General features: G+C 35.9%; 3 protein-coding genes and 1 long non-coding RNA gene across 4 annotated transcripts; 3 read left to right on the top strand and 1 right to left on the bottom strand.

The window, feature by feature from the left end:
- Nucleotides 1-20,359: 20,359 nt before the first annotated feature.
- LOC120127530 (phenolic glucoside malonyltransferase 1-like) lies at nucleotides 20,360-21,757 on the top strand. The gene has a single exon (XM_039145410.1). The coding sequence runs from the start codon at nucleotides 20,360-20,362 to the stop codon at nucleotides 21,755-21,757; it is 1,398 nt and encodes a 465-aa protein (XP_039001341.1).
- Nucleotides 21,758-22,959: 1,202 nt separating this feature from the next.
- On the top strand, nucleotides 22,960-34,820 carry LOC120127612 (AP-4 complex subunit epsilon-like). Its single transcript, XM_039145471.1, has 11 exons — nucleotides 22,960-23,688; nucleotides 24,363-24,548; nucleotides 24,637-24,852; nucleotides 24,953-25,063; nucleotides 25,424-25,621; nucleotides 25,701-25,832; nucleotides 26,506-26,562; nucleotides 26,660-26,776; nucleotides 26,962-27,039; nucleotides 32,250-32,393; nucleotides 33,601-34,820. The coding sequence occupies exons 1-11, from the start codon at nucleotides 23,086-23,088 to the stop codon at nucleotides 34,666-34,668; spliced, it is 2,910 nt and encodes a 969-aa protein (XP_039001402.1). The 5' UTR covers nucleotides 22,960-23,085; the 3' UTR covers nucleotides 34,669-34,820.
- A 1,192-nt stretch (nucleotides 34,821-36,012) lies between these two features.
- On the top strand, nucleotides 36,013-43,462 carry LOC120127607. The gene is made up of 3 exons (XR_005516557.1): nucleotides 36,013-36,084; nucleotides 42,047-42,076; nucleotides 43,420-43,462. It is a non-coding gene; the product is annotated as an uncharacterized LOC120127607 (long non-coding RNA).
- A 1,964-nt stretch (nucleotides 43,463-45,426) lies between these two features.
- Nucleotides 45,427-58,993, bottom strand: LOC120127601 (abscisic acid 8'-hydroxylase CYP707A2-like). The gene is made up of 7 exons (XM_039145462.1): nucleotides 58,813-58,993; nucleotides 58,408-58,725; nucleotides 57,922-58,308; nucleotides 57,673-57,835; nucleotides 57,552-57,580; nucleotides 45,577-45,654; nucleotides 45,427-45,459 (listed from the first exon to the last, which is right to left on the bottom strand). Exons 2-7 carry the CDS (start codon nucleotides 58,414-58,416, stop codon nucleotides 45,442-45,444), a joined length of 684 nt encoding a protein of 227 aa, XP_039001393.1. The 5' UTR covers nucleotides 58,417-58,725; nucleotides 58,813-58,993; the 3' UTR covers nucleotides 45,427-45,441.
- Nucleotides 58,994-72,089: the final 13,096 nt, after the last annotated feature.

The raw sequence follows: 72,089 nt of genomic DNA, 5'->3' as shown, positions 1-72,089 counted from the left end.
ACGGCGAGCGGCTGGCGTGAGGCGTTGGCTGGAGATGTTCGGTTGACCACAAAAACGGCGCTGAAACATTGTGAAGAAAGCTAGGGTTTCAAAACCCTAGTTGGACCGGTTTGTGGGTTTCGCATGGTGGGCTGCACATGTGGGCCAATGTTTTGGACCTGAAATGTGTAACAAAACAAAAAATAATTAGTATAATATATAATATATGTTTAATATAATATATTATAAAGGCATGACATATGGGACGAAAATATTGTGTTTACAGATGCCCCTCTTTGCTCTTTATCGTGTAACGAAAATAGAGCAAAGATTAAAGACACAAATTTCGTCCAGTGTAATCGCTGATCTGTTAATTCGAATTGAATCACAAAATGACTCCCTCGTTGTGAGGTTGAGTTGAACTGGTAGCTTCTGAGTACGATATCCTTCATTGTGAAGTTCAAATCGAACTCAAAGCACTTGATGAGTGGTCTCTGGATCGTCTTTTGGCTCAAGATACTTCGTCGTGAAGGTGAAACTTGACCTGAAGACTTTGGTGTTGTGGTGTTACAGATGACTCCTTCATCGTGAAGTTGGGTCAATCTGTTTGTGAAGTTGGAATTGTATATGCCCCTTTCGTCGTGAAGTTGAACCTGAGAATTGGATATCCTTCGTCGTGAAGTTGAAATCCAAGTACTGTTCCGAGTCCAATATCATCCGCTGTGAAGTTAAAATTGGCTCTGAAATTGGGAAGTTGTTTGTTGACAACCAGCGGTCCATTCGTCGTGAAGTTGAACTTGCGTTGTCTGGAGTCCAATATCCTTCGTTGTGAAGTTGAAATTGGCTCTGAAATTGAGAAATGTTTGTTGACAACCAGCGGTCCCTTCGTCGTGAAGTTGAACTTGCGTTGTCTGGAGTCCAATATCCTTCGTTGTGAAGTTGAAATTGGCTCTGAATTTGAGAAATATTTGTTGACAACCAGCGGTCCCTTCGTCGTGAAGTTGAACTTGCGTTGTCTGGAGTCCAATATCCTTCGTTGTGAAGTTGAAATTGGCTCTGAATTTGAGAAATGTTTATTGACAACCAGTGGTCCCTTCGTCGTGAAGTTGAACTTGCGTTGTCTGGAGTCCAATATCCTTCGTCGTGAAGTTGAAATTGGCTCTGAAATTGAGAAATGTTTGTTGACAACCAGCGGTTCCTTCGTCGTGAAGTTGAACTTGCGTTGTATGGAGTCCAATATCCTTCATTGTGAAGTTGAAATTGGCTCTGAATTTGAGAAATGTTTGTTGACAACCAGCGGTCCCTTCGTCGTGAAGTTGAACTTGCGTTGTCTGGAGTCCAACATCCTTCGTTGTGAAGTTGAAATTGACTCTGGGTAAAACCTGCAAAGATATGCATATATGCGATGTTAGGGATGTCATGCTCTTAGGTATGCCTAAAATGTATAGGCAACATATGTTATTCTGGGCTCTGGAGAGAAATCTTGATCTCCGGTGGCCTGTCGTTGTTGACTCTTGATTTTGAAAGCTTGAATTTCCGATCTCTGATCTTGAATTCTTCAAATGTTTAAATCTGATGTGCACATTTTGTTTTTTCTTGATTTGGGAGATACTCCTCAACTATCTCAAGTATGTGCATGAGCCTTGATCGGCTTTTGGGTACCTGTACTTTTCAATGAATTTTTGTACAGTAATATGCGATATTCTTTCATAAAAATAAATAAATCATTAGGTTTAAATCTAATTCAAGATGCTCAAAGGGAATTAGAGGAAAAATGGTCTTTATTCATAAGGGAGGAGAAGAACAAACAATACATGGCATACATTCTAGAAAACGAATACACAGTGATATGTAAATGAATGTCTTAGATCTCGATAATGTGGGCACTTCTGAGCTGAAAAGCCGTTTGATGACCTTGAATGCAGCCTTTGCCCAAAGGATCCTTGAAAATGCGATAACGTTTGGGAGAGTTCAATATTTCTCCGATTTGTTGAGTTCGTAGAAGATTCATGTGCCGGGATGTTTCCACTGTTAATATCCAAATCGCCATTTCCGGGTTTTCAACTTGGACCCATCTTTGGCTGCAAGACGCCCTTTGCGGGTTTTCATCTTGAACCCACCTTATTTTCTCTTCTTTTGTTTGTTTTTCTATTTTTTTTCAATTTAGGGCGCCCTTTCGGGTTTTCACCCTAAACGTTTTTTTTTCCCAAACTTAGGACGCCCTCTCGGGTTTTCATCCTAAGCGAAATATTTCTTAACTGCGTCCGAGTTGATGGGATGTGGCAGTTCAGGTCCGTCCATTTCAGCCAGGACGAGGGCTCCTCCGGAGAAAGCCTTTTTCACGACATAAGGTAAAGCCTTTTTCACGACATAAGGTCCTTCCCAATTTGGCATCCATTTTCCTCGGAAATCCTTCTGGACTGGCCAAATTCTTTTTAACACTAGATCCCCTTCGCGGAATATTCTCGGGCGCACCTTTTTGTCATGTGCCCGAATCATTCGTTTCTGATAGATTTGACCATGATGAATGGCTTTCAATCTTTTTTTCTCTATCAGATTAAGCTGATCATATTTGGATTGTACCCACTCTGCATCGTCTAGTTTGACTTCTGTCAAGACCCGAAGAGACAGAATCTCGACTTCAATGGGTAGGACTTCTTCCATTCCATAGGCTAGTGAAAACGGAGTTGCCCCAGTCGAGGTTCGTACCGAGGTTCGATAAGCGAACAAAGCAAAAGGTAACTTCTCATGCCAATCTTTGTAAGTTTCAGTCGTTTTCTCCACTATCTTCTTAATATTTTTGTTTGCTGCTTCTACCGCTCCGTTCATCTTTGGTCTGTAAGCAGTGAAATTGTGATGTTTTATGTTGAACTGTTCACAAGCAGCATTCATCATCTTATTGTTCAAGTTGGTTGCGTTATCGATAATAATCCTTTCAGGTAGACCATACCGACATATAATTTCTTTCTTCAGAAACTTACAAATAGTGGATTGTGTGACACTGGCATACGACGCAGCCTCTACCCATTTCGTGAAATAGTCAATCGCCACGAGAATGAAACGGTGACCATTCGAAGCCTTCGGATGGATTTGCCCGATAACGTCCATGCCCCACACAGAGAAAGGCCATGGTGACGTCATTACATGAAGCGGATGGGGTGGAACATTTATCTTGTCTCCATAAATCTGACATTTATGACATCTTCTAGCATAGTTGATGCAATCGTTTTCCAGTGTAGACCAAAAATATCCGCATCTCATTATTTGTCTTGACATCATATGTCCATTTGCATGTGTTCCACAAACTTCGTCATGTACTTCTTCCACTATCATCTTTGCCTCTTCAGCATCGACGCACCTTAACAGGACTTGATTATGGCTTTTCTTGTATAAAACCTCTCCATCAAGGATGTATCCAGCTGCCAACCTTCTAAGTGTTCTCTTATCGATTTCGGTGGCTTTTTCTGGATAACTCCGATGCTTGATATATTGCAGAATGTCGTAGTACCAGGGTTTAGTGCCTTTCACTTATTCAATTTGGTAACAATGAGCTGGGTACTCATACGACTGCATGTTAATTGGCATCATTTCAGACTCCCCACCAGCCTTGAATGCGACTGCCAAGGTAGCTAAAGCGTCAGCCATTTGATTTTCTTCTCTAGGCACGTAGTGGAAGGTGACTTCATCGAACTCTTCGAGCAGATCCAGTACTAGTCTCCAGTATTCTAATAGTTTTATATCCTTAGTTTCCCATTCTCCTCGGAGCTGATAGATTACTAAGGCTGAGTCACCATACACCCGCAAAGTCTTTATATTTTGCCCCAATGCAGCCCGAATTCCCAAGACGCATGCTTCATATTCAGCCATGTTATTGGTGCAATCAAAGTTTAGTCTGCTGGTAAATGGGTAATGACTCCCTTCCGGAGAGATCAGGATTGCCCCGATGCCATGTCCTAATGCATTTGATGCTCCATCGAAATGCATTCTCCAGGAGCTGTCTGTTGAAGTGTCTGCTTCTTCTAAAGATATGGCCATCAAGTTTTCATCTGGGAAATCAAAGTTCAGCGGCTCATAGCTCTCATCAGTTCTGCTTGCCAAAAAATCGGATATGGCACTGCCTTTTACCGCTTTTTGGCTCACGTATTCGATGTCAAATTCAGACAAAAGCATCTGCCATCGGGCTAACCTTCCGGATAGAGCAGGTACACCCATCATGTATTTTAATGGGTCTAACTTGGAAATCAGCCAAGTGGTGTGATACAACATGTATTGTCGGAGTCTTTTTGTAGCCCAGACCAGAGCACAACAAACCTTCTCCATAGGAGGATATCGTACCTCATAATCGGTGAACTTCTTGCTTAAGTAGTAGATGGCTCTTTCCTTCTTCCCGGACTCGTCATGTTGACCCAGGACACACCCCATGGAGCTCTCGAATATGGAGAGATACAAGAACAGAGGTTTTCCTGGGATAGGGGACATCAGGATAGGAGCGTGGGACAGGTACTCTTTTACCTTCTCAAATGCAATATGATAGTTTTCATCCCATGTTCTAGGGCTGTTTTTTCGGAGAAGGCGAAAGATTGGATCACACTTGTCAGTTAACTGAGATATAAACCGGGCTATGTAATTCAATCTTCCTAAAAAACCTCAAACCTCCTTTTGTGTTCGTGGAGGAGGTAGACTCTGGATAGTCTTAACCTTATCAGGATCAACCTCAATGCATTTTCTGCTGACTATAAAGCCTAATAGTTTCCCGGATGTCACCCCGAAGGTACACTTGCTAGGGTTCAGTCGTAACCAGAATTTCCTCAATCTCTGGAAGAGCTTTCTCAGATTCTCGACATGTTCATTCTCGGTCTGTGCCTTGACAATCATGTCATCGACATAAACCTCGATTTCTTTATGCATCATGTCATGGAACAGGGTCACCATAGCTCTCTGATATGTTGCCCCAGCATTCTTTAATCCGAAAGGCATCACTTTGTAACAGAAAGTTCCCCACATTGTGACGAAAGTGGTCTTTTCCATATCTTCGGGATGCATCTTGATCTGATTGTACCCCAAAAATCCATCCATGAATGAAAAGTAGGCGTTCCTGGCCGTATTGTCCACCAGAGTGTCTATGTGTGGCAGAGGAAAGTTGTCCTTGGGACTTGCCTTGTTAAGGTCCTGGTAATCGACACACATGCGTACTTTCCCGTCCTTCTTCGGCACAGACACTATGTTGGCCACCCACTCCGGGTATTTGGCTACTTGGAGAAAACCGGCATCAAATTGCTTCTTGACTTCTTCCTTGATCTTAAGGAGCATTTCTGGTCGCATTCTTCTCAGTTTTTGTTGCACAGGTTTGAATTCTGGTATGATTGGCAGTTTGTGAACTACCATATCTGTGTCTAGTCCCGGCATGTCTTGATACGACCAAGCGAACACATCTCCGTACTCCTGAAGTAAGACTATCAGGTTTTTTCTTGCTTCAGTCGAAAGAGTTGTGCTGATTTTAACCTCCTTTCGATCTTCTTCAGTGCCCAGATTTAAGATTTCGATCGCCTCCTCATGTGGTAGTATTTGCTTTTCTTCTCTTTCTATCATCCTCAACAATTCAGTAGGCAAGTTGCACTCATCTTCATTATCGCATTCATCAAATTCCCCAAGATAAATGGTTGATTCAAAATCCACTTCCTGATCAGGATCACCAGTGTCTACATTATCATTATCTGTGGACCTGAAAGAAGAAAAATGCGCATGTGTGAGAGGATAATATCCCACACGGAACAGTCAAGAATTAACTTCGAGGGTAAGTGGAAATGAAGTACTGGAATGAAGGAGATAGACAATGAATTCAAAAATAAAAGAAAATTTTGTTTGCCCTAGAAAAAGAAAAATGCATCTTTTATTAAACTTAAACAAAATATTTATTCACCCTTACAAAAGATCACCTATTGCCCCGGGTATAGGCAAGTAGGGATAGTTCGAATATTACTCTGAAAGACTCTTGTAAACCACAGGCAGTTCTTCCACCGACTAACTGCTAGGCACGAACCCAGGTGGCAGAGGGCATATCCCGGATCTAGCTCCGTTGTCAACATCTTCTGTGGTCACGGCATTGATGTTCAAATCTTCCAGAGCCGTTTCTAACTCGGATATGGTGGTCTTAAACACATAACCACCTGACTTGAATGTTCTGAAAAGAGGCGGGAATGTCATAGGCTTCCATTGGAGTTTGTTTCCAGTTAATCTGGCCAATCTTCTCTCCCGGTTCTTTTGGATCTCCTTTCTCTTTTCATGATAACTAGGCTGAAAACCGAGCCCAAATTGGTCTAATTTTGAGATAGGAAGGACATGATTGATCCTTCCTTGCAAATATTTTCCAAAACCTCTCCCGGTTCTGGCGCCTCGGCCCAGGGTTTGCTTGATCTCTATTCTTGTGCATTTGGAGAGTCGGGGTCTTGGGATCCTCTTTCCTTCTGCCACAAATGTGGCATTCACAAACTCCAAGGAGCGGAACGAACATTTTACCGCTTCCTCGTCTACTTCGATGTACGGAGCCTCCGTGGTCACGCTTGCCACGATATCTTCCTCAGCGTTGATAATTACTAAGGCCCCGTCAATAACAAATTTGACTTTTTGGTGCAACGTGGAGGGTACTGCACCGGCTTGGTGAATCCATGGCCTTCCTAAAAGACAGCTATAGGACGGCATGATATCCATCACAAGGAACTCAACATCATAGGTGGCTGGTCCGATGGTCAATGGTACCTCGATCTTTCCGATTACCTCTCTTTTGGTCCCATCAAATGCTCGGACCACATTCTGACAAGCTCTCATATGAGAGGTATCTATCGGTAGCCTCTTCAATGTAACCAAAGGCATCACGTTCAGGGCTGAACCATTATCGATTAAGACGCTTGGTAAAGCGTGTCCCTTACAGTAGGTAGTAATGTGTAACGCCTTTGTTCGGCCTCTTCCTCCGGATGGAATCTCATCATCTGAAAACGAGATGAGATTATCAGCTTGAATATTGTTCACCAGTCGATCCATCTTGCTGACTGATATGTCCTGTGGCACGAAAGTTTGATTAAGGACATTCAACAGCGCTTCTCGGTGTGCTTCCGAGTTTAAAAATAGTGCTAACATTGAAGTACGTGTAGGTAAGTTGTGGAGCTGCTCTACAATGCCGTACTCACTGTGCTTCAAGATCTTGAGGAACTCTTTAGCTTCTTCCTCCTTTATAGGTTCATTGACAACTAGCACATCTTCTTTGAATGGCTCAAGTGGTCTTTGCCCCACTTTGCTATCGCATCCTTTGGAAGTACTCACCTGGCATTCGTACTTCCATGGCACTTGTCGATTGTCCTTATATTGAAAAGGCCGAGGTGCTGTGATTACCACCTTAGCTGGTGTTGTCACCGTCATATTTGCCTTAGGGGTAATTATCAAAGGACTACCCCTACCAAGTCTCATGTCTGATGATTCTCCGGTGGCACAAACATCTGCTTCCAAAGAATCTTGAATTTCTTCGTAAAACTCCAGCTCTTTCCGGTTCATCATGAGCTGGACAAATGATCTGAACTCTGGGCAATCTTGCACTTTATGCCCTTTTAGGTTGTGGTAACAATAATGGTTACCATCTCCCTTTTCTGTCGTATCTGGGTATGGTGTAAGAAGCCCCACCCTTACCATTTGGCTCCATACCCAAGCCAAAGGAGATTTGATCTCTGAAACACTCGATTTAATTTTCTTGCCCCCTTCGGTAGTAACGGCATTGATTCCTGTCTCCTGATGATTGGGTAAGGGATTCTGGGCGACGTTTGGTGCTCCGGAGTTGAAAGTGATCCAATTCTTGTTCCGCATTCGTTGCACAAGTCTTTTGAATGCGAGACAACTTTCAATCGAATGCCCCTGCACACCGCCATGGTATTCACAGTGAGCGTTCTCGTCATACCATTTCGGGTAAGGGGGATTTATTGGATTCATAGGATAAGGCGACACTGCATGAGTGTCGAAGAGCTGTTGGTATAATTCTTTATACGTCATGGGAATGGGGTCAAACTGCTCACTTTCCCTTTCTCTTCTTGGTTCTCTCTGGTTCTGTCTAGAAGTACCGGATGGTACAGTTGCTGTGGAATTTGAGCTTGAGATCGTAACCCCCTTGCTGACGCTATAGGTGTTTACATTGTTGATCTCTCGCTCTTTGTTTTTCATGGGAGGTTTTTTACTAGAGTCTCCTCCCTCAATCTTTCCTTGTTTAATGGCCAACTCAATCATTTCACCGGCCATGACTAAATCTGAGAAACTTCCCGACGTGATTGCTACTAAGTTCCTGAAGTAAGGTGCCTTCAAGGTCTGTACAAACAGCTTTCTTGTTTCCTTTTCATCCAAGGGTGGATGAACTTGCACAGATAAATCCTTCCATCTCTGTGCGTACTGTCGGAAACTCTCATTGTGTTTCTTCTCTAGGCTTTGTAACATGACCCGGTCTGGTCTCATATCGTTGATATGCTTATACTGCTCCAAGAAAGACTTGGCTAAGTCTTTCCACGTCTTGATATGAGTCCGGCTAAGCTGGTTGTACCACCGAGTAGCTGAACCGGATAGGCTCTCCTGAAAGTAATGGATCAGGAGTTGGTCATTTCCCCCGTACCCTGTCATCTTCCGACAGAACATAGTGATATGGGCCGAAGGGCAGCTGTTCCCGTTGAACTTCTCAAACTCAGGAACCTTAAATTTTGGTGGAAGCACCAAATCGGGAACCAAGCTTAGTTCCATCGCATCAACACCATAATAATCATGGCCTCCTTGGACCATCTTCATTTGGTCTTCTAACATCCTGATATTTTCTTCCATCTTCTTCGCCTTTTCCTCCTCGTCAAAATCCGGGATAAGGCAGTCGTCCAGATGACTGTCAGGCTTTGCCGCAGAAGTCTGTAAATTTGCCGCTGATACAGCTTTCCCTCTAGCGGCAGATGAGTCACCTTGCAGTACGGGTAAGGTCCCGGATGAGGCAACCACTTGTGGGGTCGGTGGTATGGTTATCCCCTCAGATGGAGCTTCTCCGGATGCATTTGTCTGTTGTTGTAAACCAGATAACTTAGCCACGATCTGGTCGACTAGGGACTCCGTGCTTTTCTTTATGGACTCCATGGTACGTTGACTGTTCTGAGCCATCTTGTCCTCCAATTCCTTTTGAAGTCTTGCCATGTTCTCCTCGAGTTTTTCCATTCTGACATCAATTTGTTTTTTCTTTGCACGAGTGTTGTGAGGGTGATGCGTATCTATTGCTTGCGGTGGTAAGCTTGGTGTCTGAGACATGTTCTGTTAGTTAATACGAATGTAAAAACATGGAAAATATAAAATAAACAAACATGAAATATAAAACGCAAGAAATGCAATGCATGATGCATGCAATTGGAGGCATTGATCCAGAAAAGTGTTCATTATTATAAATAACCCTTATTCAGACAAAAATGTTTTATCTTTTAAGAGACATACAAACAAATTAAAGGTACATTCGGACTAAATCCTCTAGACCCCGAACAGCTTCCAGTAGGTTGACAAGTCTTATGCCTTCATCTTTCATTGGTTGAATGCCCTGTCGAACCACTCCAACTTCCCTTGCTAGACCGTGAAGATGACGGGCTGCTTTTTGCACTTGATCCAGGAAATCTCGGATGGTTGTATCTCGGGCCCTCACCCTTCGCTGTGCTTGTTCCCAACGGAAACACCATTGTAATCCTCCGTCGAATGGCACCATCTGAAGCTCGTTTGCTTTCCTCTTGAACCCATCTACAATAGCTTCTAACTCAGCTATTGTCTTGCCATCTTTCTCGTGTTGTTTTTCTAAGTCAGCTACCCGAACTCTCAAGCGCTGGTTCTGATATTGACTATCTGTCAAGCGTCTTTGGGCAGTCTTCATCTGTTCCTTCCAAGCTCTCTCATCAGGCCCCTCGAACTTCCTTTTCAAGCTATGAGCCTCATCTTTCTAGTATTCAGAGGTTACCTTCAATTTGGCGTTATCATTGACCTTATCTTGATACCCCTTTCTCAAGTCTTCGAACTCAAAACAGACTCTTTTCTGTTCTCTTTCCAGTTTATCTGCCCGATCTTTCTGAGAGTCAGCATCTAGCTTCCACTGATAGCGCTCAGCTTCAAGTTCCTTTATCCTTTGCTTCAGCTCACTATTCACGGCTTCAAACTCGATCTTGGCTATCTCGAGTTCAGAAGGGACATGCCTGAGATGTTCTTCCATGGTCCGGGTGTCATCACAGTCTGGCACAGGGATGTTGTCATTCTTTCTCAATCTTCGCCACTCCACATAATCCAGAGTGAGCATGCTTCTGGCAGCTACAACATCCATCCAGAATACTTTCCTCTACGAATCGGCTGCTTCTTTGATCATCTTCTTATAGCTGTCGCCGTGATACTCAAACTCTGACCTAGCCAACCCGTATGTTGTTGGGACAAACTGACGTGCTCCATACTGTCTAAGTGCTAATAGCGGAGCATACCCGACTGCTCCCCAAAGTCCAAGTAAGGTCACAGTGTTAGAGTCACCACATCGGAAAAGAACGTCACTGAGAAATAGCCAGGGGGCTCTCCAGACAATATCCCAGTCCTGAAGATGCGTAAAGACCTTCATCCATTTTTTCTTCGAGGCGCCTTCATGCCATTTTAAGGTGATAAATTCACCTAGAGGTGAATAGGTGGTGCTGAAACGGCGGTAGGCAACCCCGTTAGTCTTCTAGAAGTGGCTGTGAATCCAGACCTGAAGGAGCTGAATGCACCCGGAGAATCTTCCTCCGCCAGTTCTTCGGCAATGGTTGAGAGATCGAAAGGTCTCGGCCAAGATGGCTGGTGCTGGGTTAACTCGTTTAGAAAGTTGCTCAAATAGTTCCACCACGGTAGCGTCAATGCACCCCAAAGCATTCGGAAAGATGATCAAACCGTACAAACCCAGTGCAAAAAGGTCTATAGTCTTCCACTCATCAGGGTGGTTTTTCATTAGTTGCTTTATGTGGATCCATTCAATTCCTTCTCCACTGCCTCTACGCTGAGTCCGATCGATTACCCATTTCTCATCTACTCCTGCAACTTTGGCCAGTGCATTCTTGAAGGGCTGGCTTTTGATGTGTTTAATGTAGGCTCGCTCAAGCTTGATGCTTTCACAATGCAGCAGTGTAGTGTATTCTTCGATGGTGGGCACCATGTCCTATTGGTTAAAAGTGAAGCAACTATATCCCGGGTTCCAGAATTGAACCATGGCTCTGATTAAGGGCTCATTAGTCTTAACATGAAGCAAGAGTGCAATGTCACCGTACCGTTGGCTGAACTTCTGTCTCCGATCATTCTTCCAACTGTCCCAGATATCTCGAAGTTCTTGTACATTGTTTTGTTTTAGGTTGATAGGGGTGTAGCGAACCAACTCTGACACATAGCTTCCTTGAAGATTGTCTCCCTTTTCACTTTGAGCCTTCTCGGACCATAGTCGTGCCTCAGCGTTTTCAATCTCTTGAATTACAACACATTTGTCCATGGATTCAGATTATTTGAGTTTTAATAAACACCTTTTTAGGGATCAATGACCTCTTGTTATGATGCAAATGCTAAAAACAAACACAAAGGCAAAAAAAAGTTAGTAAAATGGAAATAAATAAAAATAAATAAAAAAATAAATGGTAAAGGAAAAAACATAAGGAAAAAAAAGGTTAGGAAAGAAATGTCCTAGGTTTTGGAATGTGGTTTTGGGGTAGGCTCTATTTATTCAAAGTCTCCCGGTTTAGGTTCTAAAAAACGGTACCCGAGTTCTCCTTGCTGGCACCCTCTTGGGCCGACCAGACCCTTAGTCCTAAACCCATCACAGGCTTGTGTGGACTAAGTTAAACTCGAGAGGACACATTCCCTTATGCCCATACGAAGAATAAATTCACACGAAGACATAAGGTATATGAATCCCGAAGGCTACTTGCTAGGCCCATACGGTGAATAAATTCACACGAAGGCGTCGCTTTCACCCCCACTTAAAACGGGTTTGGAGCTCGGGTTTAGAGCCTTAGATGAAAAATCTTTGAAGGCTGAAATCATGAGAAAACGATTAGTCCAACTATTTACTCGAAAATATAATCAAAAGTAAGTAATAAGGATCAAAAAATTACCTTAAAATTCAAACTTACCCTTTTCGTTAAAAAGACAACTGGAAATTACCTTAGCCTGACTCACTTACCTATGTCCCCAGCAGAGTCGCCAAGCTGTCGGAACCGTCTTTCGGTTGGGCCCTGGAATCGGGCTTCGACTTAGGAAAATAGATTTGGAGTCGCCACGGATCATTGATTTTAAAATAAATGGGTTGATCGGATACCCTAGGTCTTACCTGATCTGCATCTTATCAGTGATATGTCGGGTTCGGGAGTCGGTTACGGTCAAGGAAGGATTAGCACCCTTGAACCGCCCTTTCGGTACTACATAATTTCCAGTTGTCTTAAAAGAAAATAGAAAGTTTAAATTAAAAAGGTAAAATAACGATCCTAATTGCTTACCTCTGATTGATTGAAAACGAACCCTTTAAAAGTCAAAGAACGTGTAAAAAAAAGGGTGGTAAAATAAAATGAGGAAAGTAGAAAATAAAAATAGTTAATATACATATATAAATAAAAAATGAAGACATGGAAGATAAAAGTACTAGGAAAGATATGAGGCAAACGGACTGAATAAAGAAAATAACAAGGTACACACAGCAGTATGAATAAATATAAAGAAAAAATAAAGAAAGAAACATGGAATAAGAATATGAACAAATAAATAGATAAAAATAGGAAAAATAATACCAACATATATAAAAAATTTACGTAAGAAAAATATATGCAATAGAATGAAATATATAAAGAACGAAAAAGAAATATAAATAATATATATATACATAAAATATAATATACTATAGCATAAATAAATAAATAAAAACTAAAAAAAATATAGTATACTATAACAATGTATATAAATGTATGTATATAAAGGATCATAATAAAATAAAACAAACTTGGGTGGCCGAATTAAAAGAAAATCAGAAACAGAGACTGAATCTTAAAGAAAATTGAGTTCAAAATTGAAATCAGGGACCGAATTGAGCCCTTAAACAAAACGAGAGGACCAAATGTGTAGTTTCTCCTTTTGTTAAGAAAAACACACGGATTTGGGGTTTAGTATATAACTTAAAATTGTTTTAAAAAAAATTCATTTGTTCTCTTCTCATTAGCCGAACCCCTCCCTCACTCAAACTCTCTCTTTTGTTCATCCAACAGATGAACACAAGCTGCCGTGCTCTTGGTGCCCAGATTCCGGCCACCCTACGCCGCCTCGCCGACGCCGTGGAACGGCGCCGGCCGCCGTTCATCGTCGGCAAAACTCGAAAAAAAAATTGATTTTCTAAAAGCTCTTTCCCTCATCGTTTCAAAAATCCAGATAGTTTTTCACAAAATCAAGCCTCGGGGGCTAGATCTACGGGAGTAGATCCTGAAAACGCCCCTTGTTCATCAGCTAAAAATGATGCTATTTGGTGTCTTTCAGATCAAAACAACGAAACCGAGCAACAAGAACCACATGCAAGCCAAGAACACAACGAATCGAAGGTAAAAGAAAAGAAAACAAATACCTTTATTTCTTTTGAAATTCGTACAAGAGTGCTTTGAAATAGCTATCTATTTGTTTCGTATCTTTCTGGTATTTGTGCCTAACACTTGTGTGAAATCCCCCTGTGTGTGTGTGCATGTAATTTATAGTTACAAAAATAAGCTGTTTTTAGAGTCCTATTCGGTTTAGAACTCTAATGCTCATTGGTTGTTTCTGTTGGTTGCCGAGAAATCCGGCGTTGATGCGTGAAGAACGGCGAGCGGCTGGCGTGAGGCGTTGGCCGGAGATGTTCGGTTGACCACAAAAACGGCGCTGAAACATTGTGAAGAAAGCTAGGGTTTCAAAACCCTAGCTGGACCGATTTGTGGGTTTCGCATGGTGGGCTGTACACGTGGGCCAATGTTTTGGACCTGAAATGTGTAACAAAACAAAAAATAATTAGTATAATATATAATATATGTTTAATATAATATATTATAAAGGCATGACATGGGACGAAAATATTGTGTTTACACAAATTTTGTTAAAACTGATAACAAACCTGTTATGTATGGCTCATAAAAGTCTCGTTGTGCGGTTACGAATTATGTGGGTTGGGGGTGTGGGGGCGCAGCCCCCGCGGTACGGTACAGGGTTGATTTTGTAATTATGTACCAGGGTTTTCTATTATAAATAGAGATGTAACCTAGACCTAAAATATCATTGAATAAAACTTCTAGCGCCGCCTAGGCACCGAGGACGTAAGCACATTGCCGAACCTCGTAAAATTCTCGTGTTCTTTCGTTTTCTTTACCCGTTTTCGTCAACAATTGGTATCAGATGTCAGGAGCAAAATTCGAAGTCGCGAAATTCGATGGTCAGGGTAACTTCGGATTATGGCAAACGAGGGTGAAGGATCTATTGGCGCAGCAAGAGATCTTGAAGGCTTTGCGACCTACAAAGCCGGCGTCGATGGATGAGGAAGATTGGGAAGAATTGCAGCAGCGAGCGGCAGGAACCATACGATTATGCTTGGCGGACGAGGTCATGTATCACGTCATGCATCTATCGTCTCCAGACGAAATTTGGAGGAAGTTGGAAAGTCAGTTTATGTCCAAATCCTTAACGACAAAACTGTATCTGAAGCAGCGGCTGTATGGGCTGAAGATGCAGGACGATCACGATTTGGCGCAACACGTGAATGTCTTCAATCAAATCGTTTCTGATCTGGCTCGGCTTGATGTGAAAATTGAAGATGAAGACAGAGCGATGATTCTGTTGTGTTCGTTGCCTTCCTCTTACGAACACATGGTGACTACTCTTACATATGGGAAAGAGACTATCAACGTTGAGGAGATTACTGCAGCCTTGTTGGCTCACAACCAGCGGAAGCAGAATGCAGGGGAAAGCTCTCAAGCCGATAGCTTATATGTCAAGGGTAATCGAGATCGTGGACGGAAGCCAGAGAAGGCAGGGTCCGGGAAGCGGAATTCCAGATCCAAATCCAGGGATAAGAAGACGATTCACTGTTACAAGTGCAAGGAGGCGGGACATATGAAGCGAGACTGTCCGAAGTTGAAAAAGCAGACCGATGAGAAGCGTGATGGCTCATCCAAGTCTGTGAACGTGGTCGAGGATGATACTTCTGATTGCAGTGAGGGTGATATGCTTTCTATTTCAACGACACAATTGACGGATGCTTGGATTCTTGATTCTGGATGTTCTTATCACATCACGCCAAATAGGGAATGGTTTTCGACATACATGCCGGTTAATTCTGGTTCGGTTTATTTGGGTGATGATCGATGTTGCAATATTGTTGGTATTGGTGATGTCAGAATTAAGATGCACGATGGCTCCGTTCGGACGTTGAGTGGTGTTCGACATATCCCAGACTTGAAGAAGAATTTGATTTCCTTGGGCACTTTGCACAAGAATGGTTTTATCCCTAAGGCTGACGAGGATAGGGAAACCATTCGGATTGTTAAAGGAGCATTGACTGTGATGAAAGGCAAGATGACTGCAGGGAATATCTACAGATTGTTAGGGACTACCGTTGCAGGTGGAGTTCACTCTGTTGAGTCCTGTGATGATACGACAAAATTGTGGCATATGCGCCTTGCTCATCTTAGTGAACGTGGTATGGCAGAATTACACAAGAGAAACTTGTTGCATGGTGTCAAAAGCTGTAAGCTCGATTTTTGCAAGTATTGTGTTCTTGGTAAACAGACTAAAGTCCGTTTCAAGACTGCGAAGCACACAACTCAAGGGATTCTTGATTATGTGCATTCTGATGTATGGGGGCCTTCCACGACATCGTCTTTGGGTGGATCTAGGTACTATGTTACTTTTATTGATGATTTTTCACGGAAAGTTTGGGTGTATTTTTTGAAACAGAAATCTGAAGTTTTTGAGAAGTTCAAGTTGTGGAAAGCTGAGGTAGAAAACCAAACAGGACGAAAAATCAAGTGTTTGCGGTCTGATAATGGTACGGAGTACACAGATTCACAGTTCCTACAATTCTGTAAGGAGCATGGGATTCAGAGGCATTTTACAGTGCGCAAGACACCACAACAGAATGGTGTTGCGGAACGAATGAACAGGTCGTTGAATGAAAGAGCCAGATGTTTGCGGTTGAATGCGGGGCTTCCCAAACACTTCTGGGCTGAGGCTGTTAACATGGCGTGTTACCTTATCAACAGATCGCCAAGGGCATCGCTGGCTGGGAAAGTTGCAGAAGAGGTATGGACTGGTCATGATGTTAGTTTTGATAACTTACGGATTTTTGGTTGTCCTGCTTATGTGCATGTACCTGTTGATGAGAGATCCAAACTTGATGCAAAATCGAAGGAGTGCATTTTTCTGGGTTACAAGAAAGGTGTCAAAGGATTCAAGTTCTGGGATCCAGTTGCGAAGAAAGTTGTGATTAGTAGAGATGTCGTTTTTGATGAACAATCCATGTTGCAGCAGAAGCAAGACACGACAGTGGTGGATTTCGAGCAGTTTCCAGTTGAGAAACCAGAAACTTCTCAACCGACTTCTGGTGGTTCCACTACGGATGATTTACAGGATTATAGTCTCGCCAGAGACAGGGTGAGACGGACGAATATAAAGCCTCCGAACAGATTGGGTTTTGAAGACTTGGTATCTTTTGCACTTATTGTTAGCAGTGATGATCCGGTTACTTTTCATGATGCCGTTACTAGTCAGGAAAACGACAAGTGGATGGCAGCCATGGTTGAGGAGATGGAGTCTTTGAATCACAATCGCACATGGGAGTTAGTTCCCCTTCCTGAGGGTAAGAAGCCGATTGGTTGCAAATGGGTGTATAAGAAGAAACCAGTAGTAACAGAAAAAGAGGGGGAGAAGTTCAAGGCTCGTTTGGTAGCGAAGGGTTTTTCACAGCAGAAAGGAGTTGATTATGATGAAATCTTTTCTCCTGTGGTCAGGCACACTTCAATCCGAGCAGTACTTGCATTGGTGGCTAGTTGGGATTTGCATTTAGAGCAGATGGATGTTAAAACTGCTTTTTTGCATGGTGATTTAGAGGAGCAGATCTACATGCGGCAACCTGAAGGTTTCACTCAACCTGGAAACGAGCATTTAGTTTGCAGATTGAAGAAATCTTTGTACGGGTTGAAACAGTCTCCGAGACAGTGGTATAAACGGTTTGACTCCTATATGATCAAGATTGGCTACAACCGATGTGAGTATGATTGTTGTGTCTATGTTAAGAGCCTTGATGATGGTTCTTTTATTTTTCTATTACTGTATGTTGATGATATGTTGATTGCTGCGAAGAACATGGATGATGTTATCGGTTTGAAAACTTTATTGAGTCAGGAATTTGATATGAAAGATTTAGGTGATGCAAAGAAAATTCTTGGAATGGAAATTTGCAGGGACAGAGACTCAAGGAAACTGCGGCTATCTCAACGGGGTTATGTTGAGAAAATGCTAGAAAGGTTTGCGATGAGCAGCGCAAAACCAGTTAGCACTCCATTGGTGAATCACTTTAAGCTCTCATCAGAACAGTGCCCCAAGACAGATAAGGAAGCTGAAGATATGGCAAAGGTTCCGTATTCTAATGCTGTTGGCTGCTTGATGTATGCGATGGTATGTACTCGTCCTGATTTAGCTCATGTTGTTAGTCAAGTTTGTAAGTACATGTCTAAACCTGGTAAGCAACATTGGGATGCAGTCAAGTGGATCTTTCGGTACTTAAAGGGTACTGTGGGACATGGAATTGTTTTTGGGAGTCAGCGGGATAATCCTTTGGTTGTAGGATATGTGGATTCAGATTATGCAGGTGACTTGGATAATAGAAGATCTACGACAGGGTATGTGTTTACTCTTGGTGGAGGGCCTATTTGCTGGAAGTCTACTGTTCAATCTGTCGTGGCACTATCTACAACTGAAGCTGAATACATGGCAGCGGCTGAAGCTGCAAAAGAAGCTTTATGGCTTACTGGTTTAGTGAAGGAGTTGGGTGTTCAACAAGGTGGAGTTCAGTTGCTTTGTGATAATCAAAGTGCTATTCACTTGGCTAAGAATCAGGTGTATCGTGCTAGAACTAAACATATTGATGTAAGGTTCCACAAGATCAGAGAGTTGGTTGCATCTGGAGAGGGTTTGTTTCAGAAGGTACATACTGATGAGAATGCCGCTGATATGTTCACCAAGCCAGTTACGACAGACAAGTTCAAGCATTGCTTGGACTTGTTGAATGTTTCGAGTTGTTAAAGAAGCAAGGTAACCCAACCCACATTGAAGTTTCCAAGGGGCAGGATATTCGCCAAGGTGGAGATTTGTTATGTATGGCTCATAAAAAGTCTCGTTGTGGGGTTACGAATTATGTGGGTTGGGGGTGTGGGGGCGCAGCCCCCGCGGTACGGTACAGGGTTGATTTTGTAATTATGTACCAGGGTTTTCTATTATAAATAGAGATGTAACCTAGACCTAAAATATCATTGAATAAAACTTCTAGCGCCGCCTAGGCACCGAGGACGTAAGCACATTGCCGAACCTCGTAAAATTCTCGTGTTCTTTCGTTTTCTTTACCCGTTTTCGTCAACAAAACCAATAACTATTTTCCTTAATTGTATATTAAAACAATCGGACTGTGAAACTTCTCATATAGTGTTTGTTAGGAATGTTAAGAAAAATCTAACCCGTTAATTTGAGTACATGAGTAATATAAAAGTATAACGTGCTTCAATAATGATGTCATCACGTATGTATATCTTTTAATTTTAAATTTTGTAAAAAATAATTAAAACCAACTATTACAAAAAAGTTAAAATATACTCAGTTTATTTTTTAATAGAAAATGTTAAATATCTCCCATCTCATAAATTTAATACCTAAAACACTTAAAATTTCTTTTATGTGAATCTTAAAATTATAAAATATGACTCATAGTTTAAAGTAGGGGTGTTCATGGTCGATTAATCGTACCGTTTAGTCTAAATGATCAATTAATCGTTATAATGGTTATTAAATTTTGTTAACCGTAATCTTACTATTGTTATTAACGGTTCAATTATAGGGCAATATATATTTAACCTATTAAAATTTTCTCAAACATAATACAACTTAAAATTTTCAAATTTTCATAAAATTAATGATGATACAAACATATATATTTGTAAAAATCTTATTTATTTTTAAATAGATTTTATTTTATAAATAAATATATATATATATATATATATATTATGAGGTATATTAATTTTTTTACAATTTAAAATCTTATGTGTATATGCACAAATCAACTTATCTCAGTGATTAAAGAAATCATTGTTGTATGTAGAGGTCATGAGTTTGAGCACCATCGGGCACGGTGATTGAGTAGTCATTGTGAAATGGTTGAGAGTATTTAGAACATATATATTATTTTATAATCACCTTAGTTTACTCAAAAAATCTTATGTGTATTTATATTTTACATTTTAAAATCATGTATTTCTTCTATTTTATAACTAAAAATAGTAGGAATCATTTTGATTTTATTGCTAATTTATTAACAATTAATCAACATTTTATTAAAATATCATTTGATTTCTTTAAAAATATTGAAAATTGAATTTAGGGGATGTTTGTTTACTGCTGAATGGTTCCTGAATGGAACCATTCAGCGTTGAATGGAACCATTCAGCGCTGAATGCTGAACGATTCAACATTCAACATGTTTAACTCTCACCTCTGAATGAAGACTATGCTGAATGAAACGGCAAAACACTGCTGAATGATTCAGTATTAAAGTACATTCTGAATCATTAAGCACCCGATATTTTACCATAATACATATTTTTTCACATGTTGTCTTATTAAACAATCATATCTTATAATATAATAAATCATTATGAAGGTAAAAATGAAAATATTCATAATTCAGATTATATATTCAGAACCATTATCAAACAACATGTCACATTCAGAGCCAATTCATACAGAGTTTTTAAATCATTCAGGCCATTGAATCATTCAGGCCATTGAATCATTCAACACTTAATTATATTATTTTATCAAACATCCCCTTAATTTACAAAAAGAAAAAAAAAGTTAATTTTATGAAAATTTATAAATATTAAGTACTAAACTTGTCATTATATAATTTTTTATTCCTTTTTCAATTTTGGGTTGGTGAACTTCAGCAGCCCGAAAAATAGTTTAAATACTCTCGTCTTCCCTTCAAATCTCATATGCCAAAAGAGCTTTCCTCTTCGTTCTTAATAATAAAAAAAAAAACCTAGCATTCTTCTTCCCTTTAGTTCTCTCAACCATGGCAACATCTGAAAGTGCAGTTAAAATACACGAGATCACTCGAGTCACCCCTTCCTCCGACTCACTGAACTCAGCCAACGAATTCAGCCTTCCACTTACTTTCTTCGACACGTACTGGTTCAAGTTCCCTCCCGTTCAAAGCCTCTACTTGTACCAACTCACTGAGTCCCATTCCACACCTTCCTATTTCAACTCAGAAATCCTCCCCAGACTCAAGCAATCTCTTTCTCTCGCACTATCCCACTACCTTCCGATCGCCGGCTACTTGAAATGGCCCTCGGAAGTCGACAAGCCCGTCGTGTCATACACCCCTAACGACGGCGTTACTCTCACGGTCGCCGAATCAAATGTAGCCAACTACGACACCTTAATAGGCAATGAAATGTATAGAGCAAATGAGTCGCATCCTTTCACACCTGAGTTGATGTTGTCCGATGATAAAGCGGAAATACTCGCTTTGCAAGTAACACTGTTTCCCGGTCAAGGATTTAGCATCGGCAAGGCGGCGCACCATTCAGCGTTCGACGGCAGGATCGCGAGCATGTTTATAAGGTCATGGGCTTATCTATGCAAACACGGCACCAACAAGTTGCCACCGGAGCTAACCCCATCGTTCGATCGGAGTATCATCAAAGACCCATCGGGACTGGCCATACGTTTCTTGAATCAATGGCGAGCTATTTTCGAACAAAAGTCCGACACGAGAAGCATGAAAATCCCGGTCTCGTTAAAGGCGGTTTCCGATGATATCGTTCGAGCCACGTTCGAGTTCAGCTGCGAAGACATCAAGGGACTCAGGGACATGGCCTTGTGTAAATTAGCAACCAATAACGGAAAACGGCAGCATCATCTCTCGAGTTTCGTCGTCACGCTCGCTTATACATCAACCTGTCTGGTTAAAACGAAAGGAGAAGGCGACAGGGACGTCGTCATCGACTTCGGAGTCGATTGTCGGGCTCGTCTAGACCCGCCGGCTCCACCGACATACTTCGGAAACTGCGTCGTGAATTATTCCAACTCGGCGGAAGCGAAGAATTTCATGGGAGAAGAAGGCTTTGCCTTTGCTGTCGATATGGTGAGCGAATTGGTGCAGAAGATCAAGAAGGGCGTTCTTGAAGGCGCCGAAATGAATGTTACGAATTTTTACGCTCCAAAATTACCCGGTACGCAGTTGATTATGGTCGCCGGATCGCCCAAGTTGAACGTTTACGAGTCGGATTTCGGCGAGGGTAAGATCAAGAAGGTGGAGATTGTGTCCATAGAGAGGGATGAAGCTGTTTTCATGGCGGAGAGTAGGGAGGGAAATGGAGGAGTTGAGGTTGGTTTGGCACTGAAGAAGCACGAAATGGAGAAATTTGCTGCTTTGTTTCATGATGGATTAAGAAACCTCAACTGATCATTTTACATCGTTCTCTTTAAGATTAGTGCCATCAAATAATTGTTACGTACTATGTTTTATATAATGTATTTCCCGTCTGATTAAATGTGTTTTTTTTAGTTTTAAATTATTTCATCTAAGACGTATTAGAAAAATATAAATAACATTTATGTTCTCCTATTTTTACCCTTATTCTTTTGCATCGATTAAAATAATCTGTCAAATCTATCGATCATTTTTTGAAAGATAATTTTATCATTTCTATTATTTTATATATGATCTAATTTATCTCCTAAAATTAAGTATTTTTTCAACATGAAATACAATTATGGAACGGAGGGAATAATAAACATTAATTTTCTATATTAATAATGAAGATTATTTAATGAAAGTATCCATCATAGTTTTATCAAGTGTAAATAACAAATGTTCCCTGACTATATGGTGTTGTTTTGTTGAGTCATCTGACTATTAAAAGTTACAAAATGATCTATTGAGGGCATTACTTTAGTGAGTCCTCTGAATATTAAACGCTACAAAATGGCCATTTGGTTATTTGTATGTTCAAAATCGTCCTTTTATGTTAAAAATTGATGACAGTCTGAGTTGAACGTTAATCTGTTGAGTGATATATGATAGTCATTTTAGATTTTGAAATCATATTTTATCATGTCACAATTAAATGTTAATGTCCAGCTCAGTCTGCCATCAATTTTTTAACAGAAAATAACGAGTTCGTAACATATAAATAGTCGAGTGACCATCTTATAACTTTTATAGTCGGTTGATTCAACAAAACAATATCCTATAGTCAAAAGATTATTTCATAACTTTTAATAGTCGAGACAATAAAATCAACTTTCTATAATAGGATGGGATGTACTTGACCCTTCTATTAAACATGCAATTTGCGTAAATGTGTTTTTTCATGTGGAATTCTTGTCTACAGCAAGACGTCTGCCCGCATGGCGTATCGGAATCGGAGAAGCCACCGGAGAAAGACCGTTAGGTTTTTAATGATAATATAATAGTTTATTATTATTGTTAAATTGATGATTATTTTTGTAATTTTTTTTATAATAGATTGAAAACATTTAATAGTTGAGGCACTATTTTCGTATTTGGCCTTCACTTATTGCAGTGTGCAGTGGCCAGCCCTTGTTTCACCCACCTTTTTGTTTTACTCTATCTCCCTCATAAAAAAATTATAATAGTAATTCTTTTTTATTCTCTCAAACACAAAGGCAAACATCATTCGTTGATAATACTATCTGATTTATTCAGTTTCAGATCTTATCTCCACGCCGAATGATAAAGAAGGTGATTGAAGGCAGATAGCAGCGAAGATGGAGCAATTAAGGACTTTTGGTAGGGAGCTCGCAATGGGCTCCCAAGGCGGATTCTACCAGTCCAAAGAATTTCTGGATCTGGTCAAGTCCATCGGCGAGGCTCGATCAAAGGCCGAAGAAGACCGGATTGTTCTCAACGAGATCGATACTCTCAAGCGCCGTATCTCCGAGCCGGACATCCCCAAACGCAGGATGAAAGAGTTCATCATCAGATTGGTTTACATCGAGATGCTCGGTCACGACGCTTCCTTCGGTTACATCCACGCCGTTAAGATGACTCACGATGACAGTCTTCTCGTCAAACGAACTGGTTACTTGGCCGTCACGCTCTTCCTAAATGAAGATCACGATTTGATCATTTTGATTGTCAATACCATTCAGAAAGATTTGAAGTCCGACAATTACTTGGTGGTATGCGCCGCCTTGAATGCCGTTTGTAAGTTGATCAATGAGGAGACGATCCCTGCCGTGTTGCCGCAGGTTGTGGAGTTGCTCGCACATGCCAAGGACGCTGTGCGGAAGAAGGCCGTCATGGCTCTCCATCGTTTTTATCAGAAATCCCCCTCTTCCGTCTCGCATCTTATCTCCAATTTTCGCAAGGTAGGTATTTTCCATGTGCACATTCTGCTTCTAGGTTGTAGTCTAATTTTATCATTTCTAATGATTTTGTTTATGCATTTAGTTTATCCACCATACAGCTATTTTAACCTATTGGAATTCGGAAAAGTGTCTTTGTTTCTGTGTATGCAACTATGCAAATCGGTGATGATTTGCTGATGCAATGCTTATTGTAGAGATCAAAATTTACCTTCCTTTCTGGATTAGTTTTATGAATCATCATTTTGCTGAAGTTGTATGGGACTAGCATGACCAGGTGTGTCGTATGTGATTATTTCAAATTTATTATCGAGAAGAATTTCAAGCTCATGCTAACCAACCTGCGTTTGGTTCACAACTAAAACCACGAATACTCAAATACTTGCTGTTCTAGAATGACCTTTATTAAAGAAATAGGTAAAGGGCAGTAGGGAAACCATGTATTTTAAAGAAATCATATTCTGTAAGTTCTCAAGATGTTGTTCATTTTTTATTAGTATTTATGTTTTTAGGAAGGTCCGTTTTAAGATGTATTCCTTGAGAAGCTGAAAAGCTCATCCTGTAGTACCAAATTTGCTTTTAATATATTGATGGTTATGTTTCTCAATTTGTTTTTGCTTTAGAACCGTAGACATAGACTGTCTCATTAGACTTAAAAGTGGTATAATTTATTTCAGAGGCTTTGTGATAATGACCCTGGAGTTATGGGAGCAACCCTTTGCCCGCTTTTTGATCTAATAACACGAGACATTGATTCTTACAAAGACTTGGTCATCAGCTTTGTAAGCATTCTTAAACAAGTAACTGAACGCAGACTATCAAAGGCTTATGACTACCATCAGATGCCAGCTCCATTTATTCAGGTGATTTGTCTTTTAGGTTTTGCTCGAGCTTTTAGAAATTTTCAATTGACAATGCTGATCATATGACGAGCATAGTTTTATTATGCAGATCAAGTTGCTAAAAATTCTGGCATTGCTTGGAAGTGGTGACAAGCAAGCAAGTGAAAACATGTATACCATAGTGGGAGACATATTCAGAAAATGTGATTCATCAAGTAATATAGGAAATGCTGTACTTTATGAGTGCATATGCTGTGTTTCTTCTATTCATCCCAATCCCAAGTTATTAGATTCTGCAGCCGATGTTATATCAAGATTTTTAAAGGTAGCCGGTTACTGTTCTAGAGCATCATGAGTTCCTTTTCTTTTCTTTTCTTTTTTGGTGACTATGGTGAATCATGCCATCTTGTGTTATCTGTTTGCAGAGTGATAGTCATAACCTAAAATATATGGCCATTGATGCTCTTGGCAGATTGATAAAGATAAGTTCAGAGATCGCTGAGCAACATCAGTTGGCTGTGATTGATTGCTTAGAGGTTCAGAAGCTTCTTATTTTGATTCTGTCCTTGGTTTCTAGTCCTTGTTTTGATATTCTTAATTTTGGATACTTTATTACGATTTAACTTGCGGAAGCTGGGAGTTGTTTATATAAGTTTCTGGCTTGCCCTGTACGGCCTGATATAACTGTTGGTCCTGTTAAATGGGAAATGAGAATTAGAGTAACATAGGGAAGATGCATTTAGAAATTTCGATCCATCCGTCTAGTGTAGAATTTACAATTTTTCTTTTCTTTTCTGGTAGGCCACAAAAGCTTGAGTGAATGCTTTTGCTTCATTATGCTATTTCCATGAACTTGCCATTCTTCATTACAATTATTTAACGAGTGCTTGACACAGGACCCAGATGACACTCTGAAGAGGAAAACATTTGAACTACTTTACAAAATGACCAAGTCTACAAATGTGGAGGTTATTGTTGATCGCATGATTGATTACATGATTAGCATTAATGATAATCATTATAAAACTGAAATAGCATTTCGATGTGTTGAACTCGCGGAGCAATTTGCACCAAGCAGTCAGTGGTTCATCCAGGTAATATTTTTCCTTCCACTGGCCAATCTAGTTTCTTAGCTTTAGAGTACTAGCGGTTCCTGATAAATTTACTCTGCAGGCCATGAATAAAGTTTTTGAGCACGCAGGAGATCTGGTGAATATTAAGGTAGCACATAATTTGATGCGGTTGATTGCTGAGGGATTTGGAGAGGATGATGATAATGCAGATAGTAAATTGAGATCATCTGCTGTAAGTTCATTTGGTGATTGCCTTTTGCAGGCCATGCACAACCCCATGTCAATTCATGCATTGTATTTATTTCCTAAGTATTTAACATCTTGAATCTTGTTTGGTCTTTTTTTTTCATATGTTTCATTAGTATAATATCATTCGAGCCTGAGAGAGAGAAAAAGACTACTAAAAGCTTAAAAACCTTTGGATTTGTAATGCCTTGTGCTTTGTCGGTTTTGTTAATACCGTGGATGGTATTGAACCCAGGGTTTAGCCTAGTTGGTTATACAGCCATCCTTAAAAGATGGCATTCAGCAGGTTTGCATTTGAAATTCCAGCACCTGTAGCCTCTTGTCCTGTTCAAGTATAGCTGAAGTTGAGGATGGTCTGGTTTTACTGCAAAGTCACAAACTTATAATATGCAGCACAGGCTTGTCTAACAGTTCTGGTTTTAATGGGAAGTCAGAGATATAAAACTCGGCATAATACACAGCATCCATTGTTCCTTTCTGATTTATGATTTAACTTGAATTTGTCAGGGTTTGTATATATTTTCTCTCCTATCAGTCCAAAGAGACTCTTATGGTGAAATTTTCACCTGTTTTAGTTCATCTTTTCATTTGTATTCTAGTTTTACTCTTATATTTTGGTCCTATCGTTTTCTTGAGTTTGATTATTTTTTTTGGAGCAGGTGGAGTCATATTTGCGCATTCTCAGTGAACCAAATTTGCCTTCTGTTTTTCTTCAAGTACGCTGTATTAAGTATTTTTTCTATCTTTTGTATTCCTTGCATGTGGAAGGACTAAAATGCTGATCATTATCTTAATTGTGAGTTTTGATTGCAGGTAATTTGTTGGGTATTGGGGGAATATGGAACAGCTGATGGAATGTTCTGTGCTTCTGACATTACCGGGAAGCTATGTGATGTTGCAGAGGCTTATTATAGTAATAATACTGTTAAGGTAATGGTTAATATGAATTAATTGCTCTGAGATTTGTTATTAGTTTTTCCAATTCTTGATGCGGTTAAATAGATGAGTTTATGTTGACATTCTTGTAGTCATAGTTATCTGAAAATCTCATTCATTATCATTTTTGGATATTATAGTTCTCATTCATGTTATGATCTTTCATTTATTTTTTGAAGGCATATGCAGTTACAGCTCTCATGAAAATATATGCGTTTGAAATAGCAGCTGGGAGGAAAGTAGATATGCTGCCTGAGGTTGGTTCTAGTCACTTGAGGACAAATTTTTTATATGCAAATGCATGCTCATTTATTTTGTTGATGTGTTGCATCCTTTGGTTCTTTTACGTTAGATTGCAGTTTTTTAGTGCAACAATCTGAAAATAATTTATAGTACCTGTGTATGCTTTTCATGTTTGATTTTATGGATTTTTGGTTGCCCATAAAATGAAAATTTAGTCCTTAAGTTCTTTCAACATTTGCTAGCAAGAACTTTCAAAGGAATTAATACTCAGATTGATTAGGGAAAGTTTGACCATGGTTACAACTTCCAGCATAACAATGAGATTCCTCTCAGTCTCTTTTCATATGATTTGGCAGTGTTGGGTTTGGTGTTAGACTAGAAGTATGTGTTTAGGGCTGTAAAAAGCTGACCTGACCTGTAAAACTGACTGAAACCGACCCGAGTTAAAACTGTTTTTGACCTGCGCTGCGGCGATCCGAAACCGACTCGAGTCGGAACTGGTGTTGACCTGAACCCGAGTTGGACCTGGAAATTGTGGATCCGAACTCGACCTGCATCCGACCTGAACCCGAATTGAACCGAAAATATGATACCCGAACCCGAACTGCATCCGACTGATATGAACCCGAACCCGAGATTGACCTGGTAAATAACTAGTATTACCCGACCTGTTTTCAACCTGACCTGTTTTTAACCTGACCTGTTTTAAACCTGACCTGTTTTTAACCTGACCTGTAAATGATCCAACTTGTTAATGACCTGATCTGATATTTACCATACTTATATATTACCATGGATGAAATTATAAGATTTTAATAAAATTATGAGTTTTTTAGTTTATGATGTAATTAAAAAATTAATATGATTACTTTTTAAATGTTATAATAAAATATTTATTTTGATAATTAAATTAATAAATATACCTATTATATAAAATTATTTAATAAATTTAAAAAATTATTTAAAAGTAAATTAGATAAAACATGATTAATAATGCAAAGGAAAATTAATATAGTTTAATTTATATAAATTATATAGTTTAATTTATATAATGATAAAATAATATTAATAATGAAATTATTTATTATGTAATATATATTAACGTTTTACATTATTAATATAAATAATTTTGGCAATACATTAGTTTACAAAGGCCAATACATAAGTCCACTCTTTTATTACAAATATATATGCATTAGTGTTAGTCCATTTAAATTAGGATTTATGGTTTAGTGTTTATGGTTTAAAGTTTAGAATTGAGGTTTATGATTTAGGGTTTAGGGTTCCTATAAACTATATATTTTATTACTTTATATAGTTTATGCATAGTGTTTCTATAAACTATATAAGTAATTTACTTTATATAGTTTATATATATATAGTTTATATATACTATACATGGTTTATACATACATATTATATAAAATTATTTAAATGTAAATTATATAAAACATGATTAATGAGGTGTTAAATAATTAGTATGTCACATTGCATATTATATGGTTCATAAATAGTAGTACATGTCATATTAATTTAAATTGCATAATTTGTATTTTAGTTGCATGTTAGGTTAATTCACATTAATGGCTCATTTATTTTGTTGTTATGAATAAGTAATAATAAAACCCAAAAATAAGTCCATTTGCAATAGTGCTAGTCCATTAACATTAGTTTACATAGGCCCAATGCAAGCCCACTCTTTTATTACAAATATATATGCATTAGTGCTAGTCCATTTAAATTAGGGTTTAGGGTTTATGGTTTAAAGTTTAGAATTAGGGTTTATGATTTAAGATTTAGAGTTTCTATAAACTATATATTTTATTACTTTATATAGTTTATGCATAGTGTTTCTATAAACTATATAAGTAATTTACTTTATATAGTTTATATATACTATACATGGTTTATACATAAATATTATATAAAATTATTTAATAAAATTAATAAAATTATTTAAATGTAAATTATATAAAACATGATTAATTAGGTGTTAAATAATTAGTATGTCACATTGCATATTATATGGTTCATAAATAGTAGTACATGTCATATTAATTTAAATTGCATAATTTGTATTTTAGTTGCATGTTAGGTTAATTCACATTAATGGCTCATTTATTTTGTTGTTATGAATAAGTAATAATAAAACCAAAAAATAAGTCCATTTGCAATAGTGCTAGTCCATTAACATTAGTTTACATAGGCCCAGTGCAAGCCCACTCTTTTATTACAAATATATATGCAATAGTGCTAGTCCATTTACATTAGGGTTTATGATTTAGTATTTAGTGTTTGTGGTTTAAAGTTTAGGGTTTATGCTTTATGATTTAAGGTTTATATAAACTATATATTTTACTACTTTATATAGTTTATGTATAGTGTTTCTATAAACTATATAAGTAATTTATTTTATATAGTTTATATATATATAGTTTATATATACTATACATGGTTTATACATACATATTATATAAAATTATTTAATAAAATTAATAAAATTATTTAAATGTAAATTATATAAAACATGATTAATTAGGTGTTAAATAATTAGTATGTCACATTGCATATTATATGGTTCATAAATAGTAATACATGTCATATTAATTTAAATTGCATAATTTGTATTTTAGTTGCATGTTAGGTTAATTCACATTAATGGCTCATTTATTTTGTTGTTATGAATAAGTAATAATAAAACCCAAAAATAAGTCCATTTGAAATAGTGCTAGTCTATTAACATTAGTTTACATAGGCCCAGTGCAAGCCCACTCTTTTATTACAAATATATATGTATTAGTGTTAGTCCATTTATATTAGGGTTTATGATTTAGTATTTAGTGTTTGTGGTTTAAAGTTTAAAGTTTATGGTTTATGATTTAAGGTTTCTATAAACTATATATTTTACTACTTTATATAGTTTATGTATAGTGTTTCTATAAACTATATAAGTAATTTACTTTATATAGTTTATATATATATATAGTTTATATATACTATACATGGTTTATACATACATATTATATAAAATTATTTAATAAAATTAATAAAATTATTTAATAAAATTAATAAAATTATTTAAATGTAAATTATATAAAACATGATTAATTAGGTGTTAAATAATTAGTATGTCACATTGCATATTATATGGTTCATAAATAGTAGTACATGTCATATTAATTTAAATTGCATAATTTGTATTTTAGTTGCATGTTAGGTTAATTCACATTAATGACTCATTTATTTTGTTATGAATAAGTAATAATAAAACCCAAAAATAAGTCCATTTGCAATATTGCTAGTCCATTAACATTAGTTTACATAGGCTCAATGCAAGCCCACTCTTTTATTACAAATATATATGCATTAGTGTTAGTCCATTTAAATTAGGGTTTATGGTTTAGTATTTATGATTTAAAGTTTAGAATTAGGGTTTATGATTTAAGGTTTCTATAAACTATATATTTTACTACTTTATATAGTTTATGTATAGTGTTTCTATAAACTATATAAGTAATTTACTTTATATAGTTTATATATATATATATATATATATATATATATATATATATAGTTTATATATACTATGCATGGTTTATACATACATATTATATAAAATTATTTAATAAAATTAATAAAATTATTTAAATGTAAATTATATAAAACATGATTAATTAGGTGTTAAATAATTAGTATGTCACATTCCTTATTATATGGTTCATAAATAATAGTACATGTCATTAATTTCATTTGCATAATTAGTATTTTAGTTGCATGTTAGGTTAATTCACATTAATAGCCCATTTATTTTGTTGTTATGAATAAGTAATAATAAAACCCAAAAATAAGTCCATTTGCAATATTGCTAGTCCATTAACATTAATTTAGATAGGCCCAATGTAAGCCCACTCTTTTATTGCAAATATATATGCATTAGTGATAGTCTTTTTACATTTTAAATTTATTTCGATTTAGTCCCTTACCTATGTGTGTTGTTTAATTTATATTTTAAGATTTTATTTGTAATTTTACATTTCTTCAATTTTTTCATTAATTTTATTTTTTTTACAAAATTGATCCATGATTATTTATTTTTCTCTTATTTTACTCGAAATCAAATACAATTACAACTTCCAATTCTACAATCACGAAAGATGAAAAATTAATTAATCCAAAAAAATAAAAATGACCCGACCTGAACTCAATCCGTATCCGATAAACATCCGACCTGAATTTTATCTGTCAATGATGTGACCCGATCTGAACGAGATCCGACTGAAGTCAACCCGAACCTGAATTAACCTGGTATTTATCTGCTTCGGACCTGAATTGTTTTGACCAGAACTGAAATCGATCCGAACTGAAAACGACCCGACTTGAATCCGATCTGGATCTGGTGTCAAATCAACCTGAAAATAACCCGAACTGATTTGACCTGACCTGAACCCGATCTGGATCTGGTGTCAAATCAACCTGAATTGACCTGAATCCGATTTTACCCGACCTGTCAAGATCCGACTGAAACCTGACCGATTACCTGTTTTTACAGCCCTATATGTGTTAGCATTATTTTATTATATTGAGTGTGAAATTTTGTTTCATAACAATGCTATCTTTCACTTGGCTGTAAGTGAAGTTCTACTGTTTAAATAATAATCTTCTTTACTCTCTCTCTCTCTCTCTCTCTGGGGGTTATGTCCAAGTATAAAGGGCATGCAGAGAAATTATAATTAAGCTCTGCTTGCTAGGTTGTTCTGATGTTGAGATAATGATAGATGTCATTAAGGGTTATATTATATCAATGTGCGAGTTAGATGTGCTTTTGGATTCTTGAAGTGGTCTAACATAAGGATGGTAGGTAAGGGGAATGCTACCACAACATTGGGCTAGGAAGTGAGAAAAATATATGCTGCAACATGCTTTTGATTTGTTATATTCAAGAATCGAGCCTAACAAGTGGAGAACAGGGTTCGTGATGCCAATTGTGCAGTGTGCTAGTAGGATGTAGATCACAATTTCTTGTAACCGGATAGTCATGGAACTTCCCGTAACATGTTACTGTTAATATGGAAATCCCCTGATTATTGCTTACTCCACTAAAAGCTAGATTCATTTTGATGAAAGATTTTGTTAATGCCTGTATATAAAATACATGTATAATCATATTTAACTCTTGTTGGATAACAAATTTGTGGATTGATTTCTCTTTATTTTCTTGATGCAGTGCCTATCTTTTATGGAAGAGTTATTGGCTTCTCACTCAACAGATTTGCAGCAACGTGCCTACGAACTGCAAGCATTGATTGGCCTCGATGCTCATGCTGTTGAGTGTATTATGCCATCAGACGCAAGTTGTGAAGATATTGAGGTGTTTTTTCTATTGCATTCTGTTTGTTTCATTTGGTTTGAAGTATAGATTCCCATTTTATCCAATGTCTATGATGGTTCCTATTTCAATTTCCATGTAATGTCTTATTTTGACTTATGTGGCTTTCTAGTTTGATATCCAAATTCTTTTAAAGTGATATGCTGATGAAACTTTTATTGCTTGCAAGTTGATTGTGCTTTTTTTTTTGGTTTAGTTACAAAATGAAGCTTCTTTAACTTCAAAGTCCAGACTGATAAATATTTAGGATCCCTTCCACCTAAAGTTGTCATGTAGAGTTTGTTTAATTAAGCATTACCTTCATTGCTTCTCCAAATTATGATGTAATTTCTATTAATTGTAAATTCTTCTATAAAGAAATAGTAATATAATCCCCTTCGGCATCTTCACCTGCTCCTGCATTAATGTACTTGGTGTTGAAATTGCGAATTGTTCATTTCTGAAATCACACTACCATGGTGTTGGCTCTTCTTAGATTGAGATAATGTTTCTACAAGTAGGTTGCCTTGAATTTTGAAAATGGACTCTTTTGTGACAAGACCTTTATATCTTATGTTGAAAGCTTTTGGGAGCTTCAGAAGATTAATATGTATATCTTTGCTCTGTTTACTGATTGATATTTTAATTTATGTTTTACGGCTGAAGACCATTTAGAAAATTAAATATAATTGCATGCATGTATTTAGGGATGGGCATGGGTCTGGTTTGGGTTTTAGCCTACCCGACCCGACCCGAAAAATATACACCCTCCAACCGACCCGAATCTGACCCATTTTTTGAGATAAAATCCGAACCCGACCCAACTCGACCCAAAATAATAATAAAATAATATTTTTATTAAATAAAAATAGAGATTAAATTGGAAAAAATAATATATGGAGGGGTATTATTATAATTATTCCTAAATATATAAGATAAAATTATATTTTTTTGGATCGGGTCGGGTATTTTCCCCTAAACCCGACCCGACCCGAACACCGCCTTTAAAAAACTTGACCCGACTCGAACCCATTTTTTTTAGGAAACACGACCCGATCGGGTCAGATCGGATCAGAACCTGTCGGGTTCGGGTCCCATGCCCATCCCTACTGGTGTTGTCTATTTTTCGTTTTAGGTCCTTGTGTGTTCTGTCAACTGCATCATGGTGAAGCTTTCTTTGCACACGTGTCATTTTTCTTTCTCCTTGCAGGTTGATAAAGGCCTTTCTTTCCTTGATGGTTATATCCAAGAAGCAATAGAAAAAGGTGCTCAGCCCTATATTCCTGAGAGTGAACGCTCTGGTGTGTTAAATATGGGCAATTTTAGGAACCAGGATCACCATGAATCATCATCACATGGTCTCAGGTTTGAGGCATATGAGCTCCCAAAGCCTGCAGTGCAATCTAGGATTCCTCAAGCTTTACTTCCTTCAACTGAAATTGTTCCCGTGCCTGAGCCAGTGTATCCTAGGGAGACCTACCCGACTCCTGTCACTCCTATTCCATCTAATCCATCAAATGCAGGATCAGCGGAGCTCAAGCTACGACTAGATGGAGTACATAAGAAATGGGGTAGACCAACATACACGACTGAAACATCCACATCAAATTCGACATCACAGAAAACGGTTAATGGGGCTGCACAAGTTGATGGGGCAAGTACTGTAAATTCAACGATCGAAACCTATGCTTCAAGGAAACCACAAGTTGAAATTTCTCATGAAAAGCAGAAACTTGCTGCTTCACTGTTTGGAGGTTCATCAAAACTGGAAAAGAGGCCTGCTACCGGTCATAAGGTTTCAAAGGCAAGCAGCCACATGGTGAAGTCTCATGTGCCAAATTCTAGCATGGAACTTGCATCAGAAAAGACTGCTCCTGCTCAACCAGCTCCGGACTTGCTTGATTTGGGAGAACCAACCGGCACAAGCACAGCTCCTTCACTAGATCCATTTAAACAATTGGAGGGCCTTCTTGACATAACTCAAGATGCTTCAGCAGCAAATGGTGCAACCGCCGCTTCCAGGTCACCTGATGTAATGCCATTGTATGCTGACTCGCCCATCTGTATACACAATAAAGACGATGCTGATCTTTTATCTGGCATGTCAAATCCTCATGCGACAAACATGCCTGGTGCTACTGCTGGGCCGCAACCTGCACAAGGCAGTAGTAAGGGGCCAAACCCTAAAGATTCATTGGAAAAGGATGCATTGGTGAGACAGATGGGTGTGAATCCATCGAGTCAGAACCCAAACTTGTTCAAAGATTTACTTGGGTGAATTCTATGTACGAATGATCTGAGGGATTTTAACAGCTATCAAATTCGCAGTGCCAGTGCAGTTTTGCATGCAGCTAGGCAGTTTAAAGGACAATCATACAAGCCATATGCAATTTATTTATTATTCATAGATGTATGCAGATGTTGTCATATGTATACTGGTCTGTGGTCGTTGGAGGGTGGAGTGTTCATTTTTTATTTTAAATTTTAGTAGGAAAAGGCCGAAACGCTGCTGCTGTGTTATATTTAATGATTTTGCATGCTTTAGCACTGAACGTTATTTGATTCTCTTACTGTTTTAATACTGCTGTAAAAAAATAATATTAGAAAGTACTTAATTAATCTGAAATATGGAGTTAACCTGTCTCAATTAGAAACACAAATTAAGACGATCTTTAGGAGTTTTAAACACGTCCTATACGATCTCTCTCTCTTAAAGTAAATTGGAGTCTCCTTTCTTCAGATTTGGTTTCATGGCATCTCAAATAATGATATCATCGTAAATCATGGAATTTAAAGTTATATTTAATATTAAAATGATCTAAATGTAAGATTATTTACAATAATATATGGAATATAAAAGCTTTAACAAGAAAGTCTTCAGAGCTATGTGCGTTATGGGTATATAAAACGGGGGATAAACTGATAAAATTTTTTTTATACGGGCAATAAACTTATAATCTTACTGTAGTACAGGGTCTGGAAAGGGTATTAACCCTATTTTAAAGTTGTAGCCCTCAAATTGAAATTGCAAATCATATTATATTTTCGGGTTCCAGACCACTGGCTTTGATGAGTGTGGGCTCTATTGTGGCGAATCTTAAGAAAAGAAAGCAAAATTTGAACATTGATTAGGCGCGAACAAAGAAAGCGTGGCCGTTGCTCTTTATTTTTTGTCTTCCTTTGGTTGCTTTGCTTGTATTGTAATTTGTATCGAAGAAGATGGATAGCAGAAATGGCGGTGGTCCAGTCAGAGCAATAGGAAAGAGGCAATCCGATTTGAAAAAGTCTTCCACCGCGCCGTTCGCTTTCTTCTCACTTCTTGTTCTACCCAGGTTTTATTTCATTACCTCGTTTCATTCGTTTTTAACCTCTCGAGATGCTTTCTCTTTTTAGTGACAGTGTGAATCAGAATTTCAAATAAGGGTCCGCGAAATAATGGTAATGTTATCGTCTGATATATCTGCTACACTCGCAATAGCGTCTAATAGCGCTCGTTACGATCATAATAGCGCTCGTTATGACCGCAATCACGATAAACACGAAATGATCGAAAACGTGATTGCGACCGCGATTTGAAACGATGGTGTGAATGATTGTAATGGTTTTTATTTTGTAAATTTGAAGGAATTCAAAAAAGCATTTTCAAATTTTACAAATGTCGAGCAAGAACGTCTCCACCAGTTTTTTTATTCAGGTGTTCTTTCTTATCTGTACTTTCCTTGAGCCACAATTATAGTTCATAAACATTGTGTTTCATTTTATATGGTCTTAGCTTGAAGTTATTCATTTTCGTCCGGAGCTTATTTAGTATATATAATAATATAGTATAGTTTTTGAAAATATTTTTGAAAACATATAATATATAGATTTTAGAAAAAGGTTTTTGAAAGCATATAATCTATAATTTTTTTTTTAAATAACTCAGTTTTGGAAAACATATATAATATGGTTTGAAAATATATAATATATAGTTTTTAAAAAGCGATTTTTGAAAACAATAATATATAGTTTTTTAAAAAATGGTTTTTAGAAAACATATATAATATAGTTTTTAAAAAAACGTATTATTATATAATTTTGAAAACGTATAATATATATAGTTTTTGAAAAACATATGTAATATATATATTTCGAAAACATATTATATGATTTTGAAAATACAATATATTATATAGTTTTTTAGCTTATTATTATTATTATTTATTTTATTTTAATTTTATTTTTATTTCAGGTCCAAATTAAATTCGAGTTCAGCAAGAAAGTCCAAATTCAGGTCCAGCAAGCGAGCCCAATCAGGCCATGCCAGTCTGACCTATCAAAGCAGGCCCGGTTAGGAGTGCCTGATCTAACCCAGCATATTAGGGTTTTGAACTTAGCAAGGACACCGTACAAATGGCGCGTGGGGGCCACGCACCAGCATCAATAACAGAAAAATCGAAACGAAGTTTTGCATGAACTCAAAGCAGGATGAAAGTGGCCAGATTTCCAGCGTAAGACTTGGACGAGGAAAATTCTGTCCCTTTTGGGATTGCAACAACCCGAAGTAGCCCTTTTCGAAGGCTATAAAAAGGCCTCCGGTGAACACAACAAAGGACCAAACATCATCGAGTAACAAGCATACAAGAAACCAAGCAAAAACAACGAAATCCAACAGCAAGCATACAACGAAAATCCACCAAAAATTTGTAAAAAAATACAAAGAGAAAGGTTTCGTCGTTTTCGTCGTCGGAGATAAGCCAAAGGTCGTTGGGAAAGTAAAGAGATGCTACCAATCTAAGGTAAAACCGAAACTACAAGTGTAGATCTACACTTCTAGGGTCCTTTTTAGGATGAGTAGGGTTCGATTTTGTGTTTATTGGGTCAGGGAGAACATTTTAGGTTAGTTTGGATTTTTCGGTCACCGGAGACGGTGGCCGAAGCGGTGGTCAGTGCGACGGGACTTCGTCGGAGTGATGGTCGACCATAGGCTGGTTGGGAAATGGGGAAAGAGTTTTGAGAGGTTGGGGGAGAGTGGGTTGAAACGAATAATATTTGTTTTAGGGGTATTTATAGTGGGGACTAGAGTGCAATTACGAGTTTTTAAATTATTTCCACAGTCCCTGTTGTTTTGATATGTAATTCTTTTTGGTCATATGTTGTAAATTTGCCATTGAATTTTAAATTAATTCAATTTAATCCCTGTTTATATTTCCTATATTTTGTAAATTGACCCCTTAGATTTGTATTTTTCCTTGTAGCTTTCAATTAACATCAATTTGATCATTGACTTTTAATTCTTTCCAATTTAATCATTTTTAATTTGAATTTTCTTTTAATTCTTTTATTTATTTAATATTTCTTTTATTTTGTTATTTAACATTAATTTGATTTATTTTTTTAGGACAATTTTAAATTCATCAAAGGTAAGTAATTCAGATCGAATTTCAAATTTTAATTTAACTTTTAATTTTTGTAATTAAGACAACCGAGAAATTAAATTGGTACCGAAAAGGCAGTACAAAGGTGCTAATCCTTCATTGACTGTAATCGACTCCCGAATCTGACAATTTTTTTGTAAAACGCAGATCAGATAAAATGGTAAATTGAGGTATCCGATCAACCTAATCATAAATGATCGATGGCGGCTCAATCACATCAAAATTAAGTCGAAACCCGATTTCGGACCCACCCGAAGGACAATTACGATAACTTGACGACTTCATTGGGGAAAGACAAGTGAGTCAGGCTAAAATTAATTTTCGGTAATCTTCTTGAACGAAAATTGTAAGTTTAAATTTAAATTTATCTTTTCGATCCTTACTATTTACCTTTAATTATTACTTTTCAAATAAATAATCGTATTGATGTTTTTTTAATGATTTCAACTTTTAAAAAATTTCTCTTAGGTTTTATACCCGAGCTTTAAATCCTTTCGTAAGTGGAGGTGAAAGTAATGCCTTCGTGAGAATTTATTCTCCGTATAGGTCTAGCAAGTAACCTTCCAGATTCATATACCTTATGTCTTCGTGTGAATTTATTTTCCGTACATACATAAGGGAATGTATCATCTTGAGTTTAACTTGGTACATATGAGCTTTTAACGGGATTACGACTGAGGGTCTAGCAAACCCAAGGGGGCACCAACAAAGAGAACTTGAGTACCTTTTTGTTAGAACCTAAACCGAGATGTTGCATGGAATTAGAGCCCACACGAAGGACAGTTACGACAAGTTTGTTATAAAACAAATCTTTCTTCCTAGAGACTAAAAGGTGGAATTATTTGCTTTATGTACTCCTAGTTAGGGGTGTAAACAAGCCGAGTCGAGCTCGAGTATTGCCGAGCTTGACTCGAAAACTTTAAATATAAGCTCAACTCAAATTGAGAACTCGTAAGCCTAAAATCTTTAATCTCGACTCGAACTCAAAAGATAATATTAAAATTCGACTCGAACTCAAAAAGGCTCGAATTCAAACAAAAATTCAAGAGCTTGATTGAAGCTCAGAACTCAAGCTCAATTGAACTTGATTTAGAGCTCGATTCAAGCTCGATTTGGAGCTTAATTTGGAGCTCAATTTGGAGCTCGATTCAAGCTCGACTTGGAACTCGATTCAAGCTTGACAGGTTATTGTTGATTTGTTGAAAACCTATCCCATTTTATACACTCACTTTATCCCTTATTCCCCAAGAACTACCGATGTGGGATATCAACTCACAACCAACTTTTTGCTTCAAGTCTCCGATCAGACCCCTCTTCAGTCGCACCTCCCTCCGCTACATGGTTCCTGTGTCTCTAACTTTTTTTTTCTTATCTTCTTTCATTGCTTCTTTAATGTTTTATTTAATTTCCATCTCTTCTTTGTTTTCATTTGCTTCAGTCAACAGCTGCCGCAGAGAAAGAGAAAGCTTGTGCTAACGTAAGCCTCATTTTTTTTTAAAAACAATTATTGTTATTCAAACAAGGTTTGGATTTTGGAGTTTAGATTTTAAATCTTTTTACTGTGATTGTGATTTCCTTTGTAGTGGGTACATCAGTTGAATGCTCCACTCGAGGAAATCGATCCTGAAATTGCTAACATAATCGAACTCGAGAAAGCTTGGCAATGAAAGATATTTACTTTCTAGGCAGCATATAGCTTATCCTGTATCTGTTTCATTATTGTAGTCAATTTTCAGTCACTTTTTTGATCTCCTGCTAACTTTCAAGTTTATACTGCATTGTTGAAACCTCATGAATGAATTATGGCACTAGATTTACCCCATGGTGGACATCTTTCACATGGTTATCAGGTGCTTATCATTTCCATTAACTAAGAGCTTTTCTGGTGAATTTGGTTACAATTTTGTCTTCTCTTGTAAATTCTTATTGTATTTTTTCTGCATTTATTTTCTAAAGAACTAACGTATCAGGAGGCAACATTACTTTAAGGCTATTCAACTGGTGCTACTGTGTTTGAAATTCAAATTTTAAATTCTTCTTTGCATTATAAAGAAGATATCTTCTATGTCCATATTCTTTGAGACAATGCCATATAGATTGGATGAGAGTACATGTTACATTGACTATGATCAGGTAGCTCCTCTTTCATTCTGTTTTATGTATCTACACTTGCGTAACTGTATATTGTACAAAACCAGGGATGCACCTTTTGATCAATGTTTCGTTTACTTTCCACAATCCTTTCAAGATTCACAGCTGGAACTTGTGTGGAATATTTGATATGTGCTGCATCTTTTAAGCATAATTTGACATACAAAAGAGAAATCTATATCTTTATAGTTAGATTTTCAATTGAGCGGTTTGAATTTTCAGATGTATGGAGCTTGCTTGCATCTTAAATCAAATTCGATGCAGCTGTCAAATTAGCCTTAAAAATCAATACCAAGACGAAAGGTATACTTTTCTGTTTATTCAATAGCCTGAAGGGCAATATTTTTATATGTTGTAAAAATGGAATATATGCTCGCACATTTCCCTTGAATTACTATTAATCCAGGAACAAAGTTGAGGGATTTTGTAGCAATCTTGGAATCAGATATGAACTTTCAATCTGAAATCGCTAAGCTCTGAAAAAAAGTCGAGGAGTACGCGAAGCAATTTCCGACCATCGGTTTTTAGAAGGAAAAAATGAAATACAAGGACTAAGGCAAGGTTTGCCAGTTCTAAAGAAGTATGTGAACTGTTGTTGTTCCTACATATTGTTGGTTTAATGTGTTGTAGAACTAATTATGAATTAGACTTTGTATTATTACGATTATATATTCTCGTTGTTTTAATGTGATAAACCCTTTAATTATATATTTTGACAATATTATTATTATTACAATGTTATGTACTATTGTTGTTTTAATGTGGTGTGCTATTAATTAAACCTACATAATATTTATAAACTTTTATAATATATTTTTAATCAATTATTAATATTATATCAAATAAACCTACATAATATTAATTATACGTAGAAATTCATTTCTAAAAATACGAATGAATAAGCATCATGAAGATTTTAAACATAAAATAGTGTATTTATAACACAATCAACATAAATTATTAATATTATCTAAACATAAGTATGCGAATGATTTATTTAGAGTCACATAACATCATTTTGCATAATTTGTATATTACCTTCATGTGCATAACTTAACCCCTATCGCATAATCGAATTAAGGGCTTAGGGCTTAGGGCTTAGGGTTTAGGATTTAGTGCTCAGGGTTTAGGATTTAGTGCTTAGGGATTAAGGATTATGGTTGAGTGTTTATAGATTAGGAATTAGTGATTAAATATTTAGGGTTCAGGGTTTAGGATTCATTACAAATACATTAAATAATCGACTTGGTATTGATTTATGAGGTAAGTACAATATAATATATTGATATTAAATGCTCAAACCTTTTATATTTATGATATTTGAACCCAAAACCTCAAAATATAACAATAATTTAAAAAAATAGTTATTAAAATATTATCATTAGGAATGTATTAAATATTTGTCATTAGATAAATAATTTTTTATTAATTTAAAATAAATATAATAATATTTAATCAAAAATAATTTTTAACCATTTTCAATTTTCTATTGTGTGGTTGTTTTTTTTCTTATTTTTTATTTTATTTTTTTACGTTGTCAAGTACTTGTGCAGTAAAAAGTTAAAAAAGAAAAAAAATTAACCAAACATGTGTAATTTAATATGTGCTTAATTAAATGAGCTTTTATTTTTCTTTTAGTAATATACAATGTAACAATTGGACTTGGGCTGGTTAATTAAAAAAATTAAAATTTGAGGGTAGTTTTATTATAGAATTTTTAATATGTTTTTAAAATTTTATAATTATCAATAGTGTATTTTTAATATATTTTTAATAATGTAATTTTAAAAAATCTAAAATTATAATATAACATTTTTTTCTGAGTTGCTCACGAGCTTTTCGAATCGAGTATTGAGTAGCTCATTTCGGCTCGTTAAGAATTCGAGTCGAGCTCGAGCTCGAGTCAAGTCCATTCGATCCGAGTATTTATTGAGTCGATATCGAGTAATTCGCGATCTAACTCATCTCATTTACAGCCTACTCGTAGTTTCTCAAAAGAAATGATTTTTGTTGATTTTAGGTATAAAGCTTTTAAGGACTATTTTAACTGATATTTAATCTTGACGCTAATCTATGGCAAAATTTCAGGTCATTACCTCTTTCCACGGGAATGTAGAGGTATGAGTTGTCCTTTACTTATCATACCTTCATTTTTAATTATCATTTTGTAATAATATAATTAATTGTCCCTTTAATTAATATAATTTATTCATAACATTCACACCTGGATATAGTTTTTACCCTTAGGGTGCTTTTAGTTCACGGAATGTAAGATTACCGGCGAGAATAAGATTACCGGAATGTAACATTACTTAACACATTACTGGGAATGTTGCATTGTTGTGTTTGGTTCGTTTAGCAAGAATACAAGATTACATTGTTTGATTAAAGGAATAAAAGATTATTGAAATGTATATTTTATCAAATTGTTCTTATTATATATTAGTTCTTTTTAACAAGTTGAATTCTACTATAATTTTACTATAATTAATTTATATATTTTCTTTAAAAATTTTAAATTCATAAAATTTATATAATTTTTTTTACAAAATTGAAAAGATAAATAGTTTAATGAAAGGATAAAATTTTATTTTAACCCTTGAACTTCATATAAAATTCTAATTATGGATTTTTTTTGTAAATCTAAAATAGTTTAAGGATAAATTTGCAATTTAACCTTCATAGAAATTTTTTTATTCAACGACAGAAGAAATATATTTTTGAATTTTTTTAAGGGCATTTTAGTCCAAAACGCCGGAAATATAACAATACCTAAGGGAAGGGGGATCACATTCCCTGTAATAAACTCCCAAAATACCACTGTTGGGAATAACTTATTACCGGAGATTGAGAATCTTTGCAATCCAAACGGGGGAATCATATTCCATTCCCCGATAATGTCACATAACCTGATCCAAACGCTTTGTTTGAATAATGTTTATGCTAATAGAAAGCTTTGGCCATAAGGAATTAAATAGATTAGTGGATACTGATGATGTAATGTAATGGAGCAGGGGCAGTTATTAATGTATCATTGTTGATGCAACTTTCTTTAACTTTTGGAAACATTAATTTGAAAATTTGGATTTCATTTACAATATAAATCACGGTAATGAAATGCACCCATTATGAATAAAAGTACTTGAGATTCGATACATTTATATATTTGAATGGTATGAAAACATGAATTTGCCAAATTCTTAAAATACATAGGGATTTGAGATGAACGCTATATTTGTGTGTTATATCACACTATTTGTACTATTTTCGAAATCCAAATTCCCAAATGCTGCCTTCGGAGGTAATTAAATTTAGGTGGCACTTGACCAACTTTTTCTGTACATGACCACCTTAGGTGCCCGGTTGAGGATTTTGTTAATTTTATCTTGTGTTCCACTTACTTCTCTTAACCATTGTATAGTATAAGCTTTATTTCTAATTGTACATCTTCAATGTATCAGGATGAATTTGAGTCTTTATGCCATGAAACTCATGTATTCCCTTTTATACTACTACTTCGGATGTTTCATATATGTACAAGAACCAAGCAGAGTATTGAGCAAGCATATGGCCTTTCGTATCCTGTAGGCTATGCCTTAAGCTCTCATTAACTTGAAGTTTCACTAAGATTTTTGGTTTAATGATGTGTAGTGAAAGATACAATCTCTTACCTCTTCGGTTACTTGTATGATCATCCAGTTTGGTTGGGTGATAATACATAGATACTTTGTCAAACCTACATTACTGCTGATAGATAATGTCATGATGTTGACATAAGAGTTCCTTGTCAAAATTGTTGCATTCATTTTCATATTAGTATTGATGTATCTAATGGAGGCTATTTGACAGTGTTGAAAGCTAAGGTCCCAGGCAGGAACTTTTGATTTTTCAACTCAGATTGTTGAATGGCTCAAGGTATGGTTCCCTGGTCCCTTACTGCTATTTATTAATTTTCCAGATGATAAGGATATGATATAATGTTGGGAAGGACACGTGCTTCTGTTTAAGAATCTCATCTCATTCTCAGTCCAAGCCACTTTTTTTGGCTAAACATATTTCATTTTCATTTTCAAGTTTATAGTTGCAGTCAAATATCAATGGCAATAACAGTCAAGTTCAGGTGCTGTTGCTGTTGCCATTCTTGTCTCTATCACTATTCAAATTAAAAATCCGTGCTCAGATTTTTTTTATACATATTTTCAATATTTTTCATTTCATAGGCTGTAAACGAGCCGAGTCGAGCTCGAGTATTGTTAAGTTTGACTCAACTCGAAAACTTTGAAATTGAGCTCAACTCGACTCGAAAACTCGCGAGCTTACAATTTTTAATTTCGACTCGAACTCGAAACCATGAACTAAAGTTCGTAAAACCTCAAAAAGCTAGAAATGAAAAAAAAATATCTTAAACATAACTCGATTGAAACCTCAAACTCGAATCTGAACCTTAAATACATAAAAACTTTATATTTCATTTTTTTATAAAAAAATCAACACAAAATGTTAATATTATTAATAATTTATTTTTTTAAAATATATCTTAATATATTATATTTTTCGAGCTGCTCACGAGCTTTTCGAGTTGAGTATCAAATAGCTCGTTTCGGCTTGTTAAGAACTCAAGTGGAGTTAAGTCCATTCGAATTTAGTATTTATTGAGCTTTGACCGAGTCGATCTCGAATAACTCGCGATATGTCTCGTCTCATTTACAGCTCGATTATACAACTTTAATCAAGCGAAAAAGTTAATATCATATATTTTATATTTTGAAATGATCCTCCAATCTATATTGTTTTCTTGATTTCATTCATTTTATGATCTATATCCAGAGTTTGTCTTTTTATAAATTTAAAAATGAAATTTCTCTGTAGGAGTACAACGTGTGGATTCTTTGACACTTGTTAAGTTAAAGAGAATTTACAATAAAGGATTAACCTTAATTTCATCTCTTTTAAAATGATTTCGGATTCAGGGAGTGACAGTTGATCAATTTTCATTGGGTATGTATCTTAGGAATTTAGTTTCTTCAGAAAACGAGGATGAGGAACGAGTGTGGTAAACGTGGTCCGAAGTTGACATCATCTCTTCTCATTGTTTGGTTCATTTAATGAGATGAGGGTCGAGAGGGCGGACTTCAATTAGAACTCCTTTCCAGGATGATTAGTACATGTAAATGGTAAGTGATCAAAACTCATCGTTTTGCTTCTTTCTCTATGAGATGAACATATGATTTGTTTCCACGTTATTTTTACCCCTTCGGAAAAGTGTTGTGTACACTTGGATTTTGCCCTTCGGCTTCTGCATGATTATCTCGAGTCATTTCTTCTTCTGGTTTTTACCCCAAAAAGACGGAAAACTCCTCCTTTGTCTCTCTTATAGAAAGTAGAAAATCAAAACGAGGAACGTCTTCTGTCACTTTCTGAATAATCTGATGGGCAAACCGTTCTGGGGAAGAGCAAAAGGACCGTACTGTATCCCGCTGTTACTACCCACCATATGCCACCTGTCCATCCATTCACCAGAACCATGCATCAGCCGGTATTAATATCATAACATGCATGTACGTATGTATCTGTACTTCTGCAACGTATACATACATATCTAGTTGTGCAAATTTTACCTGGAATCTTGAGGGATTGAACTTTTCGGGATCTGGGAAGATTTCTGGGCTGTGGTGAATGTTTCTAAATAGTGGTAATGTCGTAACCGGTTTTCGTCCGGGCACGAATTTTTTATTTGGCGGAAAAAGTGATGTGAATAAATGGTTTTTAAAATAATTTGGGAGTCGCCATCGGCTTTTTGGGTCAGGTAGGTCGAATACCTAAAAATCATCTTTTAAAAAAGTTTTTAAGAAAACATCGATTAAAAGATAAACTGATCTGCGTTTTAACAAAAAAATCATTCTTTTTAATAATAAAAAGGGATTCGATATCGGTTACGTTTAAGGAAGGATTAACACCCATACAACGCCTAAAATTGGTACTTTTTTAATTATAAATTGTCTCTATTATTAAAAATTCAAAATATATTTAATTTATAATCCTATTATTTTAAAATTATAATTATGAAAAAATATATATTAATTTATATATATTTATAAATAAAATATTTATTTATTTAGAAATATCAGAAAAGGACTTCTAGGTGCCTTAAGACAACTCTTTTCTTTGATATTAATAAATAAATAATTAAAACAATTAATATATAATTTATAAAATAAGATATTTATTTATTTTTTTATATCAGAAAATGGACATCCAGTTATTTTAAGACTGTCCTTTATTAATATTGGAAAATAAATAAATATTAAAATAGGATTAAAATAAGTTAAAAATAATTAACTAAGATTTTAATAAATAAAATACATATTATTTATTATATAAATATATATATTTATAGTTAAATAATAATAATAATAATAGTAATAATAATTAAAAGTAAACATATTAACATATAACTAACAATAAAATTAAAACCATATATAAAACTTGTAAAAAAAATATAAATAAAAATTGAAATTAGTGACTAAATTATAAACTAATAGCATTAAATACCTAATTCAGTAATTAAACATGTTATTTTACTCATTTATTAATTTATGGACTAAAATAAAATTATATTAAATTCGAATGTCAAATTAAAATAAATTAAAACATGCTCGGGATTAAAATAACATTAATTAGAATTAAAGGACTAAATCGGTTATTTGTCTAAAATATTTATGTCAGTGACTAAATTATAAAGAAATAACATTAAGAGATCAAATTAAAAAGTTCATAATTTGATTTCAGTGACTATAATGAAAAATTACAAAGTTACTGGACTGCGTACGAGATTTAACTTTTAATTAATTACAGACAGACCCCTCCCCAAAAGGACGTCGTTCGGGGAGGGGTATTTAAGTCCCCAAACAGCTGGCCCGAAGGGCCAGCTCTCATTTCTCTCATTTCCTTCCTCTCTCTAAACTGAGAGAGTTTAAACTCTCTCTCGCTTCTCTCTAGCTTCCCTCACCGGAGGGAAGCCGGTCATCGGCCGGCAGCCGTCTGCCGCCGTAATCCCCACCGCTGGCTACCGTCTCTGGTGGCCGGAAAGTTTTGTTTTACATAAAAATAAAGGCCTTCTCTTCCTAAGGCCAAATCTGGCTTTAGTTTACCCTAAAAAACTCCTAATCGGAGTAAATCTAAGAAAATACCTTTGGTATTTTCTGTTCTCCGTCGATGTTTGGCTTCCGGTAATGATCGAGGCTCCAAGGGTAAGTTTCCTTTCTTCTCTCTTTTTTTAGTTTCTTTTGTTGCTTCCTCTCTGTTTGGTTGCTCTGTGGCTGTTGGTTGCCTCTGTTTTTCTTTGCAGGTTCGGTGGTGGCTTTATAGCCATCACCGACGCTTGTCTCGGACCGGGTAAAAGAGTGGAGTTTGGTGAGTCACCGAGCTATGTGGTGACTCACCCCATAACTGCGACGTGGACGGCTGTGTTGGGATCTCTGGAAGCTTCTGTTGGCGTCGTGGCAGCAGAGGTTGAAGCGGTGGCAGCGGATCGTCGGCAGTGGTCGGTTGGAACACTTGGCAGCAGAGGCGGCGGTTGTAGTCCCTAGGATATCATAACCCTAGGGTTTCCATCTGGAGGCTTCTGGACCGTTGGATCTTATCAGATCCAACAGTGGAATTGATGTTGGCAGCTGAAGAAGATGAAACCCTAATTAGTTTAAGGTTTCCATTAGACTGGCTCAAATTGGGCCAGAACTGGGCTCCGAGATTGGGTCTGGACCAGATTGGGTATTGTTGTAATTGGGCTCTGGGTATTGGGCCTGTAATATGTAATAATAATATTTATTAATAAAAATATTAATAATAAAAATAATTAATAATAATATAATAATGATAATAATAATATAAATAAAATCGGGACAAAAATTTAGTGTCTACAGCTGCCCCTCTTTGCTCATTCTTGTGTTAACAATAATAGAGCAAAGACGAAAAGACAATAAATTTTTGTTCAATTGACTTCCCCTATTAAGATGGAAATGTTGAACATGTTCTCCTCTGGGATTAGTTCTTCTTATTATGAACTTTTCCACTGGGGATGACAATTCATCTCATTCTGAGATGTAGTGTAGCAAAAGGTTGAATAAATTATTCTCCTTCTTCAGATGAGTTCTTCTTATTATGAACACTTCTGGGAATGTTGATGATGATCTATCTCCTTCCCTGATAGAGTCATGCAAAAGGCTGAACAAATTCTTCTCATTATGAACTTCTTCTCCTCTTCAAATGAGTTCTTCTTATTATGAACTCTTCCTGGCAATATTGATTCATCGAATGATGAAATCGAGCAAAAAGTTGAACAAGTTCTTCTCATTATGAACTTCTTCTTTTCTTCAGATGAGTTCTTCTTATTATGAACTCTACCTGGTAATGTTGATCCATCGAATGATGAATTCAAGCGAAAGGTTGAACAAGTTCTTCTTATTATGAACTTCTTCTTCCTTCTTCAGATGAGTTCTTCTTATTATGAACTCTACCTGGTAATGTTGATCCATCGAATGATGAATTCAAGCGAAAGGTTGAACAAGTTCTTCTCATTATGAACTTCTTCTACCTTCTTCAGATGAGTTCTTCTCATTATGAACTCTTCTGGAAATGTTGATCTTCAAAAGAGGTGTTGTTGATTCAACTTCATATGTGATAAATTAAGGCAAGGTTGAACAATTTTTTCTTTTTTTTTCAGATGAGTTTTTCTCATTATGAACACTTCTGGAAATGTTGATGCTGATTTATCTCCTTCTGTGATAGAATCATGCAAAAGGTTGAATAAGCTCTTCTCATTATGAACTTCTTCTTCCTTTTCAGATAAGTTCTTATTATTATAAACTTTCTCTGGAAAAGTTGATCCATCAAGTGATGGATTTGAGCAAAAGGTTGAATAAGCTCTTCTCATTATGAACTTCTTCTTCCTTCTTCAGATGAGTTCTTCTCATTATGAACTTTCTCTGGAAAAGCTGATCCATCAAGTGACGGATTTGAGCAAAAGGTTGAACAAGCTCTTCTCATTATGAACTTCTTCTTCCTTCTTCAGATGAGTTCTTCTCATTATGAACTTTCTCTGGAAAAGCTGATCCATTGTAATGGATTTGAATCTTTGTTAAAATCTTTGAAATTCATGTCAACATGGATAAAATGAATAGAAATGCACCTATTTTTGCAAATGCCTAAATATGATGCATGAATTTTAAGCTCATTTTTATTTGATTTCAAATTGGTGAACTTAGTATTTCTTCAGTTGTGTAGAAATTCAATAAATCTTTCTTCTTCAAATTGGAGAATCTATCATCTTTGAAAAATGTAGATGTAGATGTAATGTCACAAAACCTCTTGAGAACAAAACTCAATGGATATATCTTCAGGGATAAAGGTTTGATTAAGCATTCTCATCAAAGCATTTATGTGTGCTTCTGAATTCATCAATAGATCAAGAATAGAAATTCGCGCTTGTTGTTTATGTAGTTGTTCAACCACACTATATTCACTATGTTTCAGGAATTTCAAAAATTCTTGCGCTTGTTTTTCTGTTACAGGCTCATTGAATGCTGGAGGGGATTCATCATCAAATACCTTTTGGGGTATTACCATGGCTTTTCCTTTTGCTTTCACCTGTTCTGATGCAATGGATGTTTCGGGAGAGTAACATCTCCCACTTCTTGTAAAGAATCCGACTTCACTCACTGCTTCAGACGTCGAATCCAGATTCTGTATTTTCTCTTTTGTTTTTTTTTTCAGAGAAACATATCCTCCTACCATTGAAACATTGGTAGTATAATTCCAAGGTACCCTGCGGGTATCCTTGTATGGGAATGGTAAAGGGGTTGTGATAACTACTTTCGGCTTTGTTGGTGCAGGAATCACTGTAGATGATTTCACATTAATGATCACAGGATCACTTGTTCTCTGATTAGGTTTAGAGTCTTCTGATGAGCAAACATCATCTTCTCTTTTCCCTGGTTCTTCTTCAAAGAATTCTATCTCTCTGTTATTCATCAATTTTTGCACCAAATCCCTAAATTCAGGACATAGTTGAATTTCATGCCCCTTCTCTTGATGATATTCACAATAATTCTTGCCTTCATTATGCTTTAGCCTGAATTCTTGTGGAATTATACCGGCTAAGGAGAGTTGTTGAAATATCCAAACAAAAGGAGATTTAATTTCAAAAACGTCAGTTTTTGCTTTCTTTATGTTCTCTCCCTGAATTGCATTCACGTTTTTATCTCCATGATTTGGCAATGGATGATTTGATGTAGATGGTGAATTGAATTCTAACTTTCCAATGTTGATCAAATTTTGAACCACCCTTTTGAATGCCAAACAATTTTCAATAGAATGACCCGTAATTCCTTCATGGTAAACACAGTGTGCCTTTACATCATACCATGGAGGGAATGGTGGTTGCATAGGAACCAAAGGATAAGGCCGTATGACATCTGCTTTTAATAGCAAGTCATAGATCTCAGCATAGGGTACTGGTAAAGGTGTAAAAGACAACCTTTCATTTTCCTTTCGAGATCTTCTGGACTCTGCTCGATTAGTGTTTGTTTCTTCTTTCTTAACCCTTGGCTGGGTTATTGTAAAACTTTTCGATGAATCCTTGTTGTAAGAGTTTGCATTGTTGACTTCATTCTCTTTTTTTCGGTACATAGGTCTTTTGGAACTAGACCCCTCATTTGATTCAATTTTGCCACTTTTCAAGACATTTTCAATGAGTTCTCCAGAAATGACCAAATATGCAAAATTTCTGGTTGCATTCCCCATTAGATGATTTAAATAAGGAGCTTTTAACGTATGGACAAATATTACTGTGTCCTCTTTTTCTGATAGAGGTGGTTGAACTTGGGCTGCTGTGTCACGCTATCTCTGAGCATATTGTCTGAAAGTTTCGTTATTCTTTTTCTCCAAATTTTGGAGAGTCCATCTATCAGGGACCATGTTTGTTACGTGGCGGTACTGCTCTAGGAATGCCTTAGCCAGATCTTTCCAGGATCTAATGTTGGCTTTGGTCAATTGAGTATACCATTTTAAGGCTGGTCCTGTCAAACTATCTTGAAAGCAGTGAATTAACAATTTCTCGTCTTTCACATATCCTGCCATTCTGCGACAAAACATAGTAATGTGGGATGAAGGGCATGTGGTACCGTCATATCTATCAAATTCGGGAACTTTGAACTTGATGGGGAGGATTAGGTCTGGAACCAAACTCAACTCACTAGTGTCAAACCCATAGAATGATTCAGTTATTTCCACGGATTTCATTCGTTCTTCTAAGCTCCTGATCTATCTGGTCAATTCTTCATTTACTTTTTCTTTCTTATTTAGCTCATTCAAATCTGGGATTAGATGCTCAGCATTAAAATCTCCTATTTTCACATCTGATATAAGTGGATTTTTGCTTGAATATGAAGGATCAACTTGTCGATTTTCATGTGGTTTGGCTTCTTGAAATGCTGATGTGCGGGCATTGATTTGTATAGGTGTAGTACCATAGTGATAAATTGGTTTTGGTGGGAAACCTAGAGGATACATAGGTTCTTGGTCGAAAGATACAGGATTTTCATGCATTTTTCCAATGATAGCATGCCTTTTAAACATGTCTTCTATTTTCTGCATCATGCTGTCTTGTGAGTTTGCAATACTGGCTTCAATTTTCTCTAGCTTCATTCTCATCTCTGCTTGTTCTTTATTATGCTGTTCCTCAATACGTTGTATTTTATCCTCCATAATTTTCTTAGTAGCTTGTCTAGTACCGTAGTGATGTTGTATTTCTCTTTTGGCCAGAATAACTGCGATTGAAAATTCTTTTGATATTATTTTTTCAAATTTTAATTAATGAATGTTATCTTAAAAAATTATACATAAAGAAAATAATGCAATGAATAATGAATGTATGCAAAATGCATGTATGCAAAAGGTATTGATCCCAAAAAGTTAACTGTCATAGAACAACTTTCATCGACATACAAAAGTTTCTTTATAATAATTCATAACTACAGATAAGGCGTAGCTTTCCTATTAAGCTCTATAATTTCTTTCATTATCCATGACACCTTCTTTCCGAACTTAGAAACTGGATCAACGTGATGCTCAATTATTTTTGCTTCAATAGCTAGTTCCCCAACATATCTAACAACTTCGCTCATTTGTACCATGGCCTCGAATACCATATTACTTCTTTCTACATAGAAATCAATTGATTTTTGCCATTGTTCATTAGTTCCTTCGAGAGTTTGCTCTAACTCAGTGATTCTGACTTGACAATTGTGCAGAGTTTTTTCAAGATTTCTAATGTGTCTTCGCAGTGAAGAGATCACTAGGTCCTAGACGAACCTTTTCTTGAAATAATGACTCTTCAAGTTGCAAAAAGTAAGCATTAAACTCTGAGTTTTTGTTTCTAGACTGATCCAGATCTTCTTCAAGTTTTGTTCGTGCTTCTTGCGTCCTTTGATTAAGCTTCTGGATTTGAACATTCTTGTTTCTGCATCTTTGCATCCAATTGCTAGCCACTTCTTGCTCTACCTCAAGTTTGGTGTTGAAATTCTTTCTTTCCAGTTCCCATTTTTCTTTTTCAACATTGAACTCTTCAATCCTTTGGCCCCTGACTTCAAGTTCGGCAATCAGATGGTTCATTTCAGATTCAAATCCCTGGAACATGATATTTTTCTCACCTTCAAATTTATTAAGGATGTCATTCTTCATCTCTTCTAAATCTTTGGCTCGATCCCTTTCTCTTTGCATTTCATTCATGATCTCGCAGTGTTCAGCTTTGTGTTTTATAATTTGCTCTCTTCTGTCAACCTCAAAATCTTCCATTTTCTGCTTTCCTTTCTCAAGGCTTTTGAGTAGACGGCTATTCTTTCCTTTCAGATCTTCAACTCGACTTTTCTCGATGTTCAATTCTCTGGTCATCTGTACTGTTGATTAGCTCGGTCCTGATGCTTTCCGGGATTTATATAACTCCTGGTAATTTTTCTTTAATATTCTGAATTCACCATCAACTTTTTCTTGGTTTTCTCTCAACATTGCACATTGTGATGAATGAAAGTCAATGTCAACACCCAACATAGCTTTATCTCGTCTCATTTGCTCTAATTCTCTTGACCAATCTTCTCTTTCTGCTTCAAACTCAGCTCTCAGGATTTCAATCTCTGATGGAACCACCTTAATGCGATCTTCCATAGAGATATCCTCATTTTGGTCTGATAGAGGAATATTTTCATTTTTCCTGACAGATCTCCATTCCTCATAATCAGGAGTTAGCATTTCTTTTACTGCTTTAGCTCGGATACAAAAAGTTGTTTTCCAAGCTGTAAAGGCTTCCATGATATTTCTTTTATAATTTTTGCTGTGGAATGCGAACTCAGATGAATGTAATCCAGCAGTGACAGGTATAAATTGACGACCTTCATACTGTCTTATGACCAGAAGTGGTGCATATCCAATTCCTCCCCACAATCCGAGCATCATTATCCAGTTGTAATCACCACATTTGTAAAAGAATTCCCTTTGGATTTGCCACGGGGCTCGCCAAACAATGTCATCGCTTTGCAGATTTCGAAAGGCATTAATCCACATATCTTTTGTAATTTCTTTCGGCCATTCTTGCTCCAGAAATTCTTTTAATGGTGAATAGTTTGTATTAAAGCGCCGGTATGAAACCTTTTATATCCTCCAAAAATGGCTACGGATCCAGACATATAACAATTGGGTACACCCTGAGAATCGTCCACCTTCTAACTTTCTACAAGCGTTTAACGATCTGAAAGTCTCTGCTAGAATTGCAGAAGCAAGATTAATCCTTTTTGGTAGCTGCTCAAACAAATCTACTATTGCAGCTTCAATATATCCCAATACTTTTGGGAAGATGACCATACCATACATACCCAGAGCAAAGAGATCGAATCATACTTTAGTGTCTGGATGACTTTGAATAAGTTCTTTAATGTTGGTCCAAGCAATGCCTTCGCTTTCGCCTTTTTGTTTTGTACGGGATACCACCCATTCCTCTCGTACTCCGGCAATCTTTGCTAATTTAACTCGAAAAGGTTGAGTTTTAATTGACCTTGAATAAATTCGATTCTCCAAAGCCCCTTCTATATGTAGCAAAGTTGTGTACTCTTCAATAGTAGGGACCAAGTCCTCCTTATTGAGAGTGAAGCAATTGTACCCTGGATTCCAGAATTGAATTAGGGCTCGAAGTAAGTCATCATCAACTTCGACATAGAGCAAATATGGGATGTCTTCGTAAGTCTGATAAAACTGCAACTTTTTGTTTGAGTCCCAACTCTCCCAAATGCCTCGCAAATCTTGCATATCATTTCTTTTTAGCGAAACTGGAGCATAACTGGCTAAGTCAGATACATAGTCATCCTACAGACTGTCTCCCCCTTGTCTTTGTAAATCCTCAGCCCACTGTCTTACTTCTGAGTTTAGAACTATTTGATTTGAACACTTTTTATCCATGTATGAAGGTTTTCCAATGAGACAATTAATAGGAGGATCAATGCCTTTTATCCTGTATGATGCTATGCAAACAGAAGAAATAAAGAACACACAAAAAGAAATGAATTAGTTTACATAATAAAGAAAAAAATAATTTAATAATAATGTCTACCTAAATATCTTTATTTAAACATGCTTTCTTCATACTTTTAAATAATTTAAATTCACATGCAATTTAATCAGTAAGAAAATAAATAAATAAATTAAAAGGAAAAGTTAAAATTCATTTCTCCTGTGTGTACACCTATTTTGGACAAAATTTCGGCATGGCTTCAGATCGGAAGAATTTCTAGGGTTTATTATATGCAGGGTTTCAGATCTAAGAATAAAGGTACCCGAATTGTCCTTGTTAGTGCCCCCTTGGGTTGCTAACCCTCAATCCTAGTCCATCACAGACTAAAGTGGATCAAGTTCAATTCGAGGGGATACACTTCTCTATGCCTGACACGGAGAATAAATTCTCATGAAGACATAGAGTATATGAACCCCGAAAGTTACTTGCTAGGTCTGACATGGAGAATAAATTCTCACGAAGACGTCGCTTTCACTCCCACTTAAAAGGGACGAACTCAATTATAGAGCTTTATGTTATGCAATGCAAGTGTTGTGTGTGAGGAGAAATGTTCAAACCTCTAACAGAAAAATAAATAATGAAATAAAATACTTGCAAGTAAAATGAAAATATTAATATAAATACTATAAAAATAATAAGTATATAAAAAATTTGAAAAGAAAGAATTATAAATTAAATATATGAATTTTTAATTTTATAATTAATAGAGAAAATTTATAATTGATTTTTATAAGCCTGACGGTCCCCAGCGAAGTCGCCAAGCTGTCGTAACTGGTTTTCGTCCAGGCACGAATTTTTTACTTGGCGGGAAAAGTGATGTGAATAAATGGTTTTTAAAATAATTTGGGAGTCGCCATCGGCCTTTTGGGTCAGGTAGGTCGAATACCTAAAAATCATCTTTTAAAAGAGTTTTTAAGAAAACATCGATTAAAAGATAAACTGATATGTGTTTTAACAAAAAATTCATTCTTTTTAATAATAAAAAGGGATTCGATATCGGTTACGTTTAGGGAAGGATTAGCACCCCTACAACGCCCAAAATTGATACTTTTTAATTATAAATTGTCTCTATTATTAAATATTCAAAATATATTTAATTTATAATCCTATTATTTTAAAATTATAATTATGGAAAATATATATTAATTTATATATATTTATAAATAAAATATTTATTTATTTAGAAATATCAGAAAAGGACTTCTAGGTGCCTTAAGACAACTCTTTTCTTTGATATTAATAAATAAATAATTAAAACAATTAATATATAATTTATAAAATAAGATATTTATTTATTTTTTTTATATCAGAAAATGGACATCCAATTATTTTAAGACTGCCCTTTCTTAATATTGGAAAATAAATAAATATTAAAATAGGATTAAAATAAGTTAAAAATAATTAACTAAGATTTTAATAAATAAAATACATATTATTTATTATATAAATATATATATTTATAGTTAAATAATAATAATAATAATAATAATTAAAAGTAAACATATTAACATATAACTAACAATAAAATTAAAACCATATATAAAACTTGTAAAAAAAATATAAATAAAAATTGAAATTAGTGACTAAATTATAAACTAATTGCATTAAATACCTAATTCAGTAATTAAACATGTTATTTTACTCATTTATTAATTTATAGACTAAAATAAAATTATATTAAATTCGAATGTCAAATTAAAATAAATTAAAACATGCTCGGGATTAAAATAACATTAATTAGAATTAAAGGACTAAATCGGTTATTTGTCTAAAATATTTATGTCAGTGACTAAATTATAAAGAAATAACATTAAGAGATCAAATTAAAAAGTTCATAATTTGATTTCAGTGACTATAATGAAAAATTACAAAGTTACTGGACTACGTACGAGATTTAACTTTTAATTAATTACAGACAGACCCCTCCCCAAAACGGCATTGTTCGGGGAGGGGTATTTAAGTCCCCAAACGGCTGGCCTGAAAGGCCAGCTCTCATTTCTCTCATTTCCTTCCTCTCTCTAAACTGAGAGAGTTTAAACTCTCTCTCACTTCTCCTAGCTTCCCTCACCGGAGGGAAGCCGGTCATCGGCCGGCAGCCGTATGCCGCCGTAATCCCCGCCGCCGGCTACCATCTTTGGTTTGCCGGAAAGTTTCGTTTTACATGAAAATAAAGGCCTTCTCTTCCTAAGGCCAAATCTGGCTTCCCTAAAAAACTCCTAATCGGAGTAAATCTAAGAAAATACCTTTGGTATTTTCTGTTCTCCGGCGATGTTTGGCTTCCGGTAATGATCGAGGCTCCAAGGGTAAGTTTCCTTTCTTCTCTCTTTTTTTAGTTTCTTTTGTTGATTCCTCTCTGTTTGGTTGCTCTGTGGCTGTTGGTTGCCTCTGTTTTTCTTTGCAGGTTCGGTGGTGGCTTTATAGCCATCACCGGCGCTTGTCTCAGACTGGGTAAAAGAGTGGAGTTTGGTGAGTCACCGAGCTATGTGGTGACCCACCCCATAACTGCGACGTGGACGGCTGTGTTGGGATCTCTGGAAGCTTCTGTTGGCGTCGTGGCAGTAGAGGTTGAAGCGGTGGCAGCGGATCGTCGACAGTGTTCGGTTGGAACACTTGGCAGCAGAGGCGGCGGTTGTAGTCCCTAGGGTATCATAACCCTAGGGTTTCCATCTGGAGGCTTCTGGACCGTTGGATCTTATCAGATCCAACGGTGGAATTGATGTTGGCGGCTGAAGAAAATGAAACCCTAATTAGTTTAGGGTTTCTATTAGGCTGGCTCAAATTGGGCCAGAACTGGGCTCCGGGATTAGGTCTGGACCAGATTGGGTATTGTTGGAATTAGGCTCCGGGTATTGGGCCTGTAATATGTAATAATAATATTTATTAATAAAAATATTAATAATAAAAATAATTAATAATAATATAATAATGATAATAATAATATAAATAAAATCGAGACAAAAATTTAGTGTCTACAAGTAACACTTTCCATCCCTTTGGTATTAGATACCCAGAACCATCATGTAACTGTTATTAGCACAAAAGAAAAGACAAATAGCTATGTATGTATGTTTGTATGAATGTATGGTTTGTGGTAACTCACCTTCATATTCAACATCTTCAACTGCTTCTCTGAAGGTAAAAGATAAAATGGAAGCAACCCTAAGCGTCTTCTGAATCACCATAGATGTTATGGGCATCTTCTTTGTAGCTTCCCAACTCAGTTTTTGCTCCTCTTTGCCCCTCATTATGGCCTCTTGTTCCTCCTGTAATTCAAACCCACCTTGGCACATTACAATTCATCATAGTGAGATATGGCCATATGGGGATTTAAAGAGATTATGGTTCTTACAGTGATGGCTTGAAGAACGCTGGGGTTTTCTCCCAGATACTTAATTATCCACGTCAATGCGCTGGCAGTGGTGTCGCGAGCAGCGAAAATAACACCGATGATGTTGTCGGCGATTTGTTCGTCGGTGAGGCCTTCTTTATCACTCATGAAAGACTGGAGCAAGTCATTGCAATCCGGTTTCATTTGCCTCCTGGTCGATATGATTTCAGCTAAAATCCGGGCAATCTCATTCCTCGCTTTCATTGATTTGTTGAAAAGTGTATCGGGGAGGTTGATCGCCATCGAGTTGTATCCTTTCTCGAGAACGTAGTAGCATCTTTTCAGATCTTCCCGGTAAACCACTTGATCCTCTTCGAATATCGATAGCAGGGCAACATTAAATGCGTACTGCAAGAATTTTTATTTCTCATATAAGATATTTAATAAAATTTTATAAGTCTGCTCCAACTTAGAATCAGGGGCAAGAGAAAACAGAGGAATGCTTACTGTTTTCATCTCTTGGAAAGTTTTTACGAGGCGGCCTTCCAATGGTCGAAGGGAATGTTAGGCGATGGATTCGATGTTCAGAACCGATTATTTGATGGCGTCGGGCATGAAGGCACGAAGAACAAGCTTCCTCAACTTGGCATGGTACTGTCCTCGGCTGAAGAAGATGGCTTGTTTGCCTAGCATCCTCTCTTTACTTGCGGGGAATGTTGGCTTGAAGATATGAGATTTGGTGAGCAGCACGAACTTGGCAGCTTCGGGGCTGGACATCATTAACAAGGACAACCTAGTATATGTGTCTTGAATATGGAGCCATACCTATACCCACCCAAGTAGAAACAAAACGGTCACTTTATTTTATATTTGTAATAACACACCACATATTGTGCTAGTTAGGGTAGGCACCTTTGCTGCTTGGAAGAAAAGAAGACATCTGGGTTTTGAGAGTAGAGCTGGAAGGTTTCTCCGATGTAAGGCCAACCGAGAGTTCCGGGAGGGAGCGACTATTGACGGCGATTGGATTTGAAGAACCTACGGAGAGAATGGTAGGGGAGAATGAACAATATTGAAGCAAAGAAACAAAAGATGAAATGAAACCCCCTTACGTAGCTAGTGTTGGGAGTTGAGACAAGTAGGTAAGTGGTGGAGGGGGAAGGACTATATATATCTATAGGGTATATAGTAGGGGTGTTCAAATTTTTGAACTAATTCGATTAACCGATTGAATCGAATTAGTTCGGTTAATTCGATTGGCCACTGAATTAGTTCGATCGGTTAACGGTTAATATTTTTTTAGATATTCGGTTAACGGTTAATTCGGTTCGAAATCGGTTAATTAACCGAATTAACCCTTAAATATTTTTATTTCACCCCATAATATGTTGCCCCCACTTAAATATTTTCTTTCCCTTAAATATTGTTTCACACGTAGGCATAGCATAGGTGAGGCAACACTGCTAATGTAAATTATTATCATTTCTCTTGTTCTTGGTTTCAACTTTGCTTTTATCAACTTCGATGGCAGTCTGGTAGGTGGGTTCTTTTATGTCTTTTTGCTACAACTTTTTAGTTTATGGTGCATGTCATGCACGCTTTATCGATCAAAATGTTGAAATTACTTTTTAAAGTAAAATTTTTATATGTATATAAAGCTACTGGTGCGACAAGATTCAACCTTAAGTTTTTAACATATTTTTCTGCATAGAATAATGGGGTTTGAAGATTACGGATGAAGTATTTTGCATGTTTAATATTATAAAATGTTTTTTTAATTAAAAAATATTAAATTCAAAAATTATAAAAAATTTCGGTTAATTTGAAAATTAACCGAAATTTATTCGGTTCGGTTAACGGTTAAATAAAAAAAAATTCGGTTAATTCGGTTAAGGGTATTTCGGTTCGATTCGGTTTGGTTTTAATCGAATGAACACCCCTAATATATAGAGGGTAAACTTAGCCACGAACAGATGCATAATTTTATGTTATGAGATAAATTTAATTTTGAAAGGTGAAAACATATCATATACATAATTTTATATTAGGGAGGTGAACTTATAAAATTTAAAGAAAAAGAAATAAATTATCGATAAGAATATAAAAATGTACATAAATGTGAGGGGAGGCCATTTTGTTTGAAATATAGCTCATTGTTGAATCCCATCTCACAAATGTAATCTTGTTCCAGGCCAGCTCATTGTTGTTTATAGAGGGAGGGAGAGTTCAAGTTTTTAACCACCAAACCAATATCTTATTATTACTCATCATTTCAATTAAAAAGAGCTCCGGCACAGTAACGCAAATCACAGTTACTCTATCCCTCCTGCCTTCTTTTTTCTTACTGCTACACAGTCTCGATGTTCATATAGTTTTTCATATTTTTCTATTTTTTAACACATGACGTTTTATGATTCATTAATGATGAATGGACTTAGAGTAAACAACAAAGGTTAGCATTATCTTGTCTACTTATTTTGGTAACCATTAATAGCTATATGTCCAACATATCTCAAATTGGGTGGGTACTTTCATCTTATTATATGAGGTTTGTTTTCAAGTTAGGCATTTGAATTGTCTTCATTTTCCTCTCTTAAGAATAGAAAGGTCATTATAAGCTTATATAAATCGAGTTCAATTCTAGATGATACATTTCTTTGTGTCTGCATGGAGGTTCATCTTACGAACATATAGAGCATATACACCTTAAAAGCAAATTACTATCCTCCACGGAAGTTGAGCGTTACTTGTCAAATGGTTGAGTATGTTTAGAATATATACTACTTTGTAATCACCTTAGCTTAATAAAAAAAAAGTACATAAAATATGTTGATACAATAATCTATGAGAAAATAACCTCAATAACCGAAAATGCCTTATAATGTACGATTTTAACCAACTTTTTTTGGATTTGCGAAAATGACCAACAAATTCGCAACGCGAACTCCTATTTCGTAACCCAGTTTCCAAATTCGCAACGTGAATTTGTAAATCGCAACACATAAGTCAAATTCGTAACACAGAAGTCAAATTCGCAAAGCGCGTTTATTTTCGCAACGCAAATTTTACTTTTGAATTCGAAACACAATATTAATTGAGAAACACAAATGTAAACAGTATTATCGCAAATCATAACCTAAAACCCTAAATCACAACTCAGTCCCATCTCCATCTCTCACTCTCTACAACGACATCCATCCCCATCTCCGACGAAATCTGTCCCCATCTCCGGCGAAATCCATCTATCTCCATCTCTCAGAGCAACCCTCACAACCATTCACGGTCATAAATAGAAAATCAACCACCGAGGGTTAGTTTAATCTCTTATTTTTATTTTGAAATTGTTGTATTATTATTAGATTTTTCTGATATTGATGATAAATTTACTGGTAATTTCAATATATAATCTATAACCATTTCACTTTGATTGCTTAGTAAATTCATTCGGTTGCTGCCAATACTGTCATGTGAAGTTAGTATTTGTCTTTGTGTTGAAGAAATGCAATTCATTTAAGTTTCAATTTGCAGAATAATAGTTTTTGAAACTTAAATTTGCAACACGAAAATGAAAATCGCAACGCGAAAATGAAAATTGCAACGCGATTTTAGTTTCGCGTTGCGATTTTCATGTTAGCGTTGTGATATTTGCATTGCGATTTTAATTTTCGCGTTGCAAATTTAAGTTTCAGAAACTACTCTTATTCTGCAAATTGAAACTTGAATGAATTGCATTACTTCAACCAAAAAACAAAGACAAATACTAACTTCACAGTGTTGCGAATTTAAGTTTCAAGAATAAACTACTACTCTTTATGTTGTCCTTGAACCTGCACTAAACCTATATGTTGTCCTTTTAAATGTTTATATAAGTGCTTACTTCTGGAATGTTATATGATGTTTTGTGAACTATGATGGAATAATGACTTGGGTGAATACCGTGCTAGTTTGAAACATATTTGGCTTTGTTTTCACTGTTTAATATCATGTGTGTTTATAGTGTATAATTTTGTAGTTTTTGGTATATCTAACTTTGTATGTTTATTGTTTTTGTAGAAATTTTTTTCGGCTGCATTGACCTTAAGGAATAAATTAAGCATAGCCACTAAAATTGCGTCGACGCTTACACCTCTACAAAGAAAATTGTTTGAGGATACTTGCTTCGGGCCATGGCTGAAAGTATAACATCCGGGCGGAGATGCTATGTTGACACATTTTTTTCTTCAGACCATGACTAACGATCTACCCGAGAGGATACAACGTGGTGATGAAGAGATATGGTTTCATTTTCCTCCGGCGTATACTTGTTTTGGGCAGGAGGAGTTTTGCTTAATCACTGGTCTACGCTTCGGACACGATGATGTAACCCGGTACACTAGTCATATCTCCCGCCCATCATGGTTATCTCGGGTTTTTCCTGAGCTGGCAAAGTCGAAGCCGAGTTTACACGTTGACGACTTGAAGAGATTATTTGTTAAAGATGGTTTTACTCGGATGGATGACCTTGATGTTGTCCGAGTATGCCATTTATTACTTTTGCATGCCAGCTTTTTAGGCACAGAGGACAGACAACCTATCTCCGAGGACCTAATATTATTGGTAGAGGACCTAAATGCATGGAACCTATTTCTGTGGGGTTCATATCTATGGAAAGCTACCTAGAAGAAGTTGTCGTATGCCTTTGAGGACCGAAAAAATTTTCGGGGCAATGATTCTAAATACACTTTGACAGGCTTTACTTGGGCCTTTAAGGTAAGAATTTCTATATAATGTTTCCAAAATTATAATTAATTATTTAACAATTACCAATGTTTGTGTATTATGTTGATTGTAGATTTGGATATTTGAGGCTTTCCCCAGCATGCAGACATATGCGATAAAAAAATCAAATGATATTCCTAGGGCTATTACTTGGAAGAGGATCCGCATGTTGGATTGGGAAGAGTTACTCCCATATACGACGATGAATGATGTAAGTTAACACACAAATAATACCATATATAAACAAGTTATTACTAGTACACGTTTAACTTTGTTTGAGCTTTTATATTGTTAGGAGGCCAACTATCCATTACAGAGGCTGAGCTTGCCACTGATTGGTGGCAAGCTAGTAAGCGGTTTTTTGATGGGACGGATGATAAGCACCCCCACTTCGAGAGCCATTACCTGATCGGGCTGATTCTACAGCTCAACACCTGATCGAGCCTCTTCTCCACCTCCACCATCACCTATTCCATCACATCATCGAGCCTCTTCTCCACCATCACCTCATGATAGGCGACCGACAAAGAGGCCATGACATTTATCTCCCTGTTCTCCACCTCCAAGGGATGAGTTAGGGGAGTTACATGATGAGGTCGATGCTTTGCGTCATGAGGTCGGTACTTTACGTGAAGACAATGGTGCATGGCGTGATGAGGTTTGGTCTTTACGTGATGAGGTGGATTTTTTACGCGATGACTATGGTGCGCTACGTGGTGAGGTATCTACTTTATGTGATGAGGTTGCCGCTCTACGCGAGATTGTTTCATCTTTGCAGAATGAGGTTCATACTCTACACAATGAGGTAAATTTGTTTAATACTATACTAAAAATGCAAATAACCTTTTTTCGGCATTATTTATTTATTTATTTATTTATTGATTTATGTATTAATTTATTTTCAGCGGCCCGATAAGGTAGATGCTTTACGTCGGGTTTTTCTTGCACGATGGGTTCACGCATCAGACGTCGTGCACGTGCCATTACGTCTCCGTTCACCCCACTAGTGCCAAGACTCCGTAAGAAGAAGCCTGATGCACCTATCATCGTTCAAGAGGCGTATCCTATCGTTCAAGAGGCCCTTCCCACTGTTCAAGAGGCCCCTGTCATCGTTCAAGAGGTCCCGCCCGCCATTCAATATCTCGATTCACATGGCGTCATATGTCGACATATTGATAAACCCCCTCCCATGCCCGATATGATGGATGCGAGTTGTCTTTCGTATGTGTTACCGGCCAGCACCATTCCTCAGCAGGAGAGGGGAACACTACCGGACACAATTACAGATAATACCCTTTGGGCTAAGACCGCAGTTGATTTTTATCTACATGAGCGGAGCAAGAGGTGTTATTCTGACCTATGCAAACTCAACGATGTTATGCATTTATTTCTTGATCGGTTTTGGTGGGGTATTTTATTAGGGGTTGAAGATAATAACTATCTCGAAGGGGTGGTAAGTCTTATATTCTTCTTATATTGCATTTTGATTAATTTTTTTTTAAATTATTAATAAATTCGCTAATATATGTATTTTTTTTATAAAACAACATATTGATGCATGAGTGTCACGTATTCTAATAATAAGGAAATTGAGGAAAATAAGAAATACTCGATGGACTATTATGCCGACGTCTTTTCACGTAGCTCACTTGAAGGATCCGAGAGATGCTTCATATACGTTGGGTAATGGAAAAGCTAAACTTTATCCTGCGTGATGGGAGGTCGATAAGGTTAGTATTTTTTTTTTTGAATATTTTAAAGGTTTTCATAAATTTTATTTGATGTGCGCAATTATTTATGATTGCAGGTGTTTATCCCTGTTTTGGAACGTCGTCATTGGCTTCTCGTCGAGCTTCAGCTCCCATCCCTGAAGACAATGGTATATGATAGCATGTTGAATTACATACCATTGTCTGATTTGAGAGATATTATTTGTAAGGGATGGAGCGCTCATTTGGCGAAATACTTGGACGCGATTAATTATTGGACTAATTCTGGAAACAAGAAGCCAAAAAAGTTCAAAGTTACAATGATCAGAGATGATATTGCGCCACAACAAACAGAGGGAGCCAGAGGAGATTATGGTCCTCTTGTATGCATGTTCTTGGAGCGTTTGACGACAGGAGACCTTCTACCTCCCACAGATAGAGATAGAGGTACAGTAGGCTTATGGTTTCGGCATTTTATGGCTCGAGCGATATATGCGAGACGTTGCCTACCTGCATCCGCGTGCTGAAAGTTTGCATAAACAATTGGTAAGTTTGAGCAAGTGTTGTTAACATATATACTCTTTGTTGGTTTGAAAATGTTTGGTTAAGTACCTAGAATTCAATAATTTGTTGTTTGTTGGTTTTAGATGTGTAGAAAGTGTTGTTTGAGCAAATGTTTGGTTTCTGCAGGTTATTCCTGACGTGAGCTACGTGAAATTGATGTATTTGTGCATAAACAACTGTATGGGGTACACTTTTTCCTTGTTTAATTGAATTTTACATTGATTTGTTCTCTTTGTAAAAGTTGATTTGTTGAGGAAATAAGAATTAATTTTTGCTTGTTGATTTGTAAAAGTTGATTTGTTTAATTGATGTGTAAATAAGAATTATTTTTTACTTGTTTCATTGATTTGTAAAAGTTGATTTGTTTAAATTCAATCTGCATTATGTTGAAGGCAAAAAAAGACTATACACTTTTGCAACGCGAAAATCAAATTCGCGTTGCGATAGTCAAATTCGCAACGAGAAAGTCAAATTCGCAACGTTAAAGTTAAATTCACGTTGCGATTTTTTGTGGAATAGGGTAGACAATCAAATTCACGCGAATTTGACTTTCGCAATAATCGCAACAAAAAATCGCAACAAAAAATCGCAACGTGAATTTGACTTTCGCGTTGCGAATTCAAGGTAAACACCTTCAAAAAGATAACAAACAACAATCTGATAAGTGATAACAACTGAACAGATCATAGCAATGTTCAAACTCAAGTTACTAATGAATGTTTAACTGAAAATGTATGCATTCACACATAAAATACACATAATACAACGTTTGCATTTAAAAATCACCTAAGTTAATAAGTCCCCAAAGGTGAAGCCGGTTGTGATTTTGATTGCGATTTTGATTTCCTTTTGCTTGGCACCATATGAGCTTTGGATTTTGATGAGGATCCATATTTTGGTAGAGGAAAAGATGATTGTGATGGCACTGGTGATCCACAGGTCAACCTTGTATGACCACTTTCCTTGCACCGACTATATGTCGATATCCTCTTCTCTTCACCCTTAGACGGGCAAAACTGTTTGTAAGTCATTCGATATGTCCCACTCAGAAGGATGTGGAATAGGGTAGACAATCGCGACATAATTCTGTCGATATACTTCTGTAGTGTAGCAATCCATAGCGTATGTGCTTGAATCATCTTGGTTTAGATGAAGAGTAACTTTTATAACATGGCCACACGGATAACCAGATGTTTGCCATTTCATACAACTACACGTTTTTACATTTAGATCGACAAGCCCATTTAAGTTATTATCCAATACTTAAACAAAGTGTTTGAACATGGTTCAAGTCTCCATGACGTTGACTTCACAACACGTTTAGTGGTCTTTTTTTCAGTCCATGGTGTAACACGATGTTCCAATGTTCCTGTAAATTTAAATAAATAATACTTAGTAAAATATATGATAAGTTACGAATTTAAAGAAATAATACATGTATGCTTTCTTTTCTTGTAGTACCACTGTTGAATAGAGGCTCAAAAAAACTCCATTAACATAGTAATGGGTAATTTCCGGGAATGGCGACTTAGAGCGTTGATTGATTCTGCACTATTAGACGTCATGAAACCATATTTTGCTCCAAGTTGATGTACTCTTGGCTATCTTTCAAACCCGACATCTTCTAGTGTTTGAGCACATTGAGTTAAAACACGTCTTAAACAATTTATATGCTTATTAAAATCCACTTCCCGATAAGCTTTTACAGGCTTCCAATATGTCCATTTGTGATTTTTTATACCAGCAGACCTTGATTTTAGATTTCTGTACAAATGAACACCACAAAGTCCATGAAAAGCATCTGGGAAACAACTTTTAACAGCGTTGTCAATTGAGTTTGCCCTATCGGATATGATTGTCATATTGCTAATAGGACCTATGCAATCCCTAAGATGCCCCATAAACGATGTCCATGAATCAGAGGTTTTAGATTTGTCAACCCCGTAAGCTATTGGTGGTATCCCATTGTTAGCATCCATGGCTACTGCTAATAAGTTTACTCCAAGGTATCGACTTTTCAAATGTGCTCCGTCAACTATAATAATTGGTCGCATGCAAGTAATAAATGGATGAATCTACAAATAATATACACAAGAAATATAATCATTTAAATGTGAAATGCATGTAACTAACAAAAATGAGTCAACAAAATTATATTGATTTACTAACTGCAGCACCAATGGCGATAAACAACAACTCAAAGCGTCCATCTCTATCTATTTTGATATGAGTTACCGACCCAGGATTTTTCAGCTTTAAATTGTGACAATAAGTCGGCAGTTGGGCAAACGATGCTTCTGGAGACCCCCTCAATAATTCCAATGTATAACATTTGGCTCTCCAAGCTTGAGAATATGAGATACTAATCTTGAACCAAGCATTCATGTCAGTCATAATTTCATGTCCCCGATATACTCTGCCATTCATAAACATTAACTCAGCCAAAAAACCACCCAACACCTTTTTGTTTGCCTGTCTATGGTGAGGAAAAACTTGAGTTATTGAACATGTATGTTTATCAATAAAAGTCCTAACTTGAAACATTTCGCAATATTTTATCCTCTTTGCAATCATACGTCACGTATAGTTTTTGTCAATCATACACTTTGTTTCGAAACGATCTTTGCTTGATTTGTTAACTTTTAGTTGATAGCCATCTTCCACACATTTTGTATATAAAGCTATCTTCAAGTCTTCCTTTGTATCAAAACAATCATCTTTTTTGATACGAATAACTTTTGTGTAACAATCAACTGTTATCTTTACCAACTCTTCTTCCGGTATCTGAAGTAATTCTGGCATATTCCAGTTATACTCCCGTGATATTTTCTTCTTTTTCTTTTCTTCGGGGACTTCTTCTTCTTCTTTTTCTTCTTCTTCTTCTTTTTTTTCTTCAGGGTTATATGAATTACAAAATTGATGTTCAAAATGTTCATTCACAGTCGTAACTTCCTCCTCATTATCATCAACAACTTCTTCCTCGGTAGCGGCTGTTTCATCATCAAAATTCGGGTATTGACCAATATCAAAATCATTACACGCAGGGTTTGTTTTTCTTCTGAAACATCATCAAAATCCAAGTATTGACCAAGATCAAAGTCCGGGTATTGACCAAGATCAAATTTCGAATACTGACTAGTACTCATAATTTTTTCTGTTGGCTCATAATCGTCTAACTGGTCAATATGAAAATTGGAATTTGGTGCTGAAAGTTGATTGGGATTTGGATTAGGAAAATGTTGTGGGTTTTGAGATTGTGTTTGGTATTAGAAATATGGTGAAACAAAATTTTCTTGGTGATGAAATTGTGGTGGAACCATTAAATTTTGAGGTTGATAACGTTGTACATTGTGAGCATTATAAACTGGGGTTGAAGAACTGAGTTGATTACTACCCACTACTGACCCAACTTCACTACTTCTAGGTTCAACAACATACAATGTAACATCATCTTGCGAAACACTAATGTAAGCAATGAATCATTCAACATCTTCATTGTTGGTTAACAAATAAACTTTACCTTTTTTTCTGATAAGATAGCCTAAATCCACTTAGAGACTCTAAATTCAATTTCTTTGCAACACGTAACATTAGAGTTTCATAAGTTAACTTTTTTAATGACAAGTTTAGTTGAAGATTCATGGGTAAAGGCACATATTGTAAAACACCATGAACATTCTCCCATGACCCTCCAAAACACAAATCTATCCAAACATTATCAACATTAGATGATTTCATTCTACAAATTGTAAATTAATTTACTAAACAAACGAGCTATAAACTAGATATCAACACTAACTTAGAGAAAAACATACCTTTATTAAGTTGATAGTTGATAATTTGGGAGAGAAATCATTGAAAAATTGTATAGAAATAAAATTATATAAAAAAATAGAGATGGGGAAGGATGTCGTTGGATATAGGAACGGATTTCGTTGGATATAGGAACGGATGTCGCCGGAGAGAGTGATAGATGGGCATGGAATGAGTTGCGATTTAGGGATTTAGGTTATGAGTTGATGCTGCTGCGTAGTTATATACCCAAAACATTTGTGTTGCGAAACTAAAACCTGTTGCGAAATTAAATTCGTGTTGCGAATTTGAAAATCGAGTTGCGAATTTGAAATTCAGTTACGAATTTGAAATTCAGTGTTGCGAATTTGACTTCTGTGTTGCGATTTACATAATCGCGTTGCGAATTTGGAAACTGGGTTGCGAAATAGGAGTTCGTGTTGCGAATTTAAGATCGCGTTGCGAATTTGTTGGTCATTTTCGCAAATCCAAAAAAAAATTGGTTAAAATCGTATATTATAAGGCATTTTCGGTCACTGAGGTTATTTTTTCATAATTTATCTCGTTTAATATGAATGCTTGTTATCAATCATAAATTAACACCTTCTTAAAAGGATAGTCTACGATGGAGTTATTAAGTTTTCGAAATCATTTTTAGATTTAAAAAAATATTCTTTTTTAAAATCGTGTATATTTTGATAAAATGGAGTCGCGACTAATAATTGTAGGTCTAGTATGACCAAACACCCATAAAATTTTCTTTTTGAAAACATTATTAAAAAATTCTCTTTAAAATGAAAATTTTGTTGTTCCGTGTTTAAAATCAGAGTAAGATTGAATTTGAAAATTAGTTACGTGTGGGAAAGTTTAGAGTACCCCACAACATCTAAAATTTATACCTTTTACAAAAACATATCTTGTCTCGGTTTTATAAAACTATGAATATGAATTATTATTATTTTTTGAAATATAAGTTACAATCTAGTGACATGTTGAATGACACATTCATAACTTTTTTTAAGATTAGAATACTTATTTATATTCTTATTAATAATTGAGTGACCTGTGTTGTAGTTTACCCAAATGATATATCCCACGAGGAAAAGAGTTAAAAAATGTGATGATGTTTGACATAAATTAATGTCAAAACCAGTGGGCAGTAGCTGCATTCAGCCTTATGCATTGATGATTGAGAATCTTAATGCATGCTTCCCATAAATTACACATTCACGCAAATTGAGAATATTCCAATAAGCTAAGGCTAACTGTTTAATTTACTTATTATTGTCAATATATATTAAATTACTTATTTAATTTTGCACTACAACTACAGTCAATAGTAAGTGCATGCAGAATACGGTCGGAGTTCAATTCGTTCGTATAATTCTAGCAGAATAATATACGCAGCTTTCACCCATTTAGACATGCATGTGTGGCACTTCCAATAATTCAGGTACGAGAAAGAGACAAGGAATATCAATCGTAGATGCTGACGTGGATACACGTGGACAATGATGAATACATACGGTATACATTAAAAGGTGCATCGAGAGAAGAGGGTTTTAGTTATTTGATTAATCAAAATTTGTGTGCTAGTACACGTGCAGAAACGAATTGTTGCGGTATTTGGTGAGATGCAAGCCAGCTCATGGCGTATGCATTAAGAACACGTACGTAGCCAGGTATGGAAATTGTAAACGGGTTTCAGTTCAGAATCCTATGGGCTATGGGGATACAGAAAACCGGTTTGCTACAAACAGTTGGTTGTTTTTGCCGATGAAGATGAAGTTTGGGGGTTGATGACTGTTTCTTTCAGTGTTGGGTATCCCTAATTTCCTCAGCACCTGTACCTGCGTTTAAGTTTGGTTGATTAATGCGCCTTTAACGTTCGGTATGTATTTATAATATCTAATATGTTCCGTTACTTAATATATTTCTAAAGACTTTCGATCATTTGATAATAAACGTTTAAATAGTCTGGTAGTCATTAATGTTTGAATTCAAAACTTCTAGGGATAACAATGATCCTTTTAACCGTTGAGATCGTTTGATTCGTATTTATGTAATCGCTTTATTTACTGTTTACTTTACAAATCATTCTGACTTTAAAGGGTATAGTATGTATCCAGTTCAGCCGCGTGCATATTCTATAGTCTATGGTATACTGACACTAGTGGTATGAATATTTTAGAGGACGGATTAAGTTAATTTTTTTACCAATAAATTATTACATTATACTAATATGCATATATAAACGATGTTCTTGACAAAATGAAAATGGCCTATTAGTTTAATCTCTTTTTTACATGAGAGATATTAAACATGGTTTGACCTAAATTTATAATTTTGATTGACACGAGATGTATGTGATTTGGAAGTACATATGCACGTACGTAATATGTGCACATCGGTCCATGGTGACTTTAATTGATGATAGATCCAATGCGGTTAATATACTCTAAACTAATACTGCTACAAATACAAAGCCACTTGGATTCGGTGCTTTGACGGTCAAACTATAGGCCTGTTTGTTTCTCTGTAATCGGTATTCTAGAAAATATTTTTCTCATTTTTTAGTGTTTGGTTCGTGTAGAATAGGTGATCGATGTAATTCATTTTTCTAGTCAACTGTATTTTTTTTTGCATTTTCTGAAAAATGACTTATCATATGATTTTTCGTAAGTTATTTTACGAACTTTTAACTTTAAATCATAAACACTCAATACCTTATTATTTTATATATGTAATATTAATATATTGTTTTAATATCATTTTAATAAAAATATTAATTATTAAATTATTAATTATTGATAATTTTAATAATATATTATCATATTTTATTGTGATAATTATATATTATTATAATATATAATATTATAATTTTATTTTAATAATATATAATAAATTATTAATAAAGTTAATATTATTATTAATTTCATAAAAATAACATTATTGAATTGTTGAATATTTAATACATACTCTTAAAAATATAATATAATATTCTTATTTTAATATTATATTTTTAATGTTTTAATATTATTATTATTTTAATAAATAATTAATATGATTAATAATATATTATTCTCATTTTAATAAATAATTAACATAATTTATAATGATTTTATTTTAATAATCATAATATTTTTATTTATAAAATTGTATATATAATAATTTAATAATAATATTGATTTAAATAATATTAAATAAATTATTCTAATATTTAAAAAAATAATATTTTCATTTTATTAATAAATAGTATTATTCATTGTATTTGATGTTTGTAATAAAGAATTTAAAAAAAAAATATCAACTAGTGGAAAACGAATTACACAACATCATCCAAACACCGTAAAAATGATTTTCATA

This window comes from Hibiscus syriacus, unplaced genomic scaffold, assembly GCF_006381635.1.
Source record: "Hibiscus syriacus cultivar Baekdansim isolate YM2019G1 unplaced genomic scaffold, ASM638163v2 tig00110469_pilon, whole genome shotgun sequence".
Taxonomy (NCBI): domain Eukaryota; kingdom Viridiplantae; phylum Streptophyta; class Magnoliopsida; order Malvales; family Malvaceae; genus Hibiscus; species Hibiscus syriacus.
Note: the sequence above shows the minus strand (reverse complement) of the source record. Positions and strands in the feature narration are given on the sequence as shown.

Coding starts and splice junctions, on each gene's coding strand:
- LOC120127530 (XM_039145410.1), top strand. CDS start 20,360: ATGGCAACATCTGAAAGTGCAGTTAAAATACACGAGATCACTCGAGTC.
- LOC120127612 (XM_039145471.1), top strand. CDS start 23,086: ATGGAGCAATTAAGGACTTTTGGTAGGGAGCTCGCAATGGGCTCCCAA. Junction 24,549..24,636: donor TGCCAGCTCCATTTATTCAG/GTGATTTGTCTT, acceptor TTTATTATGCAG/ATCAAGTTGCTAAAAATTCT. Junction 32,394..33,600: donor CAAGTTGTGAAGATATTGAG/GTGTTTTTTCTA, acceptor TTCTCCTTGCAG/GTTGATAAAGGCCTTTCTTT.
- LOC120127601 (XM_039145462.1), bottom strand. Junction 57,836..57,921: donor GCGTTCTTCAAGCCATCACT/GTAAGAACCATA, acceptor TTTGAATTACAG/GAGGAACAAGAGGCCATAAT. Junction 57,581..57,672: donor TGAAGATGTTGAATATGAAG/GTGAGTTACCAC, acceptor ATGATGGTTCTG/GGTATCTAATACCAAAGGGA.